Source organism: Amblyraja radiata, chromosome 30, assembly GCF_010909765.2.
Source record: "Amblyraja radiata isolate CabotCenter1 chromosome 30, sAmbRad1.1.pri, whole genome shotgun sequence".
Classification (NCBI taxonomy): Eukaryota; Metazoa; Chordata; class Chondrichthyes; order Rajiformes; family Rajidae; genus Amblyraja; species Amblyraja radiata.
In genome coordinates, this window is record NC_045985.1 from 4,949,878 (window position 1) to 5,010,825 (window position 60,948).

General features: G+C 47.7%; 2 protein-coding genes across 3 annotated transcripts; both read left to right on the plus strand.

The window, feature by feature from the left end:
• Window positions 1-7,274: 7,274 nt before the first annotated feature.
• On the plus strand, window positions 7,275-37,032 carry LOC116989916 (butyrophilin-like protein 10). The gene is made up of 6 exons (XM_033047470.1): window positions 7,275-7,298; window positions 15,414-15,498; window positions 19,932-20,273; window positions 21,194-21,475; window positions 22,552-22,848; window positions 36,932-37,032. The coding sequence occupies exons 2-6, from the start codon at window positions 15,444-15,446 to the stop codon at window positions 37,030-37,032; spliced, it is 1,077 nt and encodes a 358-aa protein (XP_032903361.1). The 5' UTR covers window positions 7,275-7,298; window positions 15,414-15,443.
• Window positions 36,781-60,548, plus strand: LOC116989782 (butyrophilin subfamily 3 member A3-like). Of its 2 annotated transcripts, XM_033047356.1 has the most exons (9): window positions 36,781-36,881; window positions 39,653-39,721; window positions 42,298-42,648; window positions 45,162-45,446; window positions 48,030-48,149; window positions 50,648-50,680; window positions 54,343-54,369; window positions 56,449-56,475; window positions 59,538-60,548. In XM_033047356.1, the coding sequence occupies exons 2-9, from the start codon at window positions 39,664-39,666 to the stop codon at window positions 60,065-60,067; spliced, it is 1,431 nt and encodes a 476-aa protein (XP_032903247.1). In that variant the 5' UTR covers window positions 36,781-36,881; window positions 39,653-39,663; the 3' UTR covers window positions 60,068-60,548. The 2 variants fall into 2 exon arrangements, with proteins under 2 accessions (XP_032903247.1, XP_032903248.1); XM_033047357.1 differs by lacking the exon at window positions 48,030-48,149.
• Window positions 60,549-60,948: the final 400 nt, after the last annotated feature.

Here is a 60,948-nt window from a genome sequence, read left to right on the forward strand (position 1 = left end):
GGTTCTACTGCAGTTGTACAGGGTCTTGGTGAGACCACACCTGGAGTATTGCGTACAGTTTGGTCTCCAAATCTGAGGAAGGACATTATAGCCATAGAGGGAGTACAGAGAAGGTTCACCAGACTGATTCCTGGGATGTCAGGACTTTCATATGAAGAAAGACTGGATAGACTTGGCTTATACTCGCTAGAATTTAGGAGATTGAGAGGGGATCTTATAGAAACGTACAAAATTCTTATGGGGTTGGACAGGCTAGATGCAGGAAGATTGTTCCCGATGTTGGGGAAGTCCAGGACAAGGGGTCACAGCTTAAGGATAAGGGGGAAATCCTTTAGGACCGAGATGAGAAGAAACCTTTTCACACAGAGTGTGGTGAATCTCTGGAACTCTCTGCCACAGAGGGTAGTTGAGGCCAGTTCATTAGCTATATTTAAGAGGGAGTTAGATGTGGCCCTTGTGGCTAAAGGGATCAGGGGGTATGGAGAGAAGGCAGGTACGGGATACTGAGTTGGATGATCAGCCATGATCATATTGAATGGCGGTGCAGGCTCGAAGGGCCGAATGGCCTACTCCTGCACCTATTTTCTATGTATCTATGTATCTATGTGATGTTTTGGGTCGAGACCTTCTTCAAACTGAGCTAAGTGTGTCTACCTTCGAGTCTTTTACCCAGAGTTGGGGAATCGAGGACCAGAGGACATAGGTTCAAGGTGAAGGGGAAAAGATTGAATAGGAATCGGAGGGGTTAACTTTTTTCACACAGGTGTGGGTGTGTGGAACAAGCTGCCAGAGGAGGTAGTTGAGGCTGGGACTATCCCATCGTTTAAGAAACAGTTAGACATGGTACAGGTAACATGGACAGGGCAGGTTTGGAGGGATATGGACCAAACGCAGGCAGCTGGGACTAGTGTAGTTGGGACATTGTTGGCCGGTGTGGGCAAGTTGGGACGAAGAGCCTGTTTCCACACTGTACCACTCTATGACCAGTGTAGCTGGGACATTGTTGGCCGGTGTGGGCAAGTTGGGACGAAGAGCCTGTTTCCACTCCATGACTCTATGAATAAACGAAACTAAAATCGTCCAACTCCTCGCTGCCCTCCACGCCCTGTCATTGCATCCCAAAATTTGGGAAGGGTTTATCTGTACAGGTGCTGTTCCGATCTTTAACTCTGGCACGGAGTAGCGGGCCGGCCCCGGGGAGGTGGGAACGACTCAACAGGTGAGTGAGACTCCTGGACATCTCTCAGGCGCTGGGACAAAGCGATCGCTCCACCTGCTTTGCAACGTAGCGGAGACTCGGTGGAAGGGAAGACCCCGCTGTCCCGGCCCGGTCCACAGCCCCCCCCCCCCCCCCCCCCCCCCGGGGGTGCGGGTGGGACCGAGGCCAGGCTTGGTTTCCCGGGGCCGGAGTGGCCGGTTTGCCCGCTCGGGAGAGGCCGGTGCGGGTCAGGGATTGTCGAGGCGGCGGCCGGGAGAGTTGGTCGTTCACTGGGGTCGCTATACAGCGTGTAAACAGGCCCTTCGGCCCAACGTGCCCCTTCTATACTAGTCCCACCTGCCTGCGCTTGGTCCATATCCCTCCAAACATGTCCTCGCCATCTACCTGTTTCTTCAACGTCGGGATAGGGAGGCAGCGGGAATTGAACAGGAGTTGATTTCTCCCAGGCAAACCCATGGCATTTGCAGGGGGTGGATGATGGACCGGAGGTTCCATTGCCGACCCCAGCCGTTACTGGAAATTCCAGAAGAAAATATCCTAGTCTTTTTTTGGAAGAGAAAAAAAATAAGGTGGGAGTCGGTTAAGAAAGTTTCCCCTCTGTTTTGTATCGTTAGCAAGGAGTGAAATTCTCACGGATAATGGGATTTTTTTGTCTGTTTTTTTGCAGTCTTTCCTTCTAGTTTCTCTCCGATCTCTTGGAATTCTACCGGGTGGGATTCTGTCACATCTTTTGGTTTTCCCCCTTGAAATAATACTTTAGAGGCAGGGAACTTGCTCCGTTAATCATTCGTCGGGCGTATCTTCGTACCCCAGGGGCGTATCTTTGCTTCGACTACAAGGAACTGCAGATGCTGGTTTACAACGAAAATAAAAAAAGACTCAAAGTGCTGGAGTAACACAAAGGGCCAGGCAGCATCTCTGGAGAACATGCATGGCCATCACTTCCGGTCGAGATAGCTGCTTTTGACCTGAAACATCACCTTTCCATGTTCTCCAGGTATGTTGCCTGACCTGCTGAGGTACTTAAGGATTTTGTCTTTTTTTTTGTTTGGTAAACCAGCATCTACAGTTCCAAAAAATACACCAAGTGCCGGAGTAACTTAGCGGGTCAGGCAGCATCTCTGGGGACCATGGATGGGTGACGATTCGGGTAGATAGCTTGTTTTGCCCACAAAACTTCACCAATCCATGTTTTCCAGAGATGCTGCCTGACCCGCTGAGTAACTCCAGCACTATGTGTCAATAGACAATAGAACCTACTCTGCACTGCCTCAATAGCAAGGATGCCCTTCCTCAAATTAGGAGACCAAAACTGCACACAATACTCCAGATGTGGTCTCACTAGGGCCCTGCACAACTGCAGAAGGACCTCTTTCCTCCTATACTCAAATCCTCTTGTTATGAAGGGCAACATGCCATTAGCTTTCTTCACTGCCTGCTGTACCTGCATGTTTACTTTCAGTGACTGGTGTACAAGGACACCAGGTCTCGTTCAACTTTCCTGTTTCCTCATCAGACACCATCGAGATAGTAATCTGCCTCTTTGTTCTTGCTGCCAAAGTGGATAACCTCACATTTATCCACATTATTACACTACATCTGCCTTGCATCTGCCCACTCACCCAACCTGCCCAAATCACACTGCCTACCTCTTGCCCAGCAACCCTGGGCATGTTCTTACCCAAGCTCTGGGTAAGCATTCTCATCTCTCTTCCCATTTCCTTCCGACACAAGGAGCAGAGACGGGCACGGTGGTGCAGCGGTAGAGTTGCTGCCTCACAGCACCAGGGACCCGGGTTCGATCCTGGCCACGGGTGCTGTCTGTACGCAGTTTGCACGTCCACCCTGTGATCTGTGTGGGTTTCCCCTGAGTGCTCCGGTTTCCTCCCACACTCAATAGAGAATAGGTGCAGGAGAAGGCCATTCGGCCCTTCGAGCCAGCACCGCCATTCAATGTGATCATGGCTGATCATCCCCAATCAGTACCCCGTTCCTGCCCTCTCCCAATATCCCCTGACTCCGCTATCTTTAAGAGCCCTAGGTATCCAGGGAACCAGCCTCCACCGCCCTCTGAGGCAGAGAATTCCACAGACTCATAACGTCCCCGTTCTAAATGGCTTGCCCCTTATTCTTAAACTGTGTGTGGCCCCTGGTTCTGGACTCCCCCAACACCGGGAACTCTGCACTCTGAAGATGTGCAAGCTTGTATGTTAATTGGCTTCCTCTAAATTGTCCCTAGTGTGTAGGATAGAACTAGTATATGGGTGATTATTGATAGGTGCGGACTCAGTGGGTCAAAGTGCCTGTTTCCACGCAGCATCTCTAAACTAATATTAAAAGAGGGATTGCCTGCACTCAGAACTTAGTAAAATATTTTTGGATAATGAAACTGTACAAATAAGGGATAGAAAATAAAATATTGGGTATTTAATTTATTGAGTTTGAGTGTGACCTAAATCAGTATCAAAGCATGATCTCCCGATGTTATGGGAGGTTTGGTATAGCTGTGACACCTATCTATTGACGATGACTTCATGACTTCCCCCAGACAGGGGATAAGTTGACTCCATTTGGTGATGGGTTGTGCCTGGTGCTTGGACAAGACCAACTGGGGCCAGGTGGAAGAATGTATGGAGTGGGGTCACCATTATCTCCAGCAGAAGGGACAATGTGCGGAGAGATATTGGAGTCTGGGCAGTCAGGTATTAAACAAAAAATAATAATAATACAATCACATGTGACGATTGCCAAACAAGTCAGCTTCTGCTTCACCAATTATCCTTTGTTTTGACTTTTTCGAGGATTGTTTTGTACATTATTTCAACGTTGCATCATGCTGTAATTGTCCAATAAAGTAATTTTAAAGGACAAGTGCGAGTCTGGTGCCTGTGAATCTTACTGAACGAGCTGGGTCTTTCTGCTGCAGCCACTGAAGGTAAATGCTCGTTTCTGGCAGGGCCGTGGAGTCATAGAAACATAGAAAATAGGCGCAGGAGGAGGCCATTCGGCCCTTCCAGCCAGCACCGTAATTCATTGTGATCATGGCTGATCGTCCCCCAATCAATAACCCGTGCCTGCCTTCTCCCCATATCCATTGACTCCACTAGCCCCTAGAGCTCTATCTAACTCTCTCTTAAATCCATCCAGTGATTTGGCCTCCACTGCCCTCTGTGGCAGGGAATTCCACAAATTCACAACTCTGGGTGACATTTTTTTTTTCTCACCTCTGTCTTAAATGACCCCCCCTTTATTCTAAGACTGTGGCCCCTGGTTCTGGACTCGCCTAACATTACCGATTCCCAAAACACCCGACTCAGACTCCGACTCCTTGATTTCTTGTGTATCCGACTCCAACACGAATCCGTCACGTCCACTGACCACTAAAGGCCGCTTCACACTGGTGGACATATCGACATAGCTAAATATGACATCGCCAAATAGACGTCGCTCAATATGCCGCATGTGTGTAATAAAATTACAAATATGAAATTAAACACAAAAATGACTCACAAATACATTTACATATGATTAGCCTATGATCACTATTTCTCTCGTGACCTCTCGTGGAACCCTCGCGTTCTGGGGAACCCCGGTTGAGAAACACTGCTGTGGACGGCAGGATTGTGACCATATTCATTGTTCTTCATCTCTCCACATCATCGTCTGCCCCTCTCGTTTCCCTTATCCCTAACCGGTCTGAAGAAGTGTCTCGACCCGAAACGTCACCCATTCCTTCTCTCCAGAGATGCTGCCTGTCCCGCTGTGTTACTCCAGCATTTTGTGTCTATCTTCAGTCTCAACCAGCATCTGCAGTTCCTTCCTACTCTTTCCTTTGAATGGACAGCAAGCAAACTAAAGCCCCTGTCCCACTTAGGAAACCTGAACGGAAACCTCTGGAGACTTTGCGCCCCACCCAAGGTTTCCGTGCGGTTCCTGGGGGTTTTTGTCAGTCTCCCTACCTGCTTCCACTACCTGCAACCACCTGCAACCTCCGGGAACCGCACGGAAACCTTGGGTGGGGGCGCAAAGTCTCCAGACGTTTCCGTTCAGGTTTCCTAAGTGGGACAGGGGCTTAAAGCTTTACACTGCAGCTCGGTACTTGTGACAATAACACTTGTTAGGACTAGGAGGATGTGAGCTTTAGGGAGAGGTTGAGTAGGCTGGGTCTCTATTCCATGGAGCGTAGGAGGATGAGGGGAGATCTTATAGAGAGGTACAAAATCATGAGAGGATTAGATCGGGTAGATGTACAGTCTTTTACCCATGTTTAAGAAAGAACTGCAGATGCTGGAAAAGTCGAAGGTAGACAAAAATGCTGGACAAACTCAGCGGGTGAGGCAGCATCTATGGAGCGAAGGAATAGGTGATTCCTACTCTTCCTACTGTAGAGTAGGAGTAAACGGGTCCTTTTCACAATGGCAGGCAGTGACTAGTGGGGTACCGCAAGGCTCAGTGCTGGGACCCCAGCTATTTACAATTTATATCAATGATCTGGATGAGGGAATTGAAGGCAACATCTCCAGGTTTGCGGATGACACTAAGCTGGGGGGCAGTGTTAGCTGTGAGGAGGATGCTAGGAGACTTCAAGGTGACTTGGATAGGCTGGGTGAGTGGGCAAATGTTTGGCAGATGCAGTATAATGTGGATAAATGTGAGGTTATCCACTTTGGTGGCAAAAAACAGGAAAGCAGACTATTATCTAAATGGTGGCCGATTAGGAAAAGGGGAGATGCAGCGAGACCTGGGTGTCATGGTACACCAGTCATTGAAAGTAAGCATGCAGGTGCAGCAGGCAGTGAAGAAAGCGAATGGTATGTTAGCTTTCATAGCAAAAGGATTTGAGTATAGGAGCAGGGAGGTTCTACTGCAGTTGTACAGGGTCTTGGTGAGACCACACCTGGAGTATTGCGTACAGTTTTGGTCTCCAAATCTGAGGAAGGACATTATAGCCATAGAGGGAGTGCAGAGAAGGTTCACCAGACTGATTCCTGGGATGTCAGGACTATCATATGAAGAAAGACTGGATAGACTTGGCTTATACTCGCTAGAATTTAGGAGATTGAGAGGGGATCTTATAGAAACGTACAAAATTCTTATGGGGTTGGACAGGCTAGATGCAGGAAGATTGTTCCCGATGTTGGGGAAGTCCAGGACAAGGGGTCACAGCTTAAGGATAAGGGGGAAATCCTTTAGGACCGAGATGAGAAGAAACCTTTTCACACAGAGTGTGGTGAATCTCTGGAACTCTCTGCCACAGAGGGTAGTTGAGGCCAGTTCATTAGCTATATTTAAGAGGGAGTTAGATGTGGCCCTTGTGGCTAAAGGGATCAGGGGGTATGGAGAGAAGGCAGGTACGGGATACTGAGTTGGATGATCAGCCATGATCATATTGAATGGCGGTGCAGGCTCGAAGGGCCGAATGGCCTACTCCTGCACCTATTTTCTATGTATCTATGTATCTATGTGATGTTTTGGGTCGAGACCCTTCTTCAAACTGAGCTAAGTGTGTCTACCTTCGAGTCTTTTACCCAGAGTTGGGGAATCGAGGACCAGAGGACATAGGTTCAAGGTGAAGGGGAAAAGATTGAATAGGAATCGGAGGGGTTAACTTTTTTCACACAGGTGTGGGTGTGTGGAACAAGCTGCCAGAGGAGGTAGTTGAGGCTGGGACTATCCCATCGTTTAAGAAACAGTTAGACATGGTACAGGTAACATGGACAGGGCAGGTTTGGAGGGATATGGACCAAACGCAGGCAGCTGGGACTAGTGTAGTTGGGACATTGTTGGCCGGTGTGGGCAAGTTGGGACGAAGAGCCTGTTTCCACACTGTACCACTCTATGACCAGTGTAGCTGGGACATTGTTGGCCGGTGTGGGCAAGTTGGGACGAAGAGCCTGTTTCCACTCCATGACTCAATGAATAAACGAAACTAAAATCGTCCAACTCCTCGCTGCCCTCCACGCCCTGTCATTGCATCCCAAAATTTGGGAAAGGGTTTATCTGTACAGGTGCTGTTCCGATCTTTAACTCTGGCACGGAGTAGCGGGCCGGCCCCGGGGAGGTGGGAACGACTCAACAGGTGAGTGAGACTCCTGGACATCTCTCAGGCGCTGGGACAAAGCGATCGCTCCACCTGCTTTGCAACGTAGCGGAGACTCGGTGGAAGGGAAGACCCCGCTGTCCCGGCCCGGTCCACAGCCCCCCCCCCCCCCCCCCCCCCGGGGGTGCGGGTGGGACCGAGGCCAGGGTTGGTTTCCCGGGGCCGGAGTGGCCGGTTTGCCCGCTCGGGAGAGGCCGGTGCGGGTCAGGGATTGTCGAGGCGGCGGCCGGGAGAGTTGGTCGTTCACTGGGGTCGCTATACAGCGTGTAAACAGGCCCTTCGGCCCAACGTGCCCCTTCTATACTAGTCCCACCTGCCTGCGCTTGGTCCATATCCCTCCAAACATGTCCTCGCCATCTACCTGTTTCTTCAACGTCGGGATAGGGAGGCAGCGGGAATTGAACAGGAGTTGATTTCTCCCAGGCAAACCCATGGCATTTGCAGGGGGTGGATGATGGACCAGAGGTTCCATTGCCGACCCCAGCCGTTACTGGAAATTCCAGAAGAAAATATCCGAGTCTTTTTTTGGAAGAGAAAAAAAATAAGGTGGGAGTCGGTTAAGAAAGTTTCCCCTCTGTTTTATATCGTTAGCAAGGAGTGAAATTCTCACGGATAATGGGATTTTTTTGTCTGTTTTTTTTGCAGTCTTTCCTTCTAGTTTCTCTCCGATCTCTTGGAATTCTACCGGGTGGGATTCTGTCACATCTTTTGGTTTTCCCCCTTGAAATAATACTTTAGAGGCAGGGAACTTGCTCCGTTAATCATTCGTCGGGCGTATCTTCGTACCCCAGGGGCGTATCTTTGCTTCGACTACAAGGAACTGCAGATGCTGGTTTACAACGAAAATAAAAAAAGACTCAAAGTGCTGGAGTAACACAAAGGGCCAGGCAGCATCTCTGGAGAACATGCATGGCCATCACTTCCGGTCGAGATAGCTGCTTTTGACCTGTAACATCACCTTTCCATGTTCTCCAGGTATGTTGCCTGACCCGCTGAGGTACTTAAGGATTTTGTCTTTTTTTTTGTTTGGTAAACCAGCATCTACAGTTCCAAAAAATACACCAAGTGCCGGAGTAACTTAGCGGGTCAGGCAGCATCTCTGGGGACCATGGATGGGTGACGATTCGGGTAGATAGCTTGTTTTGCCCACAAAACATCACCAATCCATGTTTTCCAGAGATGCTGCCTGACCTGCTGAGTAACTCCAGCACTATGTGTCAATAGACAATAGAACCTACTCTGCACTGCCTCAATAGCAAGGATGCCCTTCCTCAAATTAGGAGACCAAAACTGCACACAATACTCCAGATGTGGTCTCACTAGGGCCCTGCACAACTGCAGAAGGACCTCTTTCCTCCTATACTCAAATCCTCTTGTTATGAAGGGCAACATGCCATTAGCTTTCTTCACTGCCTGCTGTACCTGTATGTTTACTTTCAGTGACCGGTGTACAAGGACACCAGGTCTCGTTCAACTTTCCTGTTTCCTCATCAGACACCATCGAGATAGTAATTCGCCTCCTTGTTCTTGCTGCCAAAGTGGATAACCTCACATTTATCCACATTATTACACTACATCTGCCTTGCATCTGCCCACTCACCCAACCTGCCCAAATCACACTGCCTACCTCTTGCCCAGCAACCCTGGGCATGTTCTTACCCAAGCTCTGGGTAAGCATTCTCATCTCTCTTCCCATTTCCTTCCGACACAAGGAGCAGAGACGGGCACGGTGGTGCAGCGGTAGAGTTGCTGCCTCACAGCACCAGGGACCCGGGTTCGATCCTGGCCACGGGTGCTGTCTGTACGGAGTTTGCACGTCCACCCTGTGATCTGTGTGGGTTTCCCCTGAGTGCTCCGGTTTCCTCCCACACTCAATAGAGAATAGGTGCAGGAGAAGGCCATTCAGCCCTTCGAGCCAGCACCGCCATTCAATGTGATCATGGCTGATCATCCCCAATCAGTACCCCGTTCTTGCCTTCTCCCAATATCCCCTGACTCCGCTATCTTTAAGCGCCCTAAGTATCCAGGGAACCAGCCTCCACCGCCCTCTGAGGCAGAGAATTCCACAGACTCATAGCGTCTCCGTTCTAAATGGCTTGCCCCTTATTCTTAAACTGTGTGTGGCCCCTGGTTCTGGACTCCCCCAACACCGGGAACTCTGCACTCTGAAGATGTGCAAGCTTGTATGTTAATTGGCTTCCTCTAAATTGTCCTTAGTGTGTAGGATAGAACTAGTATATGGGTGATTATTGATAGGTGCGGGCTCAGTGGGCCAAAGTGCCTGTTCCCACGCTGCATCTCTAAACTAATATTAAAAGAGGGATTGCCTGCACTCAGAACTTAGTAAAATATTTTTGGATAATGAAACTGTACAAATAAGGGATAGTAAATAAAATATTGGGTATTTAATTTATTGAGTTTGAGTGTGACCTAAATCAGTATCAAAGCATGATCTCCCAATGTTATGGGAGGTTTGGTATAGCTGTGACATCTATCTATTGACGATGACTTCATGACTTCCCCCAGACAGGGGATAAGTTGACTCCATTTGGTGATGGGTTGTGCCTGGTGCTTAGACAAGACCAACTGGGGCCAGGTGGAAGAATGTATGGAGTGGGGTCACCATTATCTCCAGCAGAAGGGACAATGTGCGGAGAGATATTGGAGTCTGGGCAGTCAGGTATTAAAACAAAAAATAATAATAATACAATCACATGTGACGATTGCCAAACAAGTCAGCTTCTGCTTCACCAATTATCCTTTGTTTTGACTTTTTCGAGGATTGTTTTGTACATTATTTCAACGTTGCATCATGCTGTAATTGTCCAATAAAGTAATTTTAAAGGACAAGTGCGAGTCTGGTGCCTGTGAATCTTACTGAACGAGCTGGGTCTTTCTGCTGCAGCCACTGAAGGTAAATGCTCGTTTCTGGCAGGGCCGTGGAGTCATAGAAACATAGAAAATAGGCGCAGGAGGAGGCTATTCGGCCCTTCCAGCCAGCACCGTCATTTATTGTGATCATGGCTGATCGTCCCCCAATCAATAACCCGTGCCTGCCTTCTCCCCATATCCCTTGACTCCACTAGCCCCTAGAGCTCTATCTAACTCTCTCTTAAATCCATCCAGTAACTTGGCCTCCACTGCCCTCTGTGGCAGGGAATTCCACAAATTCACAACTCTGGGTGAAAATTTTTTTTTCTCACCTCAGTCTTAAATGACCCCCCCTTTATTCTAAGACTGTGGCCCCTGGTTCTGGACTCCTTGATTTCTTGTGTATCCGACTCCAACACGAATCCGTCACGTACACCTCCTGTCCACTGACCACTAAAGGCCGCTTCACACTGGTGACATATCGACATAGCTAAATATGACGTCGCTCAATATAATAATAATAATATATATTTTATTGTCATTGCACGTCAGTGCAACGAGATTTAGTGTGCAGCTCCACTGATGTACAAGAAAGGTAAATAAATACAATACATAAATAAGCAATATGCCGTACGGGTGTAATAAAATTACGAATATGAAATGAAACACAAAAATGACTCACAAATGCATTTACATATGATTAGCCTATTGATCACTATTTCTCCCGTGACCTCTCGTGGAACTCTCGCGTTCTGGGGAACCCCGGTTGAGAAACACTGCTGTGGACGGCAGGATTGTGACCATATTCATTGTTCTTCATCTCTCCACATCATCGTCTGCCCCTCTCGTTTCCCTTATCCCTAACCGGTCTGAAGAAGTGTCTCGACCCGAAACGTCACCCATTCCTTCTCTCCAGAGATGCTGCCTGTCCCGCTGTGTTACTCCAGCATTTTGTGTCTATCTTCAGTCTCAACCAGCATCTGCAGTTCCTTCCTACTCTTTCTTTGAATGGACAGCAAGCAAACTAAAGCCCCTGTCCCACTTAGGAAACCTGAACGGAAACCTCTGGAGACTTTGCGCCCCACCCAAGGTTTCCGTGCGGTCCCCGGAGGTTTTTGTCGGTCTCCCTATCTGCTTCCACTACCTGCAACCACCTGCAACCTCCGGGAACCGCACGGAAACCTTGGGTGGGGCGCAAAGTCTCCAGACGTTTCCGTTCAGGTTTCCTAAGTGGGACAGGGGCTTAAAGCTTTCACTGCAGCTCGGTACTTGTGACAATAAGACTTGTTAGGACTGGAGGATGTGAGCTTTAGGGAGAGGTTGAGTAGGCTGGTTTCTATTCCATGGAGCGTAGGAGGATGAGGGGAGATCTTACAGAGAGGTGTACAAAATCATGAGAGGATTAGATTGGGTAGATGTACAGTCTTTACCCAATGTTTAAGAAAGAACTGCAGATGCTGGAAAAGTCGAAGGTAGACAAAAATGCTGGAGAAACTCAGCGGGTGAGGCAGCATCTATGGAGCGAAGGAATCGGTGATGTTTCGGGTCGAGACCCTTCTTCAGACTGAACTAAGTGTGTCTACCTTCGAGTCTTTTACCCAGAGTTGGGGAATCGAGGACCAGAGGACATAGGTTCAAGGTGAAGGGGAAAAGATTGAATAGGAATCGGAGGGGTTAACTTTTTTCACACAGGTGTGGGTGTGTGGAACAAGCTGCCAGAGGAGGTAGTTGAGGCTGGGACTATCCCATCGTTTAAGAAACAGTTAGACATGGTACAGGTAACATGGACAGGGCACGTTTGGAGGGATGTGGACCAAACGCAGGCAGCTGGGACTAGTGTAGCTGGGACATTGTTGGCCGGTGTGGGCAAGTTGGGACGAAGGGCCTGTTTCCACACTGTTTCACTCTGTGACTAGTGTAGCTGGGACACTGTTGGCCGGTGTGGGCAAGTTGGGACGAAGGGCCTGTTTCCACACTGTACCACTCTATGACCAGTGTAGCTGGGACACTGTTGGCCGGTGTGGGCAAGTTGGGACGAAGGGCCTGTTTCCACACTGTACCACCCCATGACTCAATGAATAAACGAAACTAAAATCGTCCAACTCCTCGCTGCCCTCCACGCCCTGTCATTGCATCCCAAATTTTGGGAAAGGGTTTATCTGTACAGGTGCTGTTCCGATCTTTAACTCGGGCACGGAGTAGCGGGCCGGCCCCGGGGAGGTGGGAACGACTCATCAGGTGAGTGAGACTCCTGGACATCTCTCAGGCGCTGGGACAAAGCGATCGCTCCACCTGCTTTGCAACTTAGCGGAGACTCGGTGGAAGGGAAGACCCCGTTGTGCCGGCCCGGTCCACAGCCCCCCCGGGGTGCGGGTGGGACCGAGGCCAGGGTTGGTTTCCCGGGGCCGGAGTGGCCAGTTTGCCCGCTCGGGAGAGGCCGGTGCGGGTCAGGGATTGTCTAGGCGGCGGCCGGGAGAGTTGGTCGTTCACTGGGGTCGCTATACAGCGTGTAAACAGGCCCTTCGGCCCAACGTGCCCCTTCTATACTAGTCCCACCTGCCTGCGCTTGGTCCATATCCCTCCAAACATGTCCTCGCCATCTACCTGTTCCTTCAACGTCGGGATAGTCCCAGCCTCAGCTGCCTCCTCTGGCAGCTTGTTCCATACATCCACCACCCTCTGTTCATCTGTTCGTTCCCAGTGCCCTCGGCCGGGCATGTCGCTGCTAGGCGGCCCACTATGCAAAGAAAAGATTAAATCCCCTTCTCATTCCCACAGACGGACACTACAAAATGCTGGAGTAACTCTCAGCGGGACAGGAGAGGCAGCATCTCTGGAGAGAAGGAATGGGTGGCGTTTCTGGTCGAGACCCTTCTTCAGACTCTGCATTTTCAAGATCCATCAGTCTGAAGAAGGTGCCTCAACCCGAAACGTCACCCATCCCTTCTCTCCCCCAGAGACGCTGCCTGTTCCGTTGTGTTACTCCAGCATTCTGTGTCTATCTTCGGTGTAAACCAGCATCTGCAGTTCCTTCCTACAATTAACTCGGTGTTTGGAGACTGTTTAGAGATACAGTGTGGAAACAGGCCCTTCGGCCCATCGAGTCCACGCTGACCACCGATCACCCATTCACACTAGTGCTATGGTATCCCACTTACTTATCCTATACATAGGATATACATAGAAACAGAAAATAGGTGCAGGAGTAGGCCATTCGGCCCTTCAAGCCAGCATCGCCATTCAATATGATCATGGCTGATCATCCACAATCAGTAGCCCGTTCCTGCCTTCTCCTCATATCCCTTGATTCCGTTAGCCGCTAAGAGCTAAATCTAACTTTCTCTAGAAAGCATCCAGTGAATTGCATTCTGTGGCAGATTCACCGCTCAATGCAAAGACTTTATCCAGAGGCTGGCAGGAGAACAGGACTCGATTGTGCTGAACAATCTCCGTGCGTTTAAGAGAAATCTAGAAAAAGCCCAAGGGCGAGAGAGGAGGAGGAAGGTTTTTGACTAGGGTGGGGTGAATTAAACCAGGCGCGCAGAGACTTGCAGCAGACACACTGTCTGTGTGGTTGGAGCCTGAGGCAGGTCTCTATCAGCCTGAAGAAGGGTTTCGGCCCGAAACGTCGCCTATTTCCTTCGCGCCATAGATGCTGCTGCACCCGCTGAGTTTCCCCAGCAATTTTGTGTACCCTCTACAAACACTGTATTGTCAAAACAAGGAACTGCAGATACTGTCTACCACACAAAAGAACACAAAGTGCTGGAGTAACATAGAAACATAGACAATAGGTGCGTGCAGGAGTAGGCCATTCGGCCCCTGGGGCCAGCACCGCCATTCAATATGATCATGGCTGATCGCCTAAAATCAGTAGCCCGTTCCTGCTTTTTCCCCATATTTAGAAGGATGGAAGGGGATCTTATTGAAACATATAAGATTGTTAAGGGTCTGAAGAAGGGTCTCGACCCAAAACGTCACCTGTTCCTTCGCTCCATATGTGCTGCCTCACCCGCTAAGTTTCTCCAGCATTTTTGTCTTCTTTCGATTTTTCCAGCATAGAAACATAGAAACATAGAAATATAGAAACATAGGAAATATGTGCAGGAGTAGGCCATTCGGCCCTTCGAGCCTGCACTGCCATTCAATATGATCATGGCTGATCATCCAACTCAGTATCCTGTACCTGCCTTCTCTCCATACCCCCTGATCCCTTTAGCCACAAGGGCCACATCTAACTCCCTCTTAAATATAGCCAATGAACTGTGGCCTCAACTACCTTCTGTGGCAGAGAATTCCACAGATTCAGCACTCTCTGTGTGAAAAATGTTTTTCTCATCTCGGTCCTAAAAGATTTCCCCCCTTATCCTTAAACTGTGACCCCTTGTCCTGGACTTCCCCAACATCGGGAACAATCTTCCTGCATCTAGCCTGTCCAACCCCTTAAGAATTTTGTGAGTTTCTATAAGATCCGCCCTCAATCTTCTAAATTCTAGCGAGTACAAACCGAGTCTATCCAGTCTTTCTTCATATGGAAGTCCTGACATCCCAGGAATCGGTCTGGTCAGTCAGTCTGGATCATCTGCAGCCCTTTCTTAAACATTAAGGGATTGGACACGCTAGAGGCAGGAAACATGTTCCCTATGTTGGGGGAGTCCAGAACCAGGGGCCACAGTTTAAGAATAAGGGATAAGGCATTTAGAAAGGAGACGAGGAAACTTTTTCACACAGAGAGTGGTGAGTCTGCGGATTTCTCTGCCTCAAATGACGATGGAGGCCGGTTCTCTGGATACTTTCAAGAGAGAGCTAGATAGGGCTCTTAAAAATAGAGGAGTCAGGGGATATGGGGAGAAGGCAGGAACGGGGATGATCAGCCATGATCACATTGAACGGCGGTGCTGGCTCGAATGGCCGAATGGCCTCCTCCTGCACCTGTTGTATATTGTCTATATCCCTTGATTCTTTTAGCCCGAAGAACTAAATCAGTCAGGACAATTTACAGAGGGCCCAATTAACCGACAAACCGGCATGTTTTGGGGATGTGCCGGAAACCGGGGCACCCGGAGGAAACCCACGTGGTCCCAGGGAGAAACTCTACACACAGCACCTGACATCAGGATAAAAACCTTGTCTCTGGTGATGTGAGGTGGCGGCTTTACCAGCTGCGCGAATGTGCTGTCGTTAAAATATGCTTTAAACGATTAATATATATTCTCTTTACAGGTGAAACAGTTCGATTATTTCATTCCAGCGATGAAGGGAAGATGCTGCGGTCTTGTGCTTGTGCTTGTTCAAGCAGTTATGATGGGTAAGCAAAGGAATTGTTAATAGTTCTGATGAGTTTAGTTTGGAGAAAAAGCGCGCCGATTTGAGTATAGAAGTTGGGATGTAATGTTAAAATTGTACAAGGCATTGGTGAGACCAAATCTGGAGTATGGTGTACAATTTTGGTCACCCAATTATAGGAAGGATGTCAACAAAACAGAGAGAGTACAGAGGAGATTTACTAGAATGTTGCCTGGGTTTCAACAACTAAGTTACAGAGAAAGGTTGAATAAGTTAGGTCTTTATTCTCTGTAGCAGAAGGTTAAGGGGGGACTTGATAGAGGTCTTTAAAATGATGAGAGGGATAGACAGAGTTGATGTGGATCAGCTTTTCCCTTTGAGAATAGGGAAGATTCAAACAAGAGGACATGACTTCAGAATTAAGGGACAGAAGTTTAGGGGTAACATGAGGGGGAACTTCTTTACTCAGAGAGTGGTAGCGGTGTGGAATGAGCTTCCAGTGGAAGTGGTGGAGGCAGGTTCGTCGGTATCATTTAAAAATAAATTGGATAGGCATATGGATGAGAAGGGAATGGAGGGTTATGGTATGAGTGCAGGCAGGTGGGACTAAGGGAAAAAAGTTGTTCGGCACGGACTTGTAGGGCCGAGATGGCCTGTTTCCGTGCTGTAATTGTTATATGGTTATATGGTTATATGATCCCCGCACATTAAAACTGTCCTACAATCTGCAAACCTGTACAAACCGAAGATCCCGCAGAAAACCCACGCAGGTCACGGGGAGAACGTGCAAACTCCGTACAGACAGCACCCGTAGTCGGGACCGAACCCGGGATCTCCCGCTACAAGCAACGCTACCGATGCACCACCGTGGCCATCCTAGCGGTACGGACTAGTACACCAGTGCAGTGGTGTTGCTGGAACACAGCGCCAGAGACCTGGGTTCGATCCCGGCCACGGCGGCTGTCTATACGCAGTTTGTACGTTCTCCCCAAGACCGTGTGGGTTTTCTGCAGGTGCTCCAGTTTCCTAACACATTCCAAAGAGGTGCAGGTGCAAACTCGGTACACGCAGTTAGGATCGAACCCAGATCTCTGGCGCTCTAAGATCCACTGCGCCACCATGCTGCCCAAAATGCAGAAAAGAGGAACTGCAGATAGAAACATAGAAACATAGACAATAGGTGCAGGAGTAGGCCATTCGGCCCTTCGAGCCTGCACCGCCATTCAATATGATCATGGCTGATCATCCAACTCAGTATCCTGTACCTGCCTTCTCTCCATACCCCCTGATCCCTTTAGCCACAAGGGCCACATCTAACTCCCTCTTAAATATAGCCAATGAACTGGCCTCAACTACCTTCTGTGGCAGAGAATTCCACAGATTCACCACTCTCTGCGTGAAAAAAGTTTTCCTCATCTCAGTCCTAAAAGATTTCCTGCTTATCCTTAAACTGTGACCCCTTGTTCTGGACTTCCCCAACATCGGGAACAATCTTCCTGCATCTAGCCTGTCCAACCCCTTAAGAATTTTGTACGTTTCTATAAGATCCCCCCTCAATCTTCGAAATTCTAGCGAGTACAAACCGAGTCTATCCAGTCTTTCTTCATATGAAAGTCCTGACATCCCAGGAATCAGTCTGGTGAACCTTCTCTGCACTCCCTCTATGGCAAGAATGTCTTTCCTCAGATTAGGAGACCAAAACTGTACGCAATACTCCAGGTGTGGTCTCACCAAGACCCTGTACAACTGCAGTAGAACCTCCCTTCTCCTATACTCAAATCCTTTTGCTATGAATGCTAACATACCATTCGCCTTCTTCACTGCCTGCTGCACCTGCATGCCTACTTTTAATGACTGGTGTACCATGACACCCAGGTCTCGTTGCATCTCCCCCTTTCCTAATCGGCCACCATTCAGATAATAATCTACTTTCCTGTTTTTGCCACCAAAGTGGATAACCTCACATTTATCCACATTATACTGCATCTGCCATGCATTTGCCCACTCACCCAGCCTATCCAAGTCACCTTGCAGCCTCCTAGCATCCTCCTCACATCTAACACTGCCCCCAGCTTCGTGTCATCCGCAAACTTGGAGATGTTGCATTCAATTCCCTCGTCCAAATCATTAATATATATCGTAAATAGCTGGGGTCCCAGAACTGAGCCTTGTGGTACCCCACTAGTCACTGCCTGCCATTGTTAAAAGGACCCGTTTACTCCTACTCTTTGCTGCCTGTCTGCCAGCCAGTTCTCTATCCACATCAATACTGAATGCTGGTTAATACATTAAAAAAAAAAGACACAGAATGCTGGAGTAACTTAGCATGTCAGGCAGCATCTCTGGAGAACTGTAAAAATGGAATTTGCTTAGTTTCGAACGGAATCGTGCCCTTTGGCCCACACTCTAACACTATCCTATAGGGGGTTGCACGAAAGGTCACTGGGTCAGAGGGCTCGACGGACGGAGCCGCTCAATCCATCTGGAGGACATCCGTCACTTCCGGTATATGTTATTAATGCAAGAAACGCGTACTTTCCTGCCTGTTAAAAACCACCAAAATGTTGAATTTTTGCGCTGAAAGAAATTGTGGGAGTCGGGGTAAGTGTGAGAGACATCGTACCCAACTTTAGGATTCCAAACGTGAAGCGAAATGAAGGTATAGAGAAGCGAGAGCTGAAGGGACAACAGCAGCTAAAGTGCTTGGTAAACATTGGCCGTGCAGATATCGGAATTGAAAATATTGGGAATTATCGCGTTTGCTCACTGCATTTCATCAAGTAAGGCATTGTTTGTGTTTTTTCTTGATTCCTTTGGTATCTAAAAATTCTCAGAAGTGATAAATCTGGCTGTAAATTTTTCTTCAGATGCGTTTTCATTTTGTATGTAAAAACCCACTTGGGAACCACGGGCGATTTCAAAAAATTACAGCCAAATTTATCACTTCTGAAACTTTTTAGATGCCAAAGGAATCGAGAAAAAAACACCTTAGTTGATGAAATGCAGTGAGCAAACGGCCAGTGTTCGCCAAGCACTCTGGCTGTTGTTGTCCCTTCAGCTCTCGCTTCTATCTACCGTCATTTCTCCTCACTTTTGGAATACTGAAGTAGGCTAAATGTCTCACACGCTTATCCCGATTTCCATAATTTACAGCGCAAAAATGGACAATTGCAGCGGGTTTTAACGGGCCCGCTACGCTGGAACACCCCCCCCCCCCCCCCCCCCCCCCCCCCCCCCCATCAGTCTGAAGAAGGGTTTCGGCCCGAAACGTCGCCTATTTCCTTCGCTCCATAGATGCTGCTGCACCCGCTGAGTTTCCCCAGCAATTTTGTGTACGCTGGAAACAATGGTAAGTGCCTACCTGCAATACATCGGGTGTAATCCATTTGGGGTAGCGTAGCATGGGTCGTGACCCGACTGCCGTGAAACCTCCCTATACACACCAGGGACAATTTACAATGACACCAAGCCAACTGTACGTCTTGCGAATGTGGGAGGAGACCGGAGCTCCCGGAGAAAACCAACACGGTCGCGAGGAGGAGTTACAAACTCCGTGCAGGCAGCACCCATAGTTAGGATCGATCTCTGGGTTGCTGGCTCTGTGAAGCAGCAAACCTACCGCTGCGCCACCGTGCCCGCTCCTTAGTACTGGTCATGCTTAATACGGAAGATAGACACAAAATGCTGGAGTAACTCAGCGGGACAGGCAGCATCTCTGGAGAGAAAGTACGAAGGTGAGCTAGCCAAGAATATAAAGGAGGATAGTAACAGCTTCTTTAGGTGTGTGAAGATGAAAAAAATAGTTAAGACCAAAGTTGGACCCTTGAAGGCCGAAAAAGGTGAATTAATTATGGGGAACAAGGAAATTGCAGATGAGTTGAATAGGTACTTTGGATCTGTCTACACTAAGGAGGACACAAACCGGGGCTCGAAATTCCATCTATTGAATGGTTGACGTTTCGGGTCAATAGACAATAGACAACAGGTGCAGGAGTAAGCCATTCGGCCCTTCGAGCCAGCACCGCCATTCAATGTGATCATGGCTGATCATCCCCAATCAGTTCCCCGTTCCTGCCTTCTCCCCATATCCCCTGACTCCGCTATCTTTAAGAGCCCTATCTAGCTCTCTCTTGAAAGTATCCAGAGAACCGGCCTCCACCGCCCTCTGAGGCAGATAATTCCACAGACACACAACTCTCTATGTGTAAAAGTGTTTCCTCATCTCTGTTCTAAATGGCTTACCCCTTATTCTAAAACTGTGGCCCCTGGTTCTAGACATCGGGAACATGTTTCCTGCCTCTAGCGTGTCCAAACCTAAATAATCTTATATGTTTCAATAAGATAATGTTTCTTCTGACTCCCTTTTCTCCAGAGACGCTGCCTGTTAATACTGTGTTTTGTGTCTGCCTTCGGTTCCTTCCAACACACTTTGTTTAATATGTTGCCTTTCTCCAGGGGAAGCCAATTATATTTCGGATGAAAGTCCCTTCTTTGGCCTAGTGGGTGGCGATGTCCTCTTGAAGTGCATGTTGAGACCAGTTACAGCCCTGAATGAATTGGAGGTGAGATGGTACACATCGGTGTCGCTGGTACATTTATACTCCGGCGGTCAGGATCGACCTGACGCACAGGACGTGGCGTATCGAGGGAGGACGGAACTCTTTCATGAAGAGCTTCACCGCGGAAATACCTCACTTAAACTGAAGCGGATTAAAGCATTAGACGGTGGCACCTATACCTGTTCCACCAGGACGAACACCACCTACTTGCAGATGGGGATGCATCTGGTAGTTGCAGGTGAGTGGGGAACTATTTTGGGCCTCATACCTGAGGTGTGCTGGAGTTGGAGAGGGTCCGGGTGGGGGGGGGGGGGTTTACGAGCAAGATCTCTGGAATGATGCAGGGTTGTCAACTTCCTCACTCCCAAATAAGGGACAAAAGTTCAAAATACGGGACAAATTCCCCCACGGCAATTCGTTGACCGATTGGGCCGTGGCTGGGTGAATGATGAGTTGGCCCCGGGTGCTGGACTGCACGCAAAGCCCAGCCGGCGGGCCAGCTGAGGAGTTTTGGCCCGGGGGCCACACGCACAGTCCGGCGCCCCATCCAACTCATGAACCGATGATCGGCCGTGAGAAGGCGGTGGTGTCATCCATGCCTTCATCTCCTCCCGACTGGACTATTGCAACTCACTTCTCCTTGGCATCAGCTCCACCTACATCAACCGACTCCAACTGGTCCAGAACGCAGCCGCCCGACTCATCACCCATACCAAATCCTGGCATCACATCACTCCAGTCCTCAAACAACTTCACTGGCTTCCCATCTCCCACCGGATCACCTACAAAATCCTGGTCCTCACCTACAAAGCCCTCCACCATCTGACCCCCCCATATCTCACTGACCTCCTCTCCCCCCTACCAACCCTCACGGTCCCTCAGGTGGAGGCCAGTTCTCTGGATACTTTCACGAGAGAGTTAGACAGGGTTCTTAAAGATAGCGGAGTCAGGGGATATGGGGAGAAGGCAGGAACGGGGTACTGATTGGGGATGATCACATTGAGTGGCGGTGCTGGCTCGAAGGGCTGAATGGCCCAATTCTGCACCGATTGTCTATTGTCTATTGTCTATGGTCTGTCCCTGTTTCCCTGTCTCCATGACCCGATGAATCCATGTCTCTACGAGCCTCTGACCCTATCTCCCTGTGACTCTGAGTAGGTTTTGGACTCCAGCCCTGGATCCGTCTGGAAGAACGCGCCGAGCAAGGAGTACGTGTGGTGTGTACGTCTGAAGGATGGTTTCCCCAGCCGGAGATACTGTGGCGGGATGGGAGCAGACAGGACGTGACCTCGCAGTCTAATACTGGGTTCATCGAGCACTCCAGCGGGCTGATCACTGTCCACAGCCACATCGATATCAGGAACGATTCCTCAAACAGGTATTCCTGTTTCGTGGGAATCGGGTCAGGATGGACAAAAGCGGCCCATTTTCAGTTATCAGGTACGTCAGTGAATGGAAATCATTCCACCTTCGGTTGACACAGTCGCAACAACAAAGCAACTGCCTCTCGAGGGTAGTCAAAAATGCTGGAGAAACTCAGCGGGTCAGGCAGCATCTATGGAGCGAAGGAATAGGCGGCCGTTTCGGGTCGAGACCCTTCTTCAGACTGATGTGAGGGTGTGGGGGGGGGGGGGAGAAGAAGAAAGGAAGAGGCTGAGACAGTGGGCTGTAGGAGAGCTGGGAAGGGGAGGAGAAAGCAGGGTCTACCTGGAATTGGAGAAGTCATTGTTCATACCGCTGGGGTGCAAACTGCTCAAGTGAACTACGAGGTGCTGTTCCTCAGTATAACTGCCTCTCGAGTATAATTACCTTAATTTAAATCATAATCTCAGATACGATACGATACAATACAACTTTATTTACCTCAGGAGGGAAATTGATCTGCCAACAGTCCTAAAAGCACAAAATACATTAAACATGGTAATAGACAATAGACAACAAACAATAGGTGCAGGAGTAGGCCATTCGGCCCATCAAGCCAGCACCGCCATTTAATATGAACATGACTGATCATTTAAAATCAGTAACCCCTTCCTGCTTTTCCCCCCAATATCCCTTGATTCCTTTAGGGAATCTCAGGAGATTCCTTCATGAATCAAGAGATTCCTTGATGAATCAATGATTCCTTAAGGAATCAAGGGATATGCACCTAGAGGCAGCACCCGTAGTCAGGATCGAACCCGGGTCCCTGGCGCTGTGAGGCAGCAACTCTATGGCTGCGCCACCGTGCCCGCTCCTGAGTATCCGCGTAATATGGAAGGTAGACACAAAATGCTGGAGTAACTCAACGGGACAGGCAGCGTCTCTAGAGGAAAGGAATGGTTGACATTTTGGGTTGAGACCCTTCTTCAGACTCCTTTTTCCCCAGAGCCACTGCCTGTCCCGCTAGGTCACTACAGTGTTTAGTGTCGATCTTCGGTGTAAACCAGTTCCTTCCTACACACTTGGTTTAATATGTTGCCTTTCTCCAGAGGAACCCTACGTTTTTTCGCCAAGAAGTCTCTTCACCGGCCTAGTGGGTGGCGATGTCCTCTTGGAGTGCAGGATGCAACCAGTTACAGACCTGAAGGAATTGGAGGTGAGATGGTTCACATCGATGTCGCTGGTACATTTATACTCCGGCGGTCAGGATCGACCTGACGCACAGGACGAGGCGTATCGAGGGAGGACGGAACTCTTTCGGGAAGAGTTTCACCGCAGGAATGCCTCACTTAAACTGACACGGATTAAAGTCTCAGACAGTGGCATCTACACCTGTTCCACCAGGACCAACACCTCCCACATGCAGAAGAAGCTGTATCTGGATGTTGAAGGTGAGTCCCACCTGTGGGAAACTATTTTGGGCCCCATACTTTGGTTCGCCAACTGTCCCGTATTAGCCGGGACATCCCGTATATTGGGCTAAATTAGTTTGTTCCGCACGGTACCGCCCTTGTCCCGTATTTGACCGCTACTACTCGGGTCGAGGGGGCTGTAGGTTCGGACCCCGCCTCACCCGTCCCGACGTAGTGCAGCCCATGGAGTGCAGCAGCAGCACCTCGCCAGTGGCCCTGTCCGTCAGTCAGCTCAGCCAGCTGTCCGAACCTTCGGACCTTCGCTGACCGCCGACACCACCACCACCCCTCCTTCTCACGGCTGATCATCGGTTCGTAAGTTGGACGGGGCGCCGGACTGTACGCGAGGCCCCCGGGCCAAAACTCCTCAGCTGGCCCGCCGGCTGGGCTTTGCGTGCAGTCCAGCACTCCGGGCCAACTCATCATTCACCCAGCCACGGCCAAGTCGGTCAACGAATTGCCGTGGGGAATTTGTCCCGTATTTTGACCCTTTGTCCCTTATTTGGGAGTGAGGAAGTTGGCGACCCTACATCAAACGCTCACTGTATGCTAACCCAATCATTCCGGAGTTCATTCTCGTAAACTGCTCCTATAAATTATGAATTTGTTCATCCTCAAGAGATTTTGTGTCTCTGAGTCTCTGTGGCTGTGTTTCTGTGTCTGTATCTTTATGTCTTTTTGTCTCTGTGTCTTTCTCTATAATTTAGTTTTAGAGATACAGCGCAGAAACAGACCCTTCTACCCACAGGATCCGCGCCGACCAGCGATCCCCGCACATTAACACCATCCTACACCACTAGGTACATTTTTACATTTACCAAGCCAACGAACCTGTAGGTCTTTGAGTGTGGGAGGAAACTGAAGATCTCAGAGAAAACCCATGCAGGTCATGGGGAGAACGTACAAACTCCGTACAGACAGCACCCGTAGTCAGGATAGAACCCGGGTCTCCGGTGCTGCATTTGCTGTAAGGCAGCAACTCTGAGACCGCCCTGCCTCTGTCTCTGTTTATCTCAAGTTCAAGTGAGTTCAAGTGAGTTTATTGTCATGTGTCCCTGTATAGGACAATGAAATTCTTGCTTTGCTTAAGCACACAGAAAATAGTAGGCATTTACTACAAAACAGATAAATGTGTCCATATACCATGATATAAATATATACACACATGAATAAATAAACTGATTAAGTGCAAATAACAGACAGTGTGTTATTAATAATCAGAGTTTTGTCCGAGCCAGGTTTAATAGCTTGATGGCTGAGGGGAAGTAGCTATTCCTGAACCTGGTTGTTGCAGTCTTCAGGCTCCTGTACCTTCTACCTGAAGGTAGCAGGGAGATGAGTGTGTGGCCAGGATGGTGTGGGTCTTTGATGATACTGCCAGCCTTTTTGAGGCAGCGACTCCGATAAATCCCCTCGATGGAAGGAAGGTCAGAGCCGATGATGGACTGGGCAGTGTTTACTACTTTTTGTAGTCTTTTCCTCTCCAGGGCGCTCAAATTGCCGAACCAAGCCACGATGCAACCGGTCAGTATGCTCTCGACTGTGCACCTGTAGAAGTTAGAGAGAGTCTTCCTTGACAATCCGACTCTCCGTAATCTTTTCAGGAAGTAGAGGCGCTGATGAGCTTTTTTGATAATTGCGTTAGTGTTCTCGGACCTGGAAAGATCTTCAGAGATGTGTACGCCTAGGAATATGACCCGATGAATCCATGCCCCTACGTGGTTCTGACCTTATTTCCCTGTGACTCTGAGTAAGTTTCGGACTCCAGCCCAGGATCCGCTTGGAAGAACGCACCGAACAAGGAGTGCGTGTGGTGTGTACGTCTGATGGATGATCATTCCACCTTCAGTTGTCACAGAGTCACAGCAACAGAGCATCTGCCCTGCACCTATTTTCTATGTTTCTATGAGTATAAATGGATAGCAGTAACAGTGTCGGTCCGAGTCAGCTTGGATTTACCAAGGGAAAATCATGCTTGACTAATCTTCTGGAATTTTTTGAGGATGTAACTTGGAAAATGGACAAGGGAGAGCCAGTGGAGGGAGTGTACCTGGACTTTGATAAGGTCCCACATGGGAGATTAATGGGTATTTACTTTTTACCAAGTCAATTAACCTACAAACCTGTACCTCTTTAGAGTGTGGGAGGAAACGAAAGTTCTCGGAGAAATCCCACGCAGGTCTCGGGGAGAACGTGCAAACTCCGTACAGACAGCATCGGACAATTGTCTATTGTCACCCGTAATCGGGATCGAACCCGGGTCTCTGGCGCTGCATTCATTGTAAGGCAGCAACTCTACCACTTGATATCCTGAATATTTTCTGATCTGCATCCTTTTTTGCGTCTTTGACATACAGAATATTTTGAAGTAATTTGGAGGCACAGCATGGAAACAGGCCCATCGGCCCACTGAGTCCATGCCGACCATCAACTACCCATTCACACTAATTCTGTTATTGCACTTAAAGCCCTGTCCCATTGTACGAGTTCATTCGAAGAATTCTCCCGAGTTTGCCCTGATTCAAACTCGGAGATTTACGGTAATGGCCGCTCGTCGGTACTCAGGGCTCTCGTGGACATTTTTCAATATGTTCAATATTTTTCAATATGTTGAAAAATCTTCACGAGTCTTCCCGAGCTTACCTGCTGTTAGCGAGTCTTCCCGAGTACCTGCTGTTAGCGTTACGAGCCGCTAAGAGACGTCCCTGGGCTCCGACGTACCCGCTACGTTCATTCTCCGTGCTTACCACGAGTTTGATTTTTTTTTAAACTCGGGAGAGCTCTTGAATGAACTCGCATCGTGGCATAGGGCCATTACTCATCATGGCCGTCCGAAGTGGGGGGGGGGGGGGGGGGTGCGTTGGGTGCGCCCACACCCCCATTTTTCCCCCATGAGTAAGAAAAAATCCCGAGGGAAAAATAAATAAATCGAAACCCCCCTCCCCCCCAAAAAACGGATAAGGGAGTTCCCATTTCCCTGGGTCCGGGGCAGGGAGGGGGGGGGGGGGCACCCCCAGACACCGCACCACCGCATATGAACCCAGCGGCTGTAACCTCAACACCAGACGCCGCTGCGGTGGGGCCCGCTCCCCTCGCCTCCCCCCGCCGCCGGGAGCCCAAGCCATCTTACCCCCACGCCACCCCCGCTGGGCCCACGCCACCCCCGCTGACCACCTGTGGGGCCATGCCACCCCTGCTTCGCCCAAGCCACCCCCGCTGGGCCCACACCACCCCCGCTGACCCCACACACCCCTATTGGGCCCACGCCACCCCCGTAGACCCCCGCTGGGACCACGCCACCCCCGCTGAACCCCACTGGTCCCACGCCACCCCCGCTGACTCCCGCTGGGCCCACGCCATCCCCGCTGGGCCCACACAACCGCCACTGGGCCCACGCCACCCCCGCAGACCCCCGCTGGACCCACACAACCCCCACTGGGCCCACGCCACCCCCGCAGACCCCCGCTGGGCCCACGCCACCCCCCCTGACCCCCACTGGGCCCACGCCACCCCCACTGGGAACCACGCCACACCCGCTGGGCCCACACCACCCCCGCTGGGCCCACGCAACCCCCGCTGACCCCCACTGGGCCCACGCCACCCCCGCTGGGCCCACGCCACCCCCGCTGGGCGCACGCCACCCCCGCTGACCCCCACTGGGCCCACGCCACCCCCGCTGGGCCCACGCCACCTTCATCTTTGTCCCCCACCCCGCCAGAAAGAGGGGGGGGGATGTGGGAGGGGGAGATAGAGAGGGGAAGGGAGAGGAGAGAGTGATGGGGGAGGGAAGAGGGAAAGGAGGATTATCTTTAGTGAGATTGCAAAATTAAGATAGGCTTTAGAGCTATTATATTTTCTCCTCCATATGAATAAGTTTAAACAATATCAAATAATATCAAACAATTGGAACTGCTTTCTTTTCCTTGATAATAATGCTGAAAAATATGAATTCCATAGTTTGTGACATAAATATACATTTTAATGGGATCATTATATTCAGATGTAACATTTCCATTTCGAGATCGGGGGGCGGGGGGGGGGGGGGGGGGGGGCAAATATGCGTCAAGCCAATAACCTAATCATTAAAGAGTTAAAAGATAGCCTAATCGATAAAGAGCTGAGAAGAGGAATCGGAGCTGCCAAGGAAAGGTACTCTGTGAAGGTGAGGAGCAACTTCTCAGCTAGTGACTCTTCTTCAGTTTGGAAGGGCATGCAAGAAATCACCAGCTATAAGAGGAAAGCCTCCCGCTCTTTGGACAATCGTCAGCTGATGAACTACCTGAAAGAGTTTTACTGCAGGTTTGAAAATCAGTAACGTAACCCTGGTACCCCCTCCCCAACAAACACAGCCAGACCCCAGTCTGCAAAGAATGGACCCTGCACCCTCTCCTTCCCATTCACCACCTCACACCTACTTAAGGCAAGACTCCAGTAATGAAAAGAGTGGTCCCTTTCCCACCCCACCAACACTTCACACCCAATTACTCTTTTTTAACCAGTACCTGCAAAGATGTACTGTCCCTGCCTGCTTCAAAGTCTCCACTATTGTCCCTGTACCCAAAAAGGTAAGGATTACTGGTCTTAATGACTACAGGCTTGTCGCACTGACCTCTGTAGTCATGGAGACTGTTGAAAGGCTTGTGCTGGCCAAGCTGAAAAATATCACAATCCCTCTGCTGGACCCTCTGCATTTTGCATATTGGGCCAATAGATCTGTGGATGATGCAGTCAATCTGGGCCTACACTTCATCCGCCAGCACCTAGACCGCCAGGGGACCATGCGAGGATTTTGTTTGTTGATTTTAGCTCTGCATTCAACACCATTGTGCCAGAACTACTACGCTCCAAACTTCCTGAGTTGACTGTGCCTGAACCCCTCTGTCGGTGGATCACCAGCTTTCTGACTGGCAGGAAGCAGCATGTGAGACGGGAAAGCATATCTCAGACCCGCAAACGCTCAGCATAGGAGCACCGCAAGATGCGTACTCACCCCTCTCCTCTACTCTCGCCACAACAATCAGTGCACCTCCACAGACACCTCTGTCAAGCTTCTCAAGTTTGCGGACGACACAACCCTGATTGGTCTGATCCAGGATGGGGATCTCTGTACTCTTTTCAATTTGACATCTTTCCTATAACATGGTGCCCAGAACTGAACACAATATTCCAAATGCGGTCTCACCAATGTCTTATACAACTGCAACATGACCTCACAATTTCTATACTCAATACTCCGACTGATGAGAGCCAAAGTGCCAAAATACGTTTTGACCACCTGATATACCTGCGACACGACCTTCAAGGAACCATGCAACCATCAACCATTCCTCTGCCCACCTGGCTAATTGATCCAGATCCTGCTGCAATCTTTCACAACCATCTTCACTATATGCAAAACCACTCACATCTGTATCATCAGCAAACTTGCTAATCTTGCCCTGTTCTGTGACGTTTCACAGAGTGCTGGAGTAACTCAGCGGGTCAGGTTGGGAGGTCATGTTGCAGTTGCATAAGAAGGTGGTGAGGCTGCATTCAGAGTATTGTATTCAGTTCTGGGCACCATGTTATAGGAAAGATGTCATCAAACTGGAAAGGGTACAATGAAGATTTACGAGGATGTTGCCAGGATTAGAGGGCCAGAGCTATAGGGAGAGGTTGAATAGGCTGGGACTCTATTTCATGGAGCACAGGAGGATGAGGGATGATCTAATAGAGGTGTATAGAATCATGATTTGAATAGATATGGTTGAGTCTTTTGCCCAGAGTAAGTGAATCGAGGAGCAGAGGACATAAGTTTAAGGTGAAGGGCAAAAGATTTAATAGGAATCTGTGGGGTATGTTTTTCACACAAAGGGTGGTAGGTGTATGGAACAAGCTGCCAGAGGAGGTAGTTGAGGCGCGGACTATCGCAACATTTAAGAAACAGTTAGACAGGTACATGGATAGGACAGGTTCGGAGGGATATAGATCAAACGTGGGCAGGTGGGACTAGTGCAGATGGGACATGCTGGGCCGAAGGGCCTGTTTCCACCCTGTATCACTCTGTGACTATCTATCTTTCCCTCTCAAACTCATTCTCTTGCCTTCTCCCCATTATCTCTGACACCCGTATCAATCAAGAATCTATCAATCTCCTCCTGAAAAATGTCCATTGACTTGACCTCCACAACTGTCTGTGGCAATGTATGCCAAGTTCACCACCCTCTGACTTTAGAAATTCCTGCTCATCTCCTTCCTAAAGGAATCTATTTTAATTCCGAGGCTGTGGCCACTGGTCCTAGACTCTCCCACTAATGGAAACATCCTCTCCAAATCAACTCCATCCAGGTTTTTACCAGGCTGGGACAGACTGCAACAGGTTCACACCATGTCCCAAAGCTCGTGTCCTGTCCTGCATCACCCAAGGCAGCAGAGATGTTATAGGAGAGGGCAAGCACCGTAACAAAGCAGCTCACGATGGTTTGGGTAACATTCAGGAATGTCTATGCATGTCACATCATGAATATTACTGAAGAATGGTCTTGACCCGAAATATAATCTCCAGAGATGCTGCCTAACCCACTGAGTTACTCCAGCACTCTGTGAAACGTCGCCTATTCATATTCTCCACAGATGCTGCCTAACCTGCTGAGTTACTCCAGCACATTGTGTATTTTCCCTTCACCCATCTGCCCAGGCCCACTCTCCCCCCTCCTTTCCTATGTTCCTTTACGCCCACAAACCTCTCTCTTCCTTTACATTTCACTCCTCTTTCAAATCTGCTCTACTTATATACATTCATTTTTCTTCTTAGCTTTTTAGTCATGGAATGATGCAGTGTGGAAACAGGCCTTGCAACCCAACTTGCCCACACCGACCGACATGTCCCATCTAAACTAGTCCCACTCACGCGCGTTTGGCCCATATCCATCTAAATCTGTCCTATCCATGTACGTGTCCAAATGTCTCTTAAACATTAGGATAGCCCCAGTCTTAACTACGTTCCATAGCTCGTTCCATACACCCAGCATCCTTTGTGTGAAAAAGCTACCTCTCAGATTCCTGTTAATTTCCGAAATATTGGTCATAAATTTGGTGCAAAAATGCTCCAAAATAAGGCTCAGAATGCATCAGAGAGCATCTAAACCCCCAGAGCTTCCAGGGCCCTTAAGTGGGCCCTGGACCCCGGCATCGAGTGACTTCACGCTTCGCGCTTGTGATGTGCGCAGCTCGCACATTATTTCACGTCCTGTCATGCCACCCCCCTTTTTGGAAAGCTTCGTACGGGCCTGCTCATCCACCACCTACACCCCAGGGGCAATTTACAGAGGACCAGTCAACGTACAAAACCCGCACGTCTTTGGGATGTGTGAGAGGAAACCGGAGCACCCTAAGAAAACCAACATAGGTCTTGTCGTGGCCCAAATATGCTTAAAGAGACAGAGACGCAAATAAAATCAGTATCTTTAATCCGCAAGGCTGGTGTAGTACAAATCCCTTTACAGTATGCTGATAACAGACTATAGAGAAATCCCCACACACAGAGACAATGATTCAGTACATGTATACATATCCTTATATTCGACGATTCAGCAATACGTTATCTATAATGTTAGTTCAGCCTCTTGCTTCTTAAGATGGACAGATCCTTAAGATGGACAGCATTAGAAGATTGACAGAAGAGTGACAGGTTATTCTGATAGAGGAAGGGTTTGCCATATATGGATATATGAGAAGGTTATATTTCTGCAGAACAAGCATTTTGTTTTTTTCTCCTAATGACATACGTATAATCTATTCAGTCTAAATTTTCTCCTATGTTTATGTCACAAAGGAGACATTAGAGAAACCACCAGTCTGCTGACCTTGTTAAGTACGGGAGGCAAGGGTTAGCCCTTGTTTTGCTAGCTTAGCAATTCGATAGAGGAGGGTAAAAACTTGTCTTAATTTCAGCGGACTCCATATTGTATTTTTAAATGATGAGGAACTTCCACATTCTCAGGGAGAATGTGCAAACTCCACACGCACACAGACAGCACCTGAGGTCAGGTGTGAACCCGGGTCTCAGGCTCTGTGAAGCAGCAGCACTACCATTTGCAGTATAATTTGTCAATATAATTTTGATAGAATTCAGTATCTGAGTTTACAGCTGAGATTTGACCATATCCATGAAACATATAAGATTATTAAGTGTTTGGACACGCTAGAGGCAGGGAACATGTTCCCGATGTTCGGGGAGTCCAGAACCAGGGGCCACAATTTAAGAATAAGGAGTAAAGGGTCTGTTCCACTTGGCGATTTTTTTCGGCGACTGCTGGTGTCATATCAATGTCGCCAAAACATTTCAAAATCCAACGGCGTCAAAAAAAACACTTGAAAAAACATTGTGCGGTGACCTGATACGTCAGTAATTAATGCCGGCAGTTGCCGAAAAAATCGCCAAGTGGGACAGGCCCTTAAGCCATTTAGAACAGAGGTGAGGAAACACTTTTTCACGCAGAGAGTTGTGAGTCTGTGGAATTCTCTGCCTCAGTGGAGGCCGGTTCTCTGGATACTTTCAAGAGAGAGTTAGATAGGGCTCTTAAAAATAGCGGAGTCAGGGGGTATGGGGAGGAGGCAGGAACGGGGTACTGATTGTGGATGATCAGCCATGATCACATTGGATGGCGGTGCTGGCTTGAAGGGCCGAATGGCCTACTCCTCTGTACCTATTGTCTATTGTCTATGGAGTCCAAGTACCTTGGAGTGTACCTGGATAACCATATAACCATATAACAATTACAGCACGGAAACAGGCCATCTCGGCCCTACAAGTCCGTGCCGAACAATTTTTTTTCCCTTAGTCCCACCTGCCTGCACTCATACCATAACCCTCCATTCCCTTCTCATCCATATGCCTATCCAATTTATTCTTAAATGATACCAACGAACCTGCCGCCACCACTTCCACTGGAAGCTCATTCAACACCGCTACCACTCTCTGAGTAAAGAAGTTCCCCCTCATGTTATCCCTAAACTTCTGTCCCTTAATTCTGAAGTCATGTCCTCTTGTTTGAATCTTCCCTATTCTCAAAGGGAAAAGCTTGATCACATCAACTCTGTCTATCCCTCTCATCATTTTAAAGACCTCTATCAAGTCCCCCCTTAACCTTCTGCGCTCCAGAGAATAAAGACCTAACTTATTCAACCTATCTCTGTAACTTAGTTGTTGAAACCCAGGCAACATTCTAGTAAATCTCCTCTGTACTCTCTCTATTTTGTTGACATCCTTCCTATAATTGGGCGACCAAAATTGTACACCATACTCCAGATTTGGTCTCACCAATGCCTTGTACAATTTTAACATTACATCCCAGCTTCTATACTCAATGCTCTGATTTATAAAGGCTAGCATACCAAAAGCTTTCTTTACCACCCTATCTATATGAGATTCCACCTTCAAGGAACTATGCATGGTTATTCCCAGATCCCTCTGTTCAACTGTATTCTTCAATTCCCTACCATTTACCATGTACGTCCTATTTTGATTTGTCCTGCCAAGGTGTAACACCTCACATTTATCAGCATTAAACTCCATCTGCCATCTTTCAGCCCATAGTAAGCTGGACTGGTCCAAGAATGGTGAGGGCCTATACATGAAGGGACTGAGCCATCTATACTTCCTGAGGAGGTGCAGCTCCTTCAACGTCTGCAGTAAAATGCTGCAGATGTTCTACCATTCGGTGGTGGCCAGAGTCTCGTCACTGTCATGTGTGCTGGGGCAGCAGGGCGAAGGCCGTGGATGCTAACAGGATTAACAAGCTCGTCAGTAAGGCTGGCTCCGTCCTGGGGGGGGGGGGAGTTGGATTCACGGGGGGTGGGCTCGGAGGGGAGGATGCTCCTCAACCTGCGGAGCGTCCTGGACAATATACAGCTCACCCCCCCTCCGTGACACACTGGTCAACCTGAGGAGCACCTTCAGCAACAGACTGGTTCCACCAAGATGCAGCACGGAACGCCACAGGAGATCCTTCTTCCAGGAGATCTATCAAACTGTACAATCCTCCCCCTTAGGTCGTGGAGTAGACTGAGACTGACTCCCCTTCCCACCCCCCCCCCCCTCCCCCCCCCCTCCCCCCCCCCCACCTCCCCCCTCAATCTTTGCACATCCCCAATCCTTCCCACTCGTCAGTCAGAGAATCAAGAAGCAGAGGACATAGGTTTAAAGTTATGGAGGGGGGGGGGGGGATAGATTTAATAAGAATCTGAGGGATACCTTTCTCCCAACAGTGGGAGAGTCGAGTACTGGAGGTCACAGCCTCAGAATTAAAGGACGTTTCTTTTTGGAAGGTGATGTGGAGAAAGGTCTTTTGTCAGAGGGTGGTGAATCTGTGGAATTCTTTCAGTTACAGAGAAAGGTTGAACAAGTTAGGGCTTTATTCTTTGGAGCGCAGAAGGTTAAGGGGGGGACTTGATAGAGGTCTTTAAAATGATGAGAGGGATAGACAGAGTTGACGTGGATAAGCTTTTCCCACTGAGAGTAGGGAAGATTCAAACAAGGGGACATGACTTGAGAATTAAGGGACAGAAGTTTAGGGGTAACATGAGGGGGAACTTCTTTACTCAGAGAGTGGTGGCTGTGTGGAATGAGCTTCCAGTGAAGGTGGTGGAGGCAGGTTCGTTTTTATCATTTAAAAATAAATTGGATAGTTATATGGACGGGAAAGGAATGGAGGGTTATGGTCTGAGCGCAGGTATATGGGACTAGGGGAGAATACGTGTTCGGCACGGACTAGAAGGGTCGAGATGGCCTGTTTCCGTGCTGTAATTGTTATATGGTTATATGTTTATAAGGTGGTGGAGGCCATGTCAGTGGAGATTTTTTTAAGGCAGAGATAGATAGATTCTTGATTAGTACGGGTGTTAGAGGTTATGGGGAGAAGGCAGGAGAATGGGGTTAGGAGGGAGAGATAGATCAGCCATGATTGAATGGTGGAGTAGACTTGATGGGCCGAATGGCCGAATTCTACTCCTATCCCCAATGTCCAAGGGTGGTGGGTATATGGAACGAGCTGCCGGGAGAGGTAGTTGATACAGGTATTATCACTACATTATAAAAACAATTGACTAGGTACATGGATAGAATAAATATAATTTAGTTTATGTCATCTGTACCAAGATACAGTGAAAGGCGTTTTTTTGTTGGATCCAATCCAATCGGGAGAAATTATTATTACAGTCAAGCCGTCCAAAGTTTACAGAAACAAGATAAAGTAATAACATTTAGTGCAAGATAAAGTCCGATTAGAGATAGTCCGCAGGCCTCCAATGAGGTAGATGGGAGGTCAGGACTGTTCTCTAGTTGGTGATAGGATGGTTCAGTTGCCTGATAACAGCCGGGAAGAAACTGTCCCTGAATCAGGAGGTGGGCGTTTTCACACTTCTGTACCCCTTGCCTGATGGGATCGGGGAGAAGATTTCAAATCATATCATCGTGAATTTTCTTTGACTTAGTTACAATTCTCATTTATCCGAAAAGGTGGATGATTTCGAGTTTGTGAAAATTGACAATAGGTGCAGGAGTAGGCCATTCGGCCCATCGAGCCAGCACCGCCATACAATGTGATCATGGCTGATCATCCACAATCAGTACCCCGTTCCTGCCTTCTCCCCATATCCCCTGACTCCGCTATCTTTAAGAACCCTATGTAACTCTCTCTCTCTTGAAAGCATCCAGAGAACCGGCCTTCACCGCCCTCGGAGAATTCCACAGACTCACAACTCTCTGTGTGAAAAAGTGTTTCCTCATCTCCGTCCTAAATGGCTTAACCAATATTCTTAAACTGTGGCCCCTGGTTCTGGACTCCCCCAACACTGGGAACATGTTTAAGAAGGAACTGCAGATGCTGGAAAATCGAAGGTGGACAAAAATGCTGGAGAAACTCAGCGGGTGCAACAGCATCTATGGAGCGAAGGAAATAGGAAACATTTCGGGCTGAAACCCTTCCTGCCCCTATCGTGTCCAAATCCTTAATAATCTTATATGTCTCAATAAGATCCCCTCTCATCCTTCTAAATTCCAGAGTACACAAGTATACAGTATACAGAAAACAAGTATGAATGATATATTCAATTAAAATCAATAACATTTGGGCATTTACATAGGGGAGACTAAGCGGAGGTTGGGCAATCCTTTCGCCGAACACCTCCGCTCAGTCCGCAATAACCTACCTGAACTCCCGGTGGCTCAGCACTTCAACTCCCCCTCCCATTCCCAATCTGACCTCTCTGTCCTGGGTCTCCTCCATTGCCAGAGTGAGCAACACCGGAAATTGGAGGAACAGCACCTCATATTCCGCCTGGGTTGCTTGCGTCCGGATGGCATGAACGTTGAATTCTCCCAGTTTTGCTAGCCCTTGCTGTCTCCTCCCCTTCCTTAACCTTCGAGCTGTCTCCTCCCATCCCCCCGCCCTCGGGCTCCTCCTCCTCCCTTTTTCCTTCCTTCTCCCCCCCACCCCCCCATCAGTCTGAAGAAGGGTTTCGGCCCGAAACGTCGCCTATTTCCTTCGCTCCATAGATGCTGCTGCACCCGCTGAGTTTCTACAGCATTTTTGTGTACCTTCGATCTTCCAGCATCTGCAGTTCCTTCTTGAACATTTGGGCAGTGTTGGTCAATAACGAGTGATTGCGATGAAACAAACCCATGTAGAAACAAGGAACGTGTAGGAAGGGACTGGCAGATGCTGGTTTAAACCAAAGATGGACACAAAATGCTGTGTCTGAAGAAGGGTCTCGACCCCAAACATCACCCATCCCTTTTCTCCAGAGATAACCATATAACCATATAACAATTACAGCACGGAAACAGGCCATCTCGACCCCTCTAGTCCGTGCCGAACATGTATTCTCCCCTAGTCCCATCTACCTGCGCTCAGACCATAACCCTCCATTCCTTTCCCATCCATATAACTATCCAATTTATTTTTAAATGATAAAAACGAACCTGCCTCCACCACCTTCACTGGAAGCTCATTCCACACAGCCACCACTCTCTGAGTAAAGAAGTTCCCCCTCATGTTACCCCTAAACTTCAGTCCCTTAATTCTCAAGTCATGTCCCCTTGTTTGAATCTTCCCTACTCTCAGTGGGAAAAGCTTTTCCACGTCAACTCTGTCTATCCCTCTCATCATTTTAAAGACCTCTATCAAGTCCCCCCTTAACCTTCTGCGCTCCAAAGAATAAAGCCCTAACTTGTTCAACCTTTCTCTGTAACTTAGTTGCTGAAACCCAGGCAACATTCTAGTAAATCTCCTCTGTACTCTCTCTATTTTGTTGACATCCTTCCTATAATTAGGCGACCAAAATTGTACACCATACTCCAGAATTGGTCTCACCAATGCCTTGTACAATTTTAACATTACATCCCAACTTCTATACTCAATGCTCTGATTTATAAAGGCCAGCACACCAAAAGCTTTCTTTACCACCCTATCTACATGAGATTCCACTTTCATGGAACTGTGCACAGTTATTCCCAGATCCCTCTGTTCACCAGAGATGCTGCCTGACCCACTGAGTTATGGGCCTGTCCCACTTAGGCGATTTTTTTGGGCGACAACAGGCGCCTGCCACAAAGTTTTCAACATGTTTTCAACAGTGGCGACAATTTTTGCTGTCGTAGGTTGTGGGTGAATTCCATTAAAATTAGTCCCAGGCAGTCGCCTCAGTGGGACAGGCCCATAACTCAGTGGGTCAGGCAGCATCTCTGGAGACAAGGGATGGGTGAGGTTTCGGGTCGGGGATACTTCTCCTGACGGGTCCCAAGTTAAAGAGTCGCCTAAGTGGGACAGGCCCATTCAAGCACTTGGTGTCGACCTTTGCTATCTAATAGCCCCGTTCTCTTGCCGCCGAAGATCATTTGATCTTTCCTTGCCAATGCCTTGTTTAGTTTCTCTTTGTCCGCCCCGCCTGCAAAATATTTGACTCTTTTCCTGAAACGGCTTGTTTGGGAGATAGGTGAGTCCGCCCGGGTCTCGGGCCGGGGCATTGATCGGGTGAGTGAGTGGGTTTCAGGGGTTGAAAGCGATCCCCCTCTCTCCCCCAGTTTGCCAGCGAGAGTCGGTGAAAGGGAAACTCCCCGGGGCGCGGTTCAGGTCTGATGTCCGGGTTGGTGCGGTTCAGGAAGGGAAGGGGGGCAGTCGGTGACTGACTGACTGCTCGGGACGATTTTATTTATTCCCGGGCACCCGCTTGCAATCTCCGACAAGCAGATTTTCGCTGCGAGGCGGTCGATTGGAAATAAAGGGGGAAATCTTCCTGGTGCATGTTCTGAAATTGTGGGCGGAGCAGGCGCTAGTAACCAGGAAAAGGGCCGAAGGGCAACTCGGAGGGTCGCAGGGTGACACAGCGTGGAAACAGACTCCCCGGTCTAACTTGCCCTCACCGGCCAATATGTCCCAGCTACACTAGTCCCTGCCTAGGATAGGTTTGGCCCATATCCCACCAAACCTGTCCTATCCATGTACCTGTCCAACTGTTTCCTAAACGATGGGATAGACCCAGCCTCAACTACCTCCTCTGGCAGCTTGTTCCATCCACCCACCCACCACCCTTTGTGTGAAAAAGTCACCCCTCAGATTCCTATTAAATCTTTCCCCTTCAACTGGACAAGCTAGATGCAGGAAAAAAAAAATGTTCGCAATGGTGGGGGAGCCCAGAACTAGGGGCCACAGACTAAGAATAAAGGTAGACAAAAATGCTGGAGAAACTCAGCGGGTGAGGCAGCATCTATGGAGAGAACGAATAGGCGACGTTTCGGGTCAAAGCCGTTCTTCAGACTGACCCGAAACGTTGCCTATTTCCTTCGCTCCATAGATGCTGCCTCACCCGCTGAGTTTCTCCAGCATTTTTGTCTACCTTCGATTTTTCCAGCATCTGCAGTTCTTTCTTAAGAATAAAGGGGAGGCCATTTCAAACTGAGATGAGAAAAAACTTTTTATCCCGGGGAGCTGTGAATTTGTGGAATTTTTCTGCCACGGAAGGCAGTCGAGGCCAATTCACTAGATTAATTTAAAAGAGAGTTAGATAGAGCTCGAGGGGCTAGCGGAATCAAGGGATATGGGGAGAAGGCAGGCACGGGTGACTGATTGTGGATGATCAGCAGGTGAGGCAGCATCTATGGAGCGAAGGAAATAGGCAACGGTTCAGGTCGAAAGAAGGGTCTCGACCCGAAACGTTGCCTATTTCCTTCACTCCATAGATGCTGCCTCACCCGCTGAGTTTCTCCAGCATTTTTGTCTACATTCTATGTTTCTATGTTCACCTTAAACCTATGTCCTCAGGTCCTCAATTCACCTAGCCAGGGCAAGAGACTCTGTGCATTTACCCGATCTATTCCTCTCATGATTTTATACACCTATAAAATAGGCCAGGTAGCATCTGCGGAGGGTATGGACAAGTTTCGAGACCCTTCTTCAGATCAGCTGAGTTACCCCCATTGCAGGTAGAAACTAGGAACTGCAGATGCTGGTTAATACACAAAAGGACACAAAGTGCTGGAGTAACTCAGCGGTTCAGGCAGCATCTCTGAACATGGATAGGTGACAATAGACAATAGGTGCAGGAGTAGGCCATTCAGCCCTTCAAGCCAGCACTGCCATTCAATGTGATCATGGCTGATCATCCACAATCAGTACCCCGTTCCTGCCTTCTCCCCATATCCCCTGACTCCACTATCTTTAAGAGCTCTATCTAACTCTCTCTAGAAAGCATAGAGAGAACATACCTCCACCGCCCTCTGAGGCAGAGAATTCCACAGACTCACAACTCTGCGTGAAAAAGTGTTTCCTCATCTCCGTTCTAAATGGCTTACCCCTTATTCTTAATCTGTGGCCCCTGGTTCTGGACTCCCCCAACATCGGGAACATGTTTCCTGCCCCTAGTGTGTCCAATCCCTTAATAATCTTATATGTTTCAATAAGAAACCCTCTCATCCTTCTAAATTCCAGAGAATACAAGCCCAGCTGCTCCATTCTCTCAGCATATGACAGTCCCGCCATCCCGGGAATTAACCTTGTAAACCTACCCTGCACTCCCTCAATAGCAAGAATGTCCTTCCTCGAATTTGGATACCAAAACTGCACACAATACTCCAGGTATGGTCTCCATAGGGCCCTGTACACCTGCAGAAGGACCTATTTGCTCCTATACTGAAATCCTCTTGTTATGAAGGCCAACATGCCATTGGCTTTCTTCACTGCCTGCTGTACCTGCACGCTTACTTTCAGTGACGATTCAGGGATGTAGATGTTTAAGAAAGAACTGCAGATGCTGGAAAAATCAAAGGTAGACAAAAATGCTGGAGAAGCTCAGCGGGCGAGGCAGTATCTATGGAGCGAAGGAATAGGTGACCTTTATCTGAAGAAGGGTCTCGACCCGAAACGTCACCTATTCCTTCGCTCCATAGATGCTGCCTCACCCGCTGAGTTTCTCCAGGGATGTGGATGTGAGGTCAGGACCGCTCTCTAGTTGGTGAGAGGATGGTTCAGTTGCCTGGTAACAGCTGGGAAGAAACTGTCCCTGAATCTGGGGGTGTGTGCGTCTTCACACTTCTGTACCCCTTGCCTAATGAGAGAGGGGAGAAGAGGGAGTGACCGGGGGTGAGGCTGGTCCTTGATGATGCTGCTGGCCTTGCCGAGGCAGCGTGAGGTGTAGATGGAGTCGATGGAAGGGAGGTTGGTTTGCGTGATGGTCTGGGCTGTGAAGTAGGATATATATTCAGAACTATGTGTTTTTTCCTTGTTTCGTGCGTGGTTATTCTACACAGGTCTGACAGACATGAAAGAACATTATCTCCCTCTGCTTTTACTAACTGGAATTCTGTTTCCTGCAAATGGTAAGCAACACTGGCATTTAATTTTTTTAATTAACAAGTAAACAATGTTTGAGAATGTAAACTTATACTTGAGCAGCGAGCTATCATTGGACGGCCGGTTAGAATGTAAGGTAAGCATTGGTACGGGGAAAAACAACCTGCTGAACAAGCTTTTCCGGTTCAGCAAAGATTCAGAATCTGAAATCTGTCGTGTTGAAGGAATATTTGAATAGTCCAGCAAGTTTCAGATTTCAAGCAATACTTTTAACAACATGGCTGCTGTCTGTGTGGAGTTTGCACGTTCTCCCTGCAATTGCGTGGGTCTTCATCCGGGTGCTCTGGTTTCCTCCCCCTTTCCAAAGTCGTGCGACGTGCGGGTTTGTAGGTGAAGTGGTTTCTGTAAATTGTCCCCCCCCCCCCCCGTGTAGGATAGAACTAGTGTACGGAGTGTTCGCTGGGCAGAGTGGACTCACTGGGGAAAAGGGCCTGTTTCCATGTTGTATGCCTAAACTAAAGTAAACAAATGAGTGAAGATTATTTAATTATTCTTTTTTTTATTTTATTTATTTATTTATTAGAAGTAGACATATTATAAAATGTAATTACATATTAAAGTAAAAATACTTTTCATATACATCAGTCATACATTATTAAAATTTTCCATTATCAATTACTTCTGCTTCTAGTGTTTTTATTTTTTATAGAAAGAGGGAGAAAGAGAGGGTAGAAAGTTACAAATAAAAAAGAAAGCAAAAAAAAACACAACAGAAAAACAAGGGAGGTGGAATGGGTTACCTGTAATACGTCAATGGAGATAGGTTCGTAGGTTATAAAGTATAGCTTTTCATCTATTCCTGAGTTCAAGTTTCAGCTGGGTCCTCGTGCTGTGCCAATCTATCCCTTCAGATAGTTAATGAATGGAGCCCAAATTTTATGGAAAAGATCTTGTTTGTCCATTAAGACAAGTCTAATTCTTTCTAAGTATAGGGTCTCCGACATTTCCGTAATCCACATTTTAATTGTGGGGGTTGTAGGGCCTTTCCAAAATTTTAATATTAATTTTTTTCCAGTTATTATACTGTAATTGAGGAAATTTCTTTGGTTTGTTGTGAGTGTTAAGCTTTGTTCTGATATTCCAAGTATTATTAATTTTGTGTCTGGGTCCAGTTTTGTATTAATAACTTCTGAAGTTATTTCAAAAATATCAGTCCAGAAATGTTTAAGTTTTATACAGTTTGCAAACGTATGTGTTAAATTACAACAAATACATCAATGTTCATTAAATGCCAGACATACTTTAATACAATTCAAGGTCTTACATAGACTACACTACTCTAAAATAAAACTAAATAGAATCTTCCCACAAATCTCTCCTATTTGTGATAAATGTCTACATTTAGAAGATTATTTAATTATTCATCGTGGTTCCATGCAGAATGTCTCAACTAAAAACTAACATAAACTTAGAAAGGAGATGAAGGGGAATTTTTTTAGTCAGAGGGTGGTGAAACTGTTCCTCTTCTTGCATTTGAGGCAGCAGAAGTGTTGAGGTCTTCTGCATTCTGCTGCTTCAGGGTGATGTACAGGGACATCCTTAGGAGCCCGACCTAAGAAGGCGCATGCTCCGGGTCGGCGGAGGTTGCATTAGGGCTTCTGCTTGTGCTGCTGTCGCTGTTTGTTGTCAGTAGACAATAGGTGCAGGAGTAGGCCATTCGGCCCTTCGAGCCTTAAACTGTGGCCCCTGGTTCTGGACTCCCCCAACTTTGGGAATATGTATCCTAACTCTAGCTTGTCCAGATCCTTAACCACGGGTCGCAGTTTATGAATAAGGGGTAAGCCACTTAGAACGGAGACGAGGAAACACTTTTTCTCACAGAGAGTTGTGAGTCTGTGGAATTCTCTGCCTCAGAGGGCGGTGGAGGCCGGTTCTCGGGAGGCTTTCAAGAGAGAGCTAGATAGGGCTCTTAAAGATAGCGGAGTCAGGGGATATGCGGAGAAGGCAGGAACGGGGTACTGATTGTGGATGATCAGCCATGATCACATTGAATGGCGGTGCTAGCTCGAAGGGCCGAATGGCCTACTCCTGCACCTATTGTCTATTGATGTATGGTGGGGTAGACTAGATGGGCCGAATGGCCTAAATCTGCACCTATTATCTATTGTCTATGATGTATGGTGGGGTAGACTAGATGGGCCGAATGGCCTAAATCTGCACCTATTATCTATTGTCTATGATGTATAGTGGGGTAGACTCGATGGGCCGAATGGCCTAATTCTGCACCTATTATCTATTGTCTATGATGTATAGTGGGGTAGACCCAATGGGCCGAATGGCCTAAATCTGCACCTATTATCTATTGTCTATGATGTATGGTGGGGTAGACTAGATGGGCCGAATGGCCTAATTCTGCACCTATTATCTATTGTCTATGATGTATGGGAGGGTAGACTCGATGGGCCGAATGGCCTCATTCTACACCTATTATCTATTGTCTATGATGTATGGTGGGGTAGACGTGATGGGCCGAATGGCCTCACTCTGCTCCTGTGACGTGAACATTTCCTGACATTTCTCCCTTGTTTTTAACCGCGCGCAGCGGTCAAGTTCTCAATCGTTGGTCCAGGCCGGCCGGTTGTAGGAGTCGTGGGCGGAACAGTGACACTGGAATGTCACCTTGAGCCCAAGGAACCGATCGACAAGATGACCGTCCGGTGGCTAAAGTCGGACCTCGACTTTGCGGTTCACATGTTCAGGAACGGCAAGGACGAGACCAACACTCAAGACGATGACTACAGAGGTCGGACCGAGCTGTTCAAGGACCAAATGGTGGAAGGAAACGCATCCCTCAGAATAAAGGACATCAGAGTTACCGATGAGGGGAACTACATTTGCTCCGTTGACAATGGGGTTGTCTTTGAAGAAACTCCTATTGACTTGAAAGTTGGAGGTTAGTGAACACGTTATTCATCGACAAACATATTCCATTGGTCATTATCTGAGGAATTGATAGTAGACATTAGGACAGCTCCCCCTTCCCTCACCCCATTCACCATCAACAACACCACAGTCATATCTGTGGTGGACAAAACTACTGGAGAAACTCCGCGGATGAGGCAGCATCTACGGAGCGAAGGAATAGGTGACGTTTCGGGTGGAGACCCTTCTCCAGACGTCTCGACCCGAAACGTCACCTATTCCTTCGCTCCATAGATGCTGCTGCACCCGCTGAGTTTCTCCAGCATTTTTTTTCTACCTTCGATTTTCCAGCGTCTGCAGTTCCTTCTTAAACATCATCAGCATCACAGTCACGTCTGTGGAATCTTTTAAGTTCCTTGGAACCATCATCTCCAAGGACCTTAAATGGTGGGGGGTGTCACCATCGACTCCACAGTCAAACAGGCACAACAGAGGATGTACTTCATAAGGCAGCTGAGGAAGCACAATCTACCACAGGCAATGATGGTCCAATTCTACACGGCCATCGTAGAGTCTATCCTCACCTTCTCCATCATGGTCTGGTTTGGCTCTGCCACCAAGCACGACACCTGGAGGCTGCAGCGAATCGTCCGATCAGCTGAGAAGGTTATGGGCTGCAACCTTCCCCCCCATGATGAACTGTACACTGCAAGGGCCAGGAAGCGAGCGGGCAAGATCATCTCTGACCCCTCTCATCCTGGCCACAAACTCTTTGAATCACTTCCCTCTGGAAGGCGACTCCGGACTGTCAAAGCTGCCACAGCCAGACATAAAAACAGCTTTTTTTCCCACGAGGAGTAGCTTTACTCAATATATAGAAACATATAAAATTCTTAAAGGATTGGACGTGCAGGTACAGCAGGCAGTGAAGAAAGCGAATGGCATGTTGAACTTCATAACGAGAGGAGTTGAGTATAGGAGCAAAGAGGTCCTCCTGCAGTTATACAGGGCCCTAGTGAGGCCACACCTGGAGTATTGTGTGCAAATTAGGTGTTCTAATTTGAGGAAGGACATTCTTGCTATTTAGGGAGTGCAGCGTAGGTTCACCAGGCTAATCCCCAGGATGGCGGGACTGACATTTGATGGAAGAATGGGTCGACTGGGCTTGTATTCACTGGAATTTAGAAGGATGAGAGGGCATCTTATAGAAACAAATAAATTTCTTAAAGGATTAGACAGGCTAGATGGAAAGAAATTGTTCCCGATGATGGGGGAATCCAGAACCAGCGGTCATAGTTTCAAAATAAGGGGTAGGCCATTTAGGACTGAGATGGGGAAAAACCTTTTCACCAAGAGTTGTGAATCTGTGGAATTCTCTCCCTCAGAAGGCAGCGGAGGCCAGTTCTCTGGATGCTTTCACGAGAGATAGATAGATAGATAGATAGATAGATAGATAGATAGATAGATAGATAGATAGATAGATAGATAGATAGATAGATAGATAGATAGATAGATAGATAGATAGATAGATAGATAGATAGATAGATAGATAGATAGATAGATAGATAGATAGATAGATAGATAGATAGATAGATAGATAGATAGATAGATAGATAGATAGATAGATAGATAGATAGATAGATAGATAGATAGATAGATATAATTTATTTGCCACACAACCAGGGTTGGTGGAAATTTGGGTTGTCAGCAGCAGTACAATAATAAAGAACACACAATAAAACTGTAACACAAACATCCACCACAGCATTCATCACTGTGGTGGAAGGCATAAAAATTTGGCCAGTCCTCCTCCATTTCCCCCCCGTGGTCAGGACCAGAGTCCAGTCAGTCCAGGATCGGCTCTTCCTCACCGGAGACCGCGGCTTTAGATTGTTGTAGGCCGCAGGCTGGCGGTCGAGATTTAAAGTCCCTGCCGCAGCCAGAAGCACCGTAGACCGCAGGGCCGGCGGTCGAAGCTCCCCTCCAGGGGTGATGGTAAGTCCATGCCGGCCCCGCGGTAGAAGTCGGCCGCGGGCCGGCAGTGATGGCTTCTTCTTCCCCCGGGTCCCCAACGTGAGATCCCGGGCTGTAGACGCCGCACTACACTAGATAGAGCTCTTAAAGATAGCAGAGTCAAGGGAAGGTAGACAAAAATCCTGGAGAAACTCAGCGGGTGCGGCAGCATCTATGGAGCGAAGAAATAGGTGACGTTTCTGATCGAGGCCCTTCTTCAGGCTCTCGGTCCTAAACGTCACCTATTCCTTCGCTGCACAGGTGCTGCCTCACTCGCTGAGTTTCTCCTGCATTTTTGTCTACCTTTGATTTTTCCAGCATCTGTAGTTATTTCTTAAACAATGCAGAGTCAAGGGATATGGGGAGAAGGCAGGTGTGATTGGGTAGTGATTGGGGATGATCAGCCATGGTCACGTTGAATGGCGGTGCTGGCTCGAAGGGCCGAATGGCCTACTCCTGCACCTATGAATTATGAAGTTATGAACTTGTTGCTACATTCTAAGTATACTTGATCTGTGTTACTCTTTGTAGGTTTGGGTCATGACCACTGGATCTACATCAGAGGATATGAGAAAAGTGGAATTCAACTTGTCTGCGAGTCTACTGGCTGGTATCCTGCACCATCGATACAATGGATTGGTGGCGAGAAAGAGAATTTAACTTCCAAATCTGAGATAAATTTCCAGCAGGATTCTAAACAACTTCTAAACGCCCAGAGCAAAGTAACTGTATCGCAAGGTTCGACAAACAAGTTCAGATGTATTTTATGGAACCGAGTATTGGAAAAAGACCAGGAGGCCATTATTGAGATCGCAGGTTTGTATATTGTCAATATTGTATCTTTCCAGGTGAGGCAGAGCTTCACCTGCACCTCCTCCAACCTCATCTACGGCATCCGCAGTCGTAGGTGTCACCTTCTCTACATCGGTGAGACCAAGCGTAGGCTTGGCGATCGCTTCGCCCAACACCTCCGCTCAGTCCGTACAAACCAACCTGATCTCCCGGTGGCTCAGCACTTCAACTCCCCCTCTCGTTACGAATCCGACCTTTCTGTCCTGGGCCTCCTCCATGGCCAGAGTGAGGCCCACCGCAAATTGGAGGAGCAGCACCTCATATTTCGCTTGGGTAGTTTACACCCCAGCGGTATGAACATTGACTTCTCTAATTTCAGGTAGTCCTTGCTTACTCCCTCCTTCCCCTCCCCTTCCCAGCTCTCCCATCTAGACTACTGTCTCCGCCTCTTCCTTTCTTTTTCTCGCCACCTGCCCCCCCCTCCACATGTCTGAAGAAGGGTCTCGACCCTAAACATCGCCTACTACTTTTCTCCATAGATGCTGCCTCACCCGCTGAGTTTCTACACCATTTTATCTCTACTTGTATATTGCCAACTGCGGTTAAAAAAGGTTGACTTGCGATGGAAATTCCAGCACATGTCAGACGGGAGGAATAATAAAATAATGCCATCTCAAGCTAATAGAAACATAGAAAATAGGTGCAGGAGGAGGCCATTCGGCCCTTCGAGCCAGCACCGCCATTCATTGTGATCATGGCTGATCATCCACAATCAATAACCCGTGCCTGCCTTCTCCCCATATCCCTTGACTCCACTAGCCCCTAGAGCTCTGTCTAACTCTCTTTTAAATCCATCCAGTGACTTGGCCTCCACTGCCTGTGGCATAGAATTCCACAAATTCACAACTCTCTGGGTGAAAAAGTTTTTTTCTCATCTCAGTTTTAAATGGCCTCACCTTTATTCTTAGACTGTGGCCCCTGGTTCTGGACTTGCCCAACATTGGGAACACATTTCCTGCATCTAGTTTGTCCAGTCCTTTTATAATTTTATTTGTTTCCAAAAGATATCCTCTCATCCTTTTAAATTCCAGTGAATACAAGCCTAGTCTTTCCAATCTTTCTTCATATGACAGTCCCGCCATCCCAGGGATTAACCTCATGAACCTACGCTGCACTGCCTCAATAGCAATGATGTCCTTCCTCAAATCTTAGAGTGGCCACCTGCCGAACCATCTTGGTTGTGCCTGATGAGGTTTAGAGTCACAAAGCGGAGACAGGCCCCTCAAGCCACCGAATTCGCACCAACCAGCAATCTTTTTTTAATTTTAAAAATAGACAATAGACAATAAGTGCAGGAGTAGGCCTTTCGGCCGATTCGAGCCAGCACCGCCATTCAATGTGATCATGGCTGATCATCCCAATCAGTACCCCGTTCCTGCCTTCTCCCTATATCCCCTGACTCCACTATCTTTAAGAGCCCTTTCTAGCTCTCTCTTAAAAGTATCCAGAGAACCTGCCTCCACCGCCCTCTGAGGCAGAGAATTCAACAGACTCTCAACTCTCTGTGTGAAAAAGTGTTTCCTCGTCTCCGTTCTAAATGGCTTACCCCTTATTCTTGAACTGTGGCCCCTGGTTCTGGACTTCCCCAACTTCGGGAACATGTTTCCTGCCTCCAGCATGTCCAAACCCTTAATAATCTTATATGTTTCAATAAGATACCCTCTCATCCTTCTAAACTCCAGTGTATACAAGTCCAGTCCCTCAATTCTCTCAGCATATGACAGTCCCACCATCCCGGGAATTAACCTTGTGAACCTACGCTGCACTCCCTCAATAGCAAGGATGTCCTTCCTCAAATCTCAGAGTGGTCACTGCCGAACCATCTTGGCTGTGCTTGATGAGTTTTAGAGGTACAGCGTGGAGACAGGCCCTTCGAGCCACCAAGTCCGCACCAACCTGCAATCACCCCTAGACTAACGCTATCCTATACACCAGGCACAATTTTCAGAAGCCAATTTACCTACGTGCCTGAACGTCTTTTGAGTGTGGGAGGAATCCGGAGAAAACCCACGTGGTCACAGAGAGAACGTGCAAACTCCACACAGACAGCACCCGTAATCAGGATCGAACCCAGGTCTCTGGTGCTGTAAGGTAGCAACTCTACCGCTGCACCAAGAAGAAGGATCTGGACCTGAAATGTCACCTAATCCTTTTCTCCAGAGATGCTGCCTGACCCGCTGAGTTACTCCGCCATTTTGTGCCTATCAACCATTTTAAACTTTTATTTTCTCTTGTAGTGAATGTGCAAGGGAGTGATTTGTGTGGAACAATTTCTTCAGTCAGAGGGTGGTGAATCTGTGGAATTCATTGCCACAGCCGGCTGTGGAGGCCAAGTCTATTGATATTTTTAAGATGGGGATTGACAGATTCTTGATCAGTGTTATGGGGAGAAGGCAGGAGAATGGGGTTGAGAGGGAAAGATAGATCAGCCATGATTGAATGGTGGAGTAGACTAGATGGGCTGAATGGCCTAATTCTGCCCCTAGAACATTTGAACATGAATATTTTCCACGCAATATCGTCTAATCACTGCCATTTCTATTGCAGATGTCTTCTTCCCAGTTGTTTCAGGATGGCTGGTGTTCCTATGCGTGGCACTTTGTCTCCTGTTGATCGCGCTTGGTTTAGCCATTTATTGGACTGTAAGGAGACGTAATCACTTGAAAGGTACCGTCCCATCAACCACTGCCACTGGGCAATTATCCATCAGCTTTCAACATAAAATGGAAAAGAAACTCATATTATTCTTTCAACGCTAAGAATGAACGGAAATGATAGCATTCAAATATTGAGTTTAGTTTGGAGGTCTAGCGTAGAACAGGGGTGGGGAACCTGCGGCCTTCTAAGCCATTAAGTGCGGCCTTTTGAATGAATCTAAATTTTGTAGAACAAATCTTTTTATTATTATTAATATGTTTTTGTTCATCTTTTATTATTTTTATTTTTTTAAATATTTTTATTAGAAGTGATGTCCATTAATATCCTACATGAATAACATATTCCATTTCATGTACAACTTCTTATTTTTATATTTAACTAGACCAAGTGCAGACCCGTTGGGTCTGCTCCCCCAATGGTGTGATCCCCCAACCCAATATTCCACCATGCACCCGTCTCCTCCAACGGAACTGAACCCGTTCCCAAATGTAAGATTCCAGCACTCCCCTGCCTCCCTCAGCAGTGGATTGAAAAAAAAACTCCAATTGCACCTCCCCTGCCTGCTGCAGCAGTTCCAATTGCAATACCAATTGGCCCTCCTCCTCCTGTTGAAGCACTTGCTGTGATATCCCATTGAGGTGAAAAGTTCAGAGTGTTCCTGTCTTGCAACTTTGTTTTGAAGTGAGTTGGAAGCTGATAGGAAGGAGCAGCGAATCAAAAGGAAGAAAGGCAGCAGCAGCCGGACGGACGGACGGCAGGCGGCAGCCACAGACTTTTATATAATAGATAGATAGATAGATAGATAGATAGATAGATAGATAGATAGACAGACAGACAGACAGACAGACAGACAGACAGACAGACAGACAGACAGACAGACAGATAGACAGATAGTAGAAAAAAAGGATAAGGAAAGCAAGAAATATAGAAACAGAAAATAGGTGCAGGAGTAGGCCATTCGGCCCTCCGAGCCTGCACCGCCATTCAATATGATCATGGCTGATCATCCAACTCAGTATCCTGTACCTGCCTTCTCTCCATACCCCCTGATCCCTTTAGCCACAAGGGCCACATCTAACTCCCTCTTAAAGTTAGCCAATGAACTGTGGCCTCAACTACCTTCTGTGACAGAGAGAGAGAATATTATATAGCTTGAAAGAGAAGTGAAGAAGGTGATGTGCACTAAAGCAAAAAGAAAAAGAATAGGAGAGAGAAAAGAGAGAAGAAAAATAAAAATTTAAATGTTAAAATGAACGTATTTAAAATACCAAAGAGTAAAAGAAGATTCAACAAAATAATCCTCCCCGACTGACGGCCACAATTAAAACATTAGTAAGAGTATGTGATTCTGTTCGATTCGGTTTGTGGTTTGTTTGTTTGTCTTTTTGCACAAAGTCCGCGAGCATTGCAACTTTTCATTTCACTGCACATGTCGTATGTGTATGTGACCAATAAACTTGACTTGACTTGTAGTCATGAGGGCTATTTTAACAAGATAATGTCCATTTTGAAGTATATCTAATTGAAGTTTCTTGGATGCGGCCTTGTTAGATCACAGCTAACTTAATGCGGCATTCCAACATGAAAAGGTTCCCCGGCCCTAGTGTAGAAAGTAGCCCTTCGGACCACCGAGTCTGCATCAACCATCGATCAACCATTAACGCTAGTTCTCGTTTTCACCCTACAAACAGCTAACAATAGCCTGTTTCCTTTCTCATTGTAGGTAGGCACAAAATGCTGGAGTAACTCAGCGGGTGAGGCAGCATCTCTGGAGAGAAGGAATGAGTGACATTTCGGGTCGAGACCCTTCTTCAGACTGAAGCATTCAAGTTTAGAGTTTAATTTAGTCTGAAGAAGGGTCTCGACACAATACGTCACCCTTCCGTCTCTCCAGAGCTGCTGCTTCACCCGCTGAGTTACTCCAGCATTTTGTGTCTACCTTCGATTTTAACCAGCATCTGCAGTTCTTTCTTTACATCTTTTATCATTGTTATTGTTTTGCATATCTTTCATTCATTGTTCATTATCTCACCACATCATCGTTTATATCTCTTGTTTCCCTGATCCCTAACCAGTGTGAAGAAGGGTCTCGACCCGAAACGTCGCCCATTCCTTCTCTCCAGAGATGCTGCTTGTCCCGCTGAGTTACTCCAGCTTTTTTGTGTCTATCTTAGAAACAAGGAACTGCAGATGCTGGTTTTTCTACTAAAGAAAGGCACAAACTTCTGGTTCTTGGTTGCACAACACTGAGTATATTTTCCTCGTTCTTTGACTAGGCTGGTGGAGGCCGGTGAAAAATTAAAATACAAACTAAATTACGTATAAAAATACAATCAAGCATTCATTGCAAGATACAATATTGAAGTTGGATGAAGTTTGATGAAAGATAGTGCAGAGGTCTCCACTGAGGTGGATGGGAGGTCAGGACCGCTACTCATTCATGCAAGTGAAAATATATCAGCTACTGTTTTTGATACTAATTAGAATTAAATTGTTGTCTTTTCCAGATCTAGAAAAAGACAAGTCAGTCCAACAATACGGTAAGTGTATACATTCTTAACTGTCCACATTGCAAAGCTACCAGGTCCAGGTGGCTGCCATATTAAGAGGTATTAGGTTTACAAGGTTAATTCCCAGGATGGCGGGACTGTCAAATGCTGAGAGAATGGAGCAGCTGGGCTTGTACACTCTGGAGTTTAGAAGGATGAGAGGACATCTCATTGAAACATATAACATTGTTAAGGGCTTGGCACTACTCACTAGAATTTAGAAGATTGAGGGGGGATCTTATAGAAACTTACAAAATTCTTAAGGGGTTGGACAGGCTAGATGCAGGAAGATTGTTCCCAATGTTGGGGAAGTCCAGAACAAGAGGTCACAGTTTAAGGATAAAGGGGAAATCTTTTAGGACTGAGATGAGAAAAACATTTTTTACACAGAGAGTGGTGAATCTCTGGGATTCTCTGCCACAGAATGTAGTTGAGGCCAGTTCATTGGCTATATTTAAGAGGGAGTTAGATGTGGTCCTTGTGGCTAAATGGATCAGGGGGTATGGAGAGAAGGCAGGTACAGGATACTGAGTTGGATGATCAGCCATGATCATATTGAATGGTGGTGCAGGCTCGAAGGGCCAAATGGCCTACTCCTGCACCTATTTTCTATGTTTCTATGTTTCTATGACATGCTAGAGGCAGGAAACATGTTCCCGATGTTGGGGGAGTCCAGAACCAGGGGCCACAGTTTAAGAATAAGGAGTAAGCCATTTAGAACGGAGACGAGGAAACACTTTTTCTCACAGAGAGTTGTGAGTCTGTGGAATTCTCTGCCTCAGGGGGCGGTGGAGGCCGGTTCTCTGGATTCTTTCAAGAGAGAGCAAGATAGGGCTCTTAAAGATAGCGGAGTCAGGGGATATGGGGAGAAGGCAGGAACGGGGTACTGATTGGGGATGATCAGCCATGATCACATTGAATGGTGGTGCTGGCTCGAAGGGCCGAATGGCCTACTCCTGCACCTATTGTCTATTGTATTAATGTGCTGAAGTTGTAATGAAATGCTGTTCTTCTTATCGAGTCCACAAACAAGATTAGAAGTTGTTCAGCCAGAGGTGAACACACACTTCTCGGCATCTGCATGCAATGACATCTGTCTTGTGCTTCGTGTGTGCGGTGGTGGAAAGATTGGTGGAAACAGGGCCGCGACGTGAACGCTCTTTCCATGAAAGGCTGTCAAACACGGGTTAATAACAACTGACAAATAACAAACCTTTAAAACAACTAATAAAACAGAGCAAAACTCATTGCTCCTTCAACATCCAGTGTCGTGAATAATCTGGAATTTCAACCTGGGGAAAAAGTTCTGACTGTCTACCCTATCTATGCCTCTCATAATTTTATATACTTCTCTCACGAATCACCTGTACCTCTGACGTTCCAGAGAAAACAATCCAAGTCTATCCAAACTCTCTCTTTAGCTTAAACTCGGCTCGCCTGCCCCGGGACTGGTTCTAGTGCCCAGGTCAGCTTGCCCGCCCCGGGATTGGCTCTAGTGCCCAGGCCAGCTCGCCCGCCCCGGGACTGGCTGTAGTGCCCAGGTCAGCTTGCCCGCCCCGGGATTGGCTCTAGTGCCCAGGTCAGCTCGCCTGCCCCGGGACTGGCTCTAGTGCCCAGGCCAGCTCGCCCGCCCCGGGACTGGCTCTAGTGCCCAGGTCAGCACGCCTGCCCCGGGATTGGCTACGGTTCCCAGGTCGCGAAAACTAATTGGGAAAAAAAAACGCCTGCGGGCCGAATGATTTCGGATTACGGGCCAGATCCGTCCCTTGGGCCATAGGTTGCCGACTCCTGGTTTAAAGCCTCTAATCCAGACAGCATTCTGGTAAACATCTTTCCTTACGGTTATATAAAGAAAGATATGGGGAGAAGGCAGGAACGGGGTACTGATTGTGGATGATCAGCCATGATCACTATGAATGGCGCTGTTGGCACGAAGGGCCGAATGGCCTCCTCCTGCACCTATTGTCTATTGTCTACTGTGGCTTGCAAAAGTATTCATACCCATTGAACTTTTCCACATTTTGTCACGTTACAACCACAAACGTAAATGTATTTTATTGGGATTTTATGTGATAGACCAACACAAAGTGGCGCATAATTGTGAAGTGGAAGGAAAATGATACATGGTTTTTAAATTTTTTTACAAATAAAAAACTGAAAAGTGTGGCGTGCAAAAGTATTCAGCCCCCTTTACTCTGATACCCCTAAATAAAATCCAGTGCAAACAATTGCCTTCAGAAGTCACCTAATTAGTAAATAGAGTCCACTTGTGTGTAATCTAATCTCAGTAAAAATACAGTTGTTCTGTGAAGGCCTCAGAGGTTTGTTAGAGAACATTAGTGAACAAACAGCATCATGAAGCCCCAGGAACAGGTCAGGGATAAAGTTGTGGAGAAGTTTAAAGCAGGGTTAGGTTATAAAAAAATATCCCAAGCTTTGAACATCTCACGGAGCACTGTTCAATCCATCATCCGAAAATGGAAAGAGTATGGCACAACTGCAAACCTACCAAGACATGGCCGTCCACCTAAACTGACAGGCCGGGCAAGGAGAGCGTTGATCAGAGAAGCAGCCAAGAGGCCCATGGTAACTCTGGAGGAGCTGCAGAGATCCACAGCTCAGGTGGGAAAATCTGTCCACAGGACAACTATTAGTAGTGCACTCCACAAATCGGGCCATTATGGAAGAGTGGCAAGAAGAAAGCCATTGTTGAAAAAAAAGCCATAAGAAGTCCCGTTTGCAGTTTGCCACAAGCCATGTGGGGGACACAGCAAACATGTGGAGGAAGGTGCTCTGGTCAGATGAGACCAAAATTGAAGTTTTTGGCCTAATTGCAAAACGCTATGTGTGGCGGAAAACTAACACTGCACATCACCCTGAACACACCATCCCCACTGTGAAACATGGTGGTGGCAGCATCATGCTGTGGGGATGCTTTTCTTCAGCAGGGACAGGGAAGCTGGTCAGATTTAATGGGAAGATGGATGGAGCAAAATACAGGGCAATCTTGGAAGAAAACCTGTTAGAGTCTGCAAAAGACTTGAGACTGGGGCGGAGGTTCAACTTCCAGCAGGACAATGACCCTAAACATACACCAGAGCTACAATGGAATGGTTTAGATCAAAGCATATTCATGTGTTAGAATGGCCCAGACCTAAATCCAATTGAGAATCTCTGGCAAGACTTGAAAATTGCTGTTCACAGATGCTCTCCATCCCATCTGACTGATCTTGAGCTATTTTGCAAAGAAGAATGGGCAAATATTTCAGTCTCTAGATGTGCAAAGCTGGTAGAGACATACCCCAAAAGACTTGCAGCTGTAATTGCAGCGAAAGGTGGTTCTACAAAGTATTGACTCAGGGGGGCTGAATACTTTTGCACGCCACACTTTTCAGTTTTTTTATTTGTAAAAAAATGTGAAAACCTTGTATCATTTTCCTTCCACTTCACAATTATGCACGACTGTGTGTTGGTCTATCACATAAAATCCCAATAAAATACATTTACGTTTGTGGTTGTAATGTGACAAAATGTGGAAAAGTTCAAGGGGTATGAATACTTTTGCAAGCCACTGTATATTCAAATATGGGTAAGTTAACGATAACTGTGCAATAAGATTATTGAAGTGTATTTTTCTTGTTTTCACTATTTAGACAAGTGGGAACCCCTCGTTAAATCCGGTAAGATATCCTCTTTACAAGAAATGTTTTAGAATTGTGTCTTATTTAATGCACCAAGAAAATTGGGTCCCCTCATGCACCTACAGTTAACAAAAAAAGAATGGAATGGCGATAGTTAAGGGCTTTGTCCCACTTGCCGATTTTTTCGGCATCATATCAGTGTCGCCAAAAGAATTTGAACATTTTCAAAATCCAGCGGCGACAAAAAAAAAGTCGCGACACTTGAAAAAACACCGAGCGTCAATACATCGTCACGCCACATCACACCGCAAATACGTCGGTCGATGATGCCGGCAGTCGCCGAAAAGATCACCAAGTGGGAAATAGATTTAGCAATGCAGGACATGATTAGAGTGCATAACTCAACAGCGATAAGACAGAATTCCTCCTCATAGGCTCCAAAGCCACACTCAGCAAAATCAATAACCCCACTCTCACCATCGACGGCACCACTGTCTCCCCATCTCCCCAGGCCCGCAACCTTGGCGTGATCTTTGATTCCACCCTCTCCCTTGAGCCTCACGTCCGCCATGTCATTAAAACCTCCTTCTTTCATCTCCGCAACATCGCCAAACTCAGACCCTCTGTCACACTGCCCGCTGCTGAAAGACTCATCCATGCCTTCATCTCCTCCCGACTGGACTATTGCAACTCACTTCTCCTTGGCATCAGCTCCACCTACATCAACCGACTCCAACTGGTCCAGAACGCAGCCGCCCGACTCATCACCCACACCAAATCCTGGCATCACATCACTCCAGTCCTCAAACAACTTCACTGCCTTCCCATCTCCCACCGGATCACCTACAAAATCCTGATCCTCACCTACAAAGCCCTCCACCATCTGACCCCCCCATATCTCACTGACCTCCTCTCCCCCTACCAACCCTCACGGTCCCTCAGATCCACATCAGCCAGTCTCCTCTCCATCCACAAGTCCAACCTCCGCAGTTTAGGGGACAGAGCCTTCTCCAGGGCAGCTCCCAGGCTCTGGAACTCCCTCCCCCAACTGATCCGCAATTCCGTGTCCCTCACCATCTTCCAGTCCCGCCTCAAGACCCATCTCTTCACCTCTGCCTATCCTTAGCCCCACGTCCCCCTCCCTTTTCATCTATATAACCATATAATATAACCATATAACAATTACAGCACGGAAACAGGCCATCTCGACCCTTCTAGTCCGTGCCGAACACGTATTCTCCCCTAGTCCCATATACCTGCGCTCAGACCATAACCCTCCATTCCTTTCCCGTCCATATAACTATCCAATTTATTTTTAAATGATAAAAACGAACCTGCCTCCACCACCTTCACTGGAAGCTCATTCCACACAGCCACCACTCTCTGAGTAAAGAAGTTCCCCCTCATGTTACCCCTAAACTTCTGTCCCTTAATTCTCAAGTCATGTCCCCTTGTTTGAATCTTCCCTACTCTCAGTGGGAAAAGCTTATCCACGTCAACTCTGTCTATCCCTCTCATCATCTGTGCATTAATTGCCTTATTATTGTGTTTTGAATTGAATTCTGTCTTTAGTTTGTGTACTAGTCATGTCTCTACTATTTATTTCATACCCCTTACATGTTTTTCCTCTACCTGCTAAATTTTTGTAAGGTGTCCTTGAGACTCTTGAAAGGCGCCCATAAATAAAATGTATTATTATTATTATTATTATACAGAAAAGATGGTGAAGGGAGGGTGAGGGGTAATGTTACCAAGACTAGAACATGATAGTATTGTGAGCAATACTGGACCCCGTGACTGAGGAAGGATGTGCTAGCACTGGAGAGGGTCCAGAGGAGGTTTACGGGAATGAGTGGGTTAACATATGATGAGTATTTGACTGCGCAGGGCCGCTACTCTCTGGGCTTATGAAGGATACATGGTGTAGTAGCCATTCAGCTTAACAGTATATTATAGCTTTAACCAGTCAACTGTTGTCTATTGTAGCCAAGATCCCAATTTTGTTGGGGCTTCTAATGTTTGATTAAAATAAAAGTGCATCTATGAGAGAATAATTGAATGATGGTACAGTGTGCATGGAATATTTCTCCCGTCTAACTGGCTCTCCCTTATTTCCAGATTGGGAGATCATGTATGAAAATAAAGGTAAGATCCGGTGGATTGTTACATTGGAGAATTTGACAGCATCTGAAATACCTGAAGGGCCTGTCCTACTTGCCGATTTTTTTCGGCAACTGCCGGCGTCATATCAGTGTCGCCGAAATATTTTGAACATTTCAAAATCCAGTGGCGACAAAAAAAATGTTGCGACACTTGAAATAACACCGCGCGCCGATATGTCATCACTGGCCTGATACGTCAGTCAATGATGCCGGCAGCCGCTGAAAAAAACCGCCACGTGGGACAGGCCCTTTAGTCAAGTCAAGTCAAGAGAGTTTATTGTCATGTGTCCCAGATAGGACAATGAAATTCTTGCTTTGCTGCAGCACAACACAATATGTAAACAAAAAACACAGAACATTTCCAGTTCCATTTACACAGATAAAGTGCAATAGGCTGTTATAGTTCAGAGTCTGTTTGAGTTGAGTTTAATAGCCTGATGGCTGTGGGGAAGCAGCTATTCCTGAACCTGGATGTAACAGATTTCAGGCTCCTGTACCTTCTGCCCGATGGTAGCGGGGAGATGAGTGTGTGGCCAGGATGGTGTGGGCCCTTGATGATGCTGGCAGTCTTTTCGAGGCAGCGACTGCGATAGATCTCCTCGATGGTGGGGAGGTCAGAGCCGATGATGGACTGGGCAGTGGTTACGACTTTCTGCATCCTTTTCCGCTCCAGGACCAGGGCCGGATTTACCTATAAGCTAGACAAGCTTAAGCTTAGGGCCTCGAGGTCTAGGGGGGCCTCCGGCCAAGGCAGGACACCTACCGTTCAACTCTGGGCGGGCCCCCCTCTCTATCTCTCTCTCTCTCTCTCCATCTCCCCCCGCTATCCGTGTCCGGGCCGCCGGGCTCCGCTCGCTCCTCATCCGCCGGCACGGCAGGCCGTCTTGCACATGCGCGTTGCTGCGGCCTGCACGTCCTCCCCCCTGCACATGCGCACAACCTCGGCCAGCGTATCATCATCGGCCGCCCTGCGCCTGCAACGGCAACTGGTCAGCGCTGAGCACTTTCTCCCTCACTTTGAATTGTGGGAGATTTGGCCGCCATTGCTGTTTCGCCGCCAGCGCTGAAAACCAACGTGGGGGGGGGGGCCTCACAAGTGGAACTGCTTCGGGCCTCTCTTCATCTAAATCCGGCCCTGTCCAGGACGCTCAAGTTGCTGAACCAAGCCACGATGCAACCAGTCAGCATGCTCTCTACTGTGCACCTGTAGAAGTTCGAGAGAGACCTCCTTAACATACTGACTCTCCGTAATCTTCTCAGGAAGTAGTGGCACTGATGTGCTTTCTTTACTACTTTACAGTATTATGTTTTAGAAGGGCCTCGACCCGAAACGTCGCCCATTCCGTCTCTCCAGAGATGCTGCCTGTCCCGCTGAGTTACTCCAGCATGTTGTGTCTACCTTTGAATTAAACCAGCATCTGCAGTTCTTTTGTACGTTTTAGTTTAGTTCATTATTGCCATGTGTACCTAGATGCAGTGAAAACCCTTTGTTGCACCCGACCCAGTCAAAGACAATACATGATTGCAATCAATCCTTCCACAGTGTACCGATGCAATACACAGGGAATAACATTTAGCGCAAAGAAAAGTCAATAGACAATAGACAATAGGTGCAAGAGTAGGCCATTCGGCCCTTCGAGCCAGCACCACCATTCACTGTGATCATCCACAATCAGTACCCCGTTCCTGCCTTCTCCCCATATCCCTTGACTCCGCTACCTCTACCTAAATCTCTCTTGAAAGCATCCAGAGAACCGGCCTCCACCACCCTCTGAGGCAGAGAATTCCACAGACTCACAACTCTCTGTGTGAAAAAGTGTTTCCTCATCTCCGTTCTAAATGGCTTATCCCTTATTCTTAAACGGTGGCCCCTGGTTCTGGACTCCCCCAACATCGGGAACATGTTTCCTGCCTCTACCGTGTCCAAAACCTTAATAATCTTGTATGTTTCAATAATATGCCCTCTCATCCTTTTAAGTATACAAGCCCAGCCGCTCCATTCTATCAACATATGACAGTCCTGACATCTTGGCCCTCTCGCCCTAAACCTGTACCCCCCCACCCAAGTCACACTAGCTTCTCATTTTCACACTACAAACAGCTTACAATGGCCTGTTTCTTTTATGATCGGTACTCTCTCTTGAAAGCATCCAGAGAGTTGACCCGCACAGCCTTCTGAGGCAGAGAATTCCACAGATTCACAACTCTCTGGGTGAAAAAGTGTTTCCACATCTCCGTTCTAAATGGCCTCCAATGAAAGACAGTTCAAAGGATTCTTGTGAGGTAGATAGTTGCTCAGGACCACTCCAGTTGTTGATGGGATGGTTCAGTTGCCTGATAACAGCTGGGAAGAAACTGTCCCTGAATCTGGAGGTGAGTGCGTTTTCACACTTCTGTACCTCTTGCCCTGATGGGAGAGGGGAGAAGAGGGAGTGATCGGGGTGAGACTGGTCCTTGGGGGAGTCCAGAACCAGGGGCCACAGTTTAAGAATTAGGGGTAAGGCATTTGGAACGGAGACGAGGAAACACTTTTTCACACAGAGATTTGTGAGTCTGTGGAATTCTCTGCCTCAGAGGGCGGTGGAGGCCGGTTCTCTGGATGCTTTCAAGAGAGAGCTTGATAGGGGTCTTAAAGATAGCGGAGTCAGCGGATATGGGGAGAAGGCAGGAACGGGGTACTGATTGGGGATGATCAGCCATGATCACATTGAATTGAGGTGCTGGCTCGAAGGGCTGAATGTCCTACTCCTGCACCTATTGTCTATTGGCAGGAACGGGGTTACTGATTGTGGATGATCAGCCATGATCACATTGAATGGCGGTGCTGGCTCGAAGGGACTAATGTCCTACTCCTGCACCTATTGTCTATTGTCTATTGTCTATTGATCATGCTGGTGGCCTTGCCGAGGCAGCGTGAAGTGTAGATGGAGTCAAGGATTCTGTGCGTGATGGACTGGGCTACAACCACAACTGATTGGAGTTTTGATTTGAAATTCATGTTGATTGTTTCATCCATAATCAGCTGTTATTAATTTTGTTTCCCAGTCTCCATACAGCTCGAAATTGAAGCAGGGGTCACCCAGCTGACGGTGTCTAAGGATGGGAAGAGCGTGACTGCGAAGGAGATGGAGAAGAATCCTCCCAATAATTACGCCATGGTTAAAGCCTCGGAATGGGCGCGGGGAACCGAGGGATTCTCCTCGGGGAAAAAGTACTGGGAAGTGGAGGTGGCGGGGAATCGCAAGTGGACGCTGGGAGTTGTGGCGGGGACAGTGAACAACGCAGGAGACCTTGAAATTAAACATGACTGGACCATCGGGCAATCTGAGAAGAAAATCCAAGCGAACCTTGCCAAGCCCTTGGACATCACCTATCACGAGTTTCCCAGTAAGATTGGAGTTTACCTCGATTACGACAGTCGGGTCGTTTCATTTTTCATTGCAAACAGTAAATCTTTTCTCCACACATTCACTGAGTGCGAGTTCACCGAGAAGGTCTACCCATATTTCCGCACGTCCCATGCCAACAAAATGTTGAAAATCTGCCCCTTGGATTCGCCCGCCAAAGATTCTTAACAAAGCAGTCTTAACTCAGCATGGCTGAGTGGCGGCATGGCTTAAATGTTTCACCACTGCCAATTCTTCACTTTACTGCCAAATATCTTCCTTAAATGCTTTAATGAACGAATGAATGAAAACTCTATTGTCACAAAAATGCTGGAGAAACCCAGCCTGGAGTCGAAAGATGTACGTTAAGGTTCAATAGATTCACTTTAAGGTAATTCAACAAAGATTCATCAGACAGTTACAAGTGATGAGGGAGTGTTCAAATAACTTAAAGTAACCCTCGCGTTCCCTCTCTTCCCGTCCCTCCCCCACCAGTCATCGTACTAGTTTCACTGTCGTCCTGTTCAGTTTCACCCTCTGCATAACTCATTATCATCTACCCCACAGCCAACAATTGACCATTGTGGGCTCCACCTTTTCCCGATCATCATTGCTTTTTGCATATTTTTTATTCGTTTTTTTCTGCTATATTTATCGTTTCCTTTTCCCCTGACTCAGTCTGAAGAAGGGCCTTGACCCGAAACGTCACCTATTCCTTTCCTCCAGAGATGCTGCCTGACCCGCTGAGTTACTCCGGCATTTTGTGTCAATCTTTAGTTGAGTTTAGTGTAGAGATACAACACGGAAACATGTCCCTCGGCCCACCGAGTCTGTGCCGACCAGCGATCCCCGCACACTAACATCATCCTACGTACAATAGACAATAGGTGCAGGAGTAGGCCATTCGGCCCTTCGAGCCAGCACCGCCATTCAATGTGATCATGACTGATCATCCCCAATCAGTACCCCGTTCCTGCCTTCTCCCCATATCCCCTGACTCCGCTATCTTTAAGAGCCCTATCCAGCTCTCTCTTGAAAGTATCCAGAGAACCGGCCTCCACCTCCCTCTG

Coding starts and splice junctions, on each gene's coding strand:
- LOC116989916 (XM_033047470.1), top strand. CDS start 15,444: ATGAAGGGAAGATGCTGCGGTCTTGTGCTTGTGCTTGTTCAAGCAGTT. Junction 20,274..21,193: donor GATGCATCTGGTAGTTGCAG/GTGAGTGGGGAA, acceptor GACTCTGAGTAG/GTTTTGGACTCCAGCCCTGG. Junction 22,849..36,931: donor GCTGTATCTGGATGTTGAAG/GTGAGTCCCACC, acceptor TCTCTCCCCCAG/TTTGCCAGCGAGAGTCGGTG.
- LOC116989782 (XM_033047356.1), top strand. CDS start 39,664: ATGAAAGAACATTATCTCCCTCTGCTTTTACTAACTGGAATTCTGTTT. Junction 48,150..50,647: donor GAGACGTAATCACTTGAAAG/GTACCGTCCCAT, acceptor TGTCTTTTCCAG/ATCTAGAAAAAGACAAGTCA. Junction 50,681..54,342: donor CAAGTCAGTCCAACAATACG/GTAAGTGTATAC, acceptor TTCACTATTTAG/ACAAGTGGGAACCCCTCGTT.